Source organism: Lates calcarifer, linkage group LG9 (assembly GCF_001640805.2).
Source record: "Lates calcarifer isolate ASB-BC8 linkage group LG9, TLL_Latcal_v3, whole genome shotgun sequence".
NCBI lineage: Eukaryota > Metazoa > Chordata > Actinopteri > Centropomidae > Lates > Lates calcarifer.
Window position 1 is genome coordinate 22,810,467 of NC_066841.1, and position 72,089 is coordinate 22,882,555.

General features: G+C 39.0%; 2 protein-coding genes across 2 annotated transcripts in view; both read right to left on the bottom strand.

The window, feature by feature from the left end:
• Positions 1-6,635: 6,635 nt before the first annotated feature.
• On the bottom strand, positions 6,636-58,383 carry LOC108898988 (LIM homeobox transcription factor 1-beta). Its single transcript, XM_018699181.2, has 8 exons — positions 58,022-58,383; positions 55,860-56,043; positions 18,339-18,571; positions 17,955-18,127; positions 16,424-16,501; positions 11,193-11,259; positions 8,972-9,139; positions 6,636-7,830 (listed from the first exon to the last, which is right to left on the bottom strand). The coding sequence occupies exons 1-8, from the start codon at positions 58,161-58,163 to the stop codon at positions 7,673-7,675; spliced, it is 1,203 nt and encodes a 400-aa protein (XP_018554697.1). The 5' UTR covers positions 58,164-58,383; the 3' UTR covers positions 6,636-7,672.
• A 5,835-nt stretch (positions 58,384-64,218) lies between these two features.
• The window catches only part of mvb12ba (multivesicular body subunit 12Ba), a 16,221-nt gene continuing 8,350 nt past the window's right edge, over positions 64,219-72,089 (bottom strand). The window contains exons 7-10 of the mRNA XM_018699180.2: positions 70,587-70,681; positions 70,039-70,094; positions 69,860-69,919; positions 64,219-67,333 (exon numbers count right to left, since the gene is read on the bottom strand). Of these exons, the coding sequence (XP_018554696.1) occupies positions 67,247-67,333; positions 69,860-69,919; positions 70,039-70,094; positions 70,587-70,681 (298 nt within the window). The 3' untranslated portion in view covers positions 64,219-67,246. The remainder of the gene's footprint in view (positions 67,334-69,859; positions 69,920-70,038; positions 70,095-70,586; positions 70,682-72,089) is intronic.

Consider the following 72,089-nt stretch of genomic DNA (forward strand, 5'->3'; position numbering starts at 1 on the left):
GAGGATTTTCAGTCAGGATTTAGGCTGTATCACAGCACAGAGACAGCACTTGTAAAAGTTACGAACGACCTCCTGATATCATCAGACAACGGACTTGTTTCTGTACTTGTCTTGTTAGATCTCAGTGCTGCTTTTGATACCATTGACCATCACATCCTTTTACAGAGACTGGAGCATTTTATTGGTATTAAAGGATCTGCACTAAACTGGTTTAAGTCCTATCTGTCTGATAGGCTTCAGTTTGTACATGTTAACAACTACTAGTCCATACACACAAAAGTTAGACATGGAGTTCCACAAGGGTCAGTGCTTGGACCAATCCTCTTCACTTTGTATATGCTTCCCTTGGGCAATATTATCAGAAAACACTCCATAAATTTATGCAGATGATACACAGCTTTATCTGTCAATGGAACCTGATGAAACCAATCATCGAGCCAAACTCCAAGCTTGTCTTAGGGACATTAAAATCTGGATGACAAGCAACTTCTTACTACTAAACTCAGATAAAACTGAAATTATTAGAATTGGTCCTGAACACATCAGAAACAAACTTTCTAATGATGTAGCTCCACTAGACGGCATTGCCCTGGCTCCCAGCTCCACTGTAAAGAATCTGAGAGTCATCTTTGATCAGGATATGTCCTTTAACTCACACATAAAACAAACTTCTAGGACTGCCTTTTTTCATCTGCGTAACATCTCCAAAATTGGACATTTTCTGTCCCAAAAAGATGCAGAAAAACTAGTCCATGCATTTGTTACTTCTAGGCTGGACGACTGTAATTCATTATTATCAGGCTGCCCCAACAAGTCTCTAAAGACTCTGCAGCTGATCCAAAATGCTGCAGCACGATTACTGACAGGAACTAGGAAAAGAGACCATATTTCTCCTGTGCTAGCCTCTCTACATTGGCTCCCAGTCAAATCCAGAGTAGAATTCAAAATCCTCCTCCTCACATACAAAGCCCTTAATGGTCAGGCTCCATCTTACCTTAAAGATCTCATAGTCCCCTACAATCCCACCAGGACTCTGCGCTCCCAAAATGCTGGTTTACTGGTGGTTCCCAGAGTTTCCAAGAGTAGAATGGGAGGCAGAGCCTTCAGTTATCAGGCTCCTTTACCGTGGAACCTTCTCCCAGTTTTGGTCCAGGAGGCAGACACCCTCTGCACCTTTAAGAGTAGGCTTAAAACTTTCCTCTTTGATAAAGCTTATAGTTAGGGTTGGCTCAGGCTTGAACCATCCCTTAGTTATGTTGCTATAGGCGTAGAGTGCCGGGAGATCTCCCATGATGCACTGAGCTCCTTTCCCTCTCTCTCTCTCTCCCTCTCTCTCCCTCTCTCTCCACTCAATATCTCCCCTTTCCTGTAGTATTGTGCTCTTCCGTCTCTCTCTCCTCTTCTGTCTCTTTCTGCAGGTATTTCTGCCTCTGGAGCTGTAGAGTCTGATCTGTGATGACAAGTCTCCTGCTGCTCCTACAACTCCACTCAACACCTGCTGCTAGAATTAGAAATTACTTACACTGCTATTAGTTGTATTGCTGTGTTAGCAGTTAATACTTTAATTATCACTACTATCATTACTACTGCTGTATTACTGGCCTCACCTTACATCTGATATGGAACCTGTGTTATGCTATGTTCTTCTTTTCTCTACCTTCTCTTTTCTTTTCTATTCTCTACCCCGTCTCCCCCCCTCTCCCCCTCTCTCTCTCCTTCTTAACCCAACCGGTCGAGGCAGATGGCCGCCTGGTTCTGGTTCTGTTCGAGGTTTCTGCCTCTTAAAGGAAGTTTTTCCTTGCCACTGTCACCTAGTGTTTGCTCATGATGGGATTTGTTGGGTCTCTCTCTGTAAATACCTATTTTAAAGAGTACGGTCTAGACCTGCTCTATATGAAAAGTGCCTTCAGATGACTGTTGTTGTGATATGGCGCTATAAATAAAATTGAATTGAATTGAATTGAATTGAATTGATACTCCTCTGATGGGCACAGAGTGCAAAAGCCCGTTCAATGCTACTTGCAGGTTTAATAATAGTAATAATTATTATTATTAGTATTATGTATCTATTGAAAGCCCAGTAAGTGAGCAGGTTTTGTCACCTTGGCCTATGAATCACCTGGGCAATGTTTGCCATAACACTGAGGCCAGTAGGTTTTATCATGCAGAAAGCCACAGACATCTGTCTCACTCTGTACCTTCCACCTGACTGAACACACACCATGAGCTGTCTTTGTGTGCTGCAGTGTGTATGCATCACTTTTTTATGATCAATTGTTTAGCAAAGAGGGAACTGTTTGTCTTTCACCCAGCAGCTTGACGGAGCAGAACAAATTGAGTTATTCCACTCATGCTCACTCATGGCTCATACAAAGAGGAGGAAGGGATTTGTTGTGTGGTGGGTAAATATTGTTGTCAGTCGTTTGTCAGTCAGGAAACCAAGTAGAGAGGTAGGTGAATTACATGTACTGTTTAGTGACCCAGATACAGCATGTGCATCTGTCATGTAGAATCTCTAAAATCTAAAACTCATCTCTGCAGTGAAATTAGATTCAAATCTGAGGTGTGAGAGTTTGCAGAGCCAGTCTGGGATGTGTAGCTGATTGATCTCTCTAGTGCATGCTTGCAGATGTGTATGTGTGTTCTATTTGTTAAAGGATAAAATGTCTCATGAGTCAGAAAGTGGATAAACCTAAAGATATGGATTGGGTTTAGAGCAGATAAAACTATGGTTAACTAACTGGTTAAGTAACTGTTTAAAACACACAAAGGCTTTTGTGAGGTTCTTGAGTACAGCTTCAAAGAAGAAAAGTGTGAAGCTTGGCAGTTACAGATGCACATGCATGTATGTGTGTACATGTATATTCTGCTTTAGTCTGCAAAAACAGGGCCAAAAATCTCGGTGTCACAGTTTGTGCTATATACAGTTAGCAATTTTCAGCAGTAGGCATTCAATGTATATTCTATGATCACCTGTGAATAGTTTTTATAACTTTTAGCTGTTGGAGGGCACAGAGAGATGGTAAATTTGTCCTAGCAGAGTGAAGGTCAATATATATACAAATCTAACTTGATATAGACTAGTTAAAACTATCTTTCTCTCTCACCTCAACTGGATAGAGAGTGGTGCAGGAATGATTCCTAAAACCTGGAAATATGTTAGCATTTTACCATTTCATGCTTTATTCTGCAGCATAAATACGTCAGAAACTTCTAATGATTTTTTTAGCTTTTATGTGTCTTAAAAAAAGGTAACTGCTAACAAGTGGCTAAATGAGACTACAGAGTTTGTTGACATTGTAACGCCACACAAAGACACTGATCTGCTCACCAGTCCACCTTCACAGCCTTGTTGTGTTTATACTGGTGCTCTTGCAAACCATTACTACCCTTCTTAGAAGAACGATTTCTACAGAAGAGATCAGTGGGCTTAAGTAAATTACACGTTGGACACTTACTGGTGTTGACATTGACGTCATGTGACCATGGTGTAGTTTGTTTATGGCCGAACATTAGCTTTTTACCTCTGATGATTGTATTTAGGCTTCAGAAATCATTAAAGTAGTGTTCATTTATGAAGATTAATCTTAAAGAAAATGAAAAAATCCCTTTGGCTTTTTGTCTAGGGAACCACGGTGTAACTTCTGGGCTGGCCTACAAAAATACATCCTGCACCACTCCATTACTGCAGTCTCCACTACCCGTGACCATCATTTCAAATGAAAAGCCCTCTGCAGAGTTGCATAATTGTAACTTCATAACATTGCAGCAACAAAAGTTATTTTCCCGCAGCAGGCTGCCACTATAAGATGCATACAACATAAACACTGCAGACACATTTCAGTTATCACTCCTGCCAGGCTGCTGAGCTGACACTGTTGGTCCGTTTTAACTTGCCACAACACCAGAAGTTTCCGCTTTAGCTGTGTGTACCCCTGCAATTGTCATGTACTCAGGGTGCATCCTGCAACTGCTATGGACTCAGAGTGCATCAGCTGTTGTAAAAGTTACAAATTACCCCCCTAATCATATCAGACAACAGACTTGTCTCTGTACTTGTCTTGTTAGATCTCAGTGCTGCTTTCGATACAATTGACCATCACATCCTTTTACAGAGACTGGAGCATTTTATTAGCATTAAAGGAACTGCACTAAACTGGTTTGTCCTATCTGTCTGATAGGCTTCAGCTTGTACATGTTAATGACAACTCCACAAGTGGTCAGTGCTTGGACAAGTTCTATTCACCTTGTATATACATTTGTTATGCAGATGATACACAACTACACTTTGCAGTGAGCCTGATGGATCAGTTAGCTTCAAGCATGCCTTAGGGACATTAAGTAATGATTAATTGACACTAGATACACTAGTTGCTCTTTGAAAAGAATATTAACAAATGGTGTAAAAATATACTTTAAAACAATTGTATGTGTTATAACAACTTTGAACTGCTAATGCTAATGTCAGTGAATATGAGGTGATTATACACTTTATATGGCCCTGCTAAATTTCTGCCTGTTAATTAGGAAATAAAACTTTATTTGATGGGTTAGTCTAGCAAAACCAGACATAATGGTACCGAAATATGGACATAGAAGTATCCCAAATCAAAGAGGGCTAGGTCTGAGTTGGGTAACATAGCAGGATTTTTTTTCCCCCAAGAATTAGGAGGATGATTTTAATGTTTAAAATAGTGATCCTGGAGGGCTAAAGTTGGTCTGTCTTTGTATTTTTTGTGCACCCCGGAACCTGCGTTAGCCTGCTTTTGCCTGCTTAAATTATAGATGTTATTACTTGTTAATACTCAATAAATGTCCTTTTGCAACATTTTTTGCTACTCCCCATGACATGTTGAGTGCTTTCTTGATAGGATAGGAACCAAAGAGGACAGTGCACCTCAGTGTTGGCAGAGAGCCAAAAGTACTCTCCCTGGCCCAAATCTTGAGGTTTGTTACTCAACACAACCTTTTTCAAGTTTGGGTCTGGGAGGCAGACACCCTCTCTACATTTAAGAGAGTTTTGTGCTCTTTTGTCCTTAATTAAAAATCATCTGTTATTAAAATTAGGTAAATTCAGCTTCAGCAAGAACAACAACACATGACATATTACACTGTATCATTATTTATTTACAAAAAACAAGGCCAAAATGTAGAAGCAGTATGTGAAAAATTAAGAACACCCTTATTGCTTCCATAGGAATTAAGAGGGTAAGTAACAGCCAGGTGCTGCTGGTCAAATGCCCTTGATTAATTGATCATCAGAAAGCACGAGCACTTCTGTAGGAGTTTTGACAGTTTGCTGGCATCCAGGTCTGTGTTAACACAATGCCAAGGAGGGAACACATCAGCAGTGATTTAGACAAGCAACTGTTGCTGCCCATCAACCTGGGAAAGGTTATAAGGCCATTTCCAAACATTAGTAGTCCATCATTCTACAGTGAGAAAGATTATTCACAAGTGGAAAACATTCAAGACAGTTGCCAATCTTCCCAGGAGTGGACAACCAAGCAGGTCTGACCATGCAATGCTCAGAGAAACTGCAAAAAAAACAAACATCTCAGACTCCACAGGCCTCAGTTACCATGTTAAATGTTAAAGTTCATGACAGTACAATTAAAACATGACCGAACAAATGGAAGGGTTGCCAGGAGAAAGACTCTACTCTCTCTGCTGTCAGCTTTAGTACTTCTGTTTCCCTAGTTCACCTGTCTGTCAGGAAAAGAGTTCTTCCTTTGAAGGTGCTGAGTGAATTTCATGGTAAATTTGATTTTATTTTTGCATACAACCAGGAATTTCAGCTTTATGGTATTGCCGGAGGAAAGGTCACAGAATTCATTCTTTGTCCATGGTCAATTTCATGGAGGCACAAACAACATCTGAGACAGGACCTAAGTGTTGGTCTATTGGAATTTTGCCATGATGGTGGCTCATAATGGACAGCTCAGGGGCTCATCAACATGTTTTTGATTTATCCTATGGGGACCAAATTATATGGCAAAGTTGGCAGTGTTAAGATTTCGAAGCTGGACCCACAACACAGACTCCAACACAGAAAGTAAGGTATTAAACACTAGTCACACACAATGAGCAAAAAAGAATAGGCTGCATAGGAGGATCCTTGATCTACTCAAGGGAGTGGAGGCTGGTGGAGAAAGAGCAGGGAACAGGCAGACTTGGCTGGACATGACTGAGGGAGCTGGACAGATACCCAGGTGGAGTGCAACAAACTAGCAGGGACTGGAGAGAGATAGACCAGGCTTAAAAACTGCAGGAGGAGGAGATGGCAATCAGTGATGATGAATGGCAGGTGTGCAGATGGTTTGATGGCAAGGAGGAAGTGCATCAGCCACGTCCAGCCAGACACACATACACACACAAACAGACGAGGGATACCAACTGGGGACAAACATAGAACAGGAGGGAAGGGGAAACAAGAGAAACAAGGGGAAAACACAAGCAAAGCTACAACTCTCAACAGGCAGCAGTTGATATTTTGAGAGATATTTTGATCTGTACCAAAGTATTGCATGAACAGCATTGCATCTTAGAACTGATGTTTACTCTTAGAAAAACCACACTAGAATCAGGAGTAAGGTGAATAGAATATTAACATGTTAACACTGTCATTGTGAGTATATTAGCAATGCTGATATTATCATTTAACTGAAAGGACTGCTGTGTCAGTACAGCTTTACAGAGCTGCCAGAGTGGCTTGTCAGTCTTGCTATTCATAGCTTGTTGGTCACTGTCAGAATACGCATTATTCTTGATTAGAATGGCTTACATATATCAATACCAGATTAATTGAACTTGCCTGCCAATACTTCTTTAGTGTTTGTCATGTAACTCAACAAAACGTGACAAGAATTCAAGAGAATGCATTTTTTTTTATTTTAAGTATGAACACTTGGCAAGTTAGAAAATTTAAAATGCACTCGAGGACCTCGATGGAAAAATAAATAGCTAAGTATTACTAATTTACACACTCATTGAAACAACAAAAATACAATGACAAATATCAGAATCAAAATAATCAGTGATTGTTTTTTTGTACATTAAAATGGGATCATATCATCTTTTTAAATAAAAACTTATGACTTATTGCATACCAGCACATTGGTGGGAAATAAATAAATTGTTATCCATCCTAACATGCAAAACTGGATGTTTTGGAAGAACAGTATTTACATATACAATAGTACACTGTATACATTCACCACTGGGTTGAATCAATTGTCTAGCAGACCAGAAAAGCTTGGTGGTTGGCTAAAATGACATCACCAAAGCTATATTTGATATATTTGATATACTTGAACTTTGCCATTTTTCATAATAAGCACTCCAGCTATTATATTTATACAAATGCTGACAGCTGTTTCCAACAAAGTGAACCCAGCTGAAAAGCAAACGTTCTGCACCAAACCTCAATACCGCCAGTGGGGTCAGTTTTCAGTTTCAGTTTCAAGTCTTCCCTTTCCTTTGGCAGCTGGAGGTCAGGCAGGTATATTTGGCGGAGTCTTTCCTGCAGTCATTTGTCCTTGCTTACTGATCCATGTCTTCCAGAACAATCATGTGACCTGAATGTCTTGTGTCTGCACCTTTGTGTACCTACTGTTTATGGTCTGGGAGATGATGTTGTGGGTGGGATGGGACTGATTGTAATGCTGGAGTTTCAGGAGGCAAAGTAGGTGGTCTGCATTGAGTACAGGCTGTCGATGGGGTTCCCTACTTGACCCTGGAAGGAGCCTACATCTGTAGTGGCCATGAAGCAATCATTTAGACTTGTCAGAGAGGTGTCACTGTCAATGTCGTGGACAAAGGAGTCAGTACCTGGTAAAAGTAGAAAAGTCATGGGGAAGTCAAACACAACTGCTTTGGTGTTGGATTTGAAATTTTTAACTCACTAGCTTCACTGCTAAGATGTGAGAAGCTGTGCCTAGCAGCACAAACTCAAATATCTACATTTAAGGCTGCAGTAACTGATTTTATTGGGAATTGAATGGCACAACAAGCTGACAGATACACAACCCTGATATACTGCTATATAAAAACTTGGGTTGATGAAAGTGAGACTGAACCATATGGCTAAAAAAACAAAACAAACAAACATAAAACCTCAGTGATACTTGTCTGTAGGTTTGTCACCTCTTTCACATTACATATGATAATTTCATTAATTGGTGAAAAAAAAAACACTAAATATTGATCAGTGGACCTTACAACCAAATACTCAAAAGAAGTACAAAAACCTCACTACAAAATCACATTAACTTTTGTAATAACCAGAAACCCAACATTGGAATATAACAGTACATAACAGTTGGTCATGTGGTTTGCTCCATGTGTTTAGATAAGAATTCTATATCTTTAAAATATTATCAACTGGGTTAAGATTAGTTGTTCATCATACTTTTTTGGAGGTCACAATATTGTTTTGTAGTTGCATAGACACTTTAAGACACTTTAAATAATCTCTTTCAAATCACTTGATGTTCACCTTGACAAATTATTTACAGTATCTCAACAAGTTTCACATCTCTACCACTTTACAACAGACAATTTCATACTATAGACTGGAGGTTTTTCTCTGAATCCCTCTACCTGCAGCAGTAGTTTCTAAAATGTGTTGACTGAAAATATGTAAATGCATCCGTCTCACATAGAATGTCACATTTACACTTTACACTCAAGTGTCTTATATGCATATAATAGATACTTTTGTACTTGTGTACATGTGCACTCTAGCTTCAATCACTAGCTGAAGCTGTTTGGTAACTACCAAAAATTTACAGATTAAGAAACTATAGTTTAGCAGTTTAAGTACAACAATAACAATTGGGAAACACTGACAGGTCTCCATCTGGAGAACACTATGAACAAGACTCTGCAATACTGAGAGCACATAAAAGAAAGACCACAGTGCCAAACATGCAGGTACAGTGATTATAGAGAGGGAGAGAGTGATACTCACCATAGGGGTTCATGTGATCACCAGGCATTTGTGGTGGGGTGAGACCCTGTTGAAAGTGGTCAGTGTTGTAGCTGTTGTGCTCCATGGTTACCAGGTGCTGCTGCTGGTTTGGAGGTAGAGGCCCTGAGATGGAGCTGAGTAAGCTCTCCATACAACCTGATGTCACCTCTGTAAAAATGGCAACAACAAGTGAGAGCAGGGTTGCAGTTCTGAGCTATAATCACACACATTGTCTTCTTATATTTGTGATATAGAAATGATTTTCCATTTGGAATAAGCAAAACATGATGAAGCATGATGGATATCTCACAACCTATCAAGACTACTAGCCCGGTGAATAGCTTCACATATTAAAAAATGGAAGTGATAGCACCAGCATGTAGCTAGAAAGCAACAAATATTGCAAAATGTTTCGGCTAATATATTGGCAACCATGGAGTGTATAAGAAAATGTGTCTTGTGTCTATGGATTCAGTGGATGATGCTGAAGAGATTGATATAAGCTTTTTAAAGCTTTTTTAAAGTGCACCACTTTTGTGTTATGTGTAATTAGTAAAAGATTATTACCTTTTCAATGGATAATGTGTACTGAGTAGCTGATTACAGTTTTCCCCTAGAATGCTGCTTCAGTGTCACTGATTGGAGGTTTTTCTCTGAATCCCTCTACCAGCAGCAGTAGTTTATACCTATTAGAAGGTGTCGATTGAAAATGTGTAAATGCATCAGTCTGACATAGAATGTGACATTTACACTTGTCATTTCAAATGTCTCATATCTATATAATAGATACTTATGTGTACCCTAGCTACAATCACTAGCTTGTTTTCCATAGCTACAGTGAGTAGGTCCTACTCCAGTCTAGATTGGTAATACATCTGAAGCTGCCTAAAATTTCCAGAGGAAGAAGAACATATAGTTTAGCAGTTTAGGTACAACAATAACAGTTAAGATAGTTAGCTAAAATTCAACAATTCATATATACACTTATCTTCACTCACCCATACAGATCAGTGCTCTCTGACCCATTAAAATCTTTCAGTGGCTGAATTATCAGCAATCAGCAGATTGCATGTTCTGTGTGACAGCACATGTCACAATAAGTGACTGAAAGAAAAGAGCTAATTTAATTATAGTGTAACCTCAGCTGCCAATTTGATAGTGGAACACATGGCCCCTCTCTTATGCTTCTCAGGCGCATTTGTTATTCATTGAATATCAGATAGTTATCTGATCCACCCAAGCCACACGTGGTTACATGTAAATGGGGTATATGTGAAAATAAAAGTAAAAAAGAGACAAATGAAATGGCAACTATAGATGGGCCTTTGTTGCCTGAATCAGGATTTCTTGGCTGTATGTATTGTTTTAACAGTTGTTTAATTTCTAGTTTATTCATTTGTCCATGAATATATATTGGTCTTCTTGCCTGCATGATTGCAGTAACTGCATATGTAATTCCATTTAGTCTACGGTATTACTGAAAAGGCAATAGAAAATAGGATTCTCAAACAGCCCTACACACAAATATAGAATATAAATGCTGTACATCAAATGCTTTCTCATAAAAGCATACAGTATATTCTAAATGCATTTTCATAATTGACTGACTGTTTGATCTTGAAGATGTTTCACCAGTGATCCAAGAGACTTCATCTCATCCTAACATCAACTCAAACAACCATTTGCTGGTTTGCTTTGCTCATTTGGTTAACAGCAGCAGCTTCCACCATAATAAACCCTGCTGCTATGCCAATATTGACACACTGGAAGTCCCTGAACAGATAGTGGCAGTGCTTGCCAAAACACTGAGACACTTATCTAAACTGTCTGCTCATATCTGCTGTGAGACCACAGTTGCAATAAGCCTGCTAGCCATGAGGAGCTGTGCTGCAGAGAGAATCATGGCTTCCATTTTATAGCCCTGCTGTCGGAAAAACTCATATTTACCAGCAGAGGACTCATGCTAAAGCCCACAAAACTGGGAATGTTTGCTGAGTGACTCTTCTGTGTTTATTCTTCCTATAATAAATTTAATATTTCAAGCTGTTTCTCCAAATAATTCATAAATTACCTAGCTTTCAGTAATCACGATCATTACAGTTGTAACGGACAGATTACATGTTGCAGATGGACATCAGTGCTGCTTTTTTTGTACCATAGGAGAAAACAGCTAACCATCTAACCAGTACAGAAAATACACACACAGATGATAAATCCTCACCTTGGCCTAGCCTTTGGCTGTTGTGTTGCTCCTGCTGTTGCTGCTGTCTGCGGGCTAACTTCTTCATCTGTAAATAAATAAACACAGTAAATAGCTTGTCGGCTGACAGTCACTTATTGAGTATTTATTAAGTAGTTATTGTGATAACTGAAAAAAATATGAAATATGACAAATATAAATCAATGACATTATTTAGAGAAAGAAGGAAATCTAAAAAGGGTTACCAGGAAGGGACCAGTGGGGCTGTATGATGTTACACCACTCACAGTGGAGAAGAGGAAAGTGGTTTCTCTCTTGTACAAATTAATCCAGGCACAAACCTTGGCCCAGACAAGCTCAAAGGCAGAAAGCTTAGGGTATGTGCCACTTAACTGGGGGACATCATAACTTTTTTAACAGCTCCTGGACACTATCTTTGTCTCCCACATATGGAAACTCAAAGGCCAAAGTCCCAAATAACATTTCTATGGCTTTGTCAAGTCAAGTCAAGTCAAATTTTATTTATATAGCGCCAATTCACAACAGAAGTTATCTCGAGGCACTGTACATATAGAGCAGGTCTAGACCGTACTCTTTATCTTATAAGATTTACAGAGAAAAACCCAACAGATCCCACCATGAGCAAGCACTAGGCGACTGTGGCAAGGAAAAACTTCCTTTTAAGAGGCAGAAACCTCGAGCAGAACCAGACTCAAGGTGGGCGGCCATCTGCCTCGACTGGTTGGGTTTAGACAGAAAGAGAGGGGGGTGGGGGAATAGGGTAGGAGAAAGACAACATTGCAGATACACAGACTAGGTCAAAATGTAAATAGTAGTAGTAATAATAATAATAATAATAATAATAATAGTAATAATTATTATTACAGCTAAAGGAATAATAATGACAAACAATGGTACATTAATAGCACTAACACTATCAATAACACTAGTAAATGTTTAATTATTGTTGCATCATGGGTTGAGATGGATCATGGGAGCAGCAGGAGACTCTCCAGCTCTGGAGGCAGAACCCTGCAGTGAGAGACAGTAGCAGAGAGAGAGAGAGAAGCACAGCCTGGGCAGTAATGTGCTTGAGGGAAGAACACACAGTTAAAGTGATGCAGCGATATTAAGACAGTTGATAATAATCTCGTCGGCAGGACATCATGGACAACATTTACTAACTATTAATCTTAACTGATGCATTGAGACTGACCCAACCCGCCGAGGGAAAATTGGTATCCTGAAATAGGAACCAGAATATTGTGCTAGTTAAAAGTTAAGGCAAAAAGATGAGTTTTTAGTTTGGATTTAAAGGCCCTCAACTGAGTCAGCCTGTCTAATATCACTAGGGAGGTTGTTCCAGAGGAAGGGGGCCTGATAGGAGAAGGCCCTGCAGCCTGCTGACTTCTTTTTGACTCTGGGGACAGACAGCAGCCCTGCACTCTGAGAACGCAGAGCACGGGAGGGAATATAAGGGTTAAGAAGATCAGACAGGTATAAGGGGGCTAGCCCATTTAGAATTTTATAAGTCATTAAGAGAACTTTAAAGTCTGATCTAACATGAATAGGGAGCCAGTGAAGGGAGGCTAAAACCGGGATAATATGGTCAAACCTTCTCGATCTGGTCAGCATTCTAGCTGCAGCATTCTGGACATTCTGGCATTTGCAGACTTTTAGTGCTAGCACGCGGTAGTCCTGAAAGCAAAACATTACAATAATCCAGTCTAGAAGAAACAAAGGCATGGACTAGAATTTCAGCGTCTGCCATGGAAAGAAAAGACTGAATCCTAGCTATATTGCGTAGGTGAAAAAAGGTGGTCTTTGTAATGTCTTTAATATGCTGATTGAAAGAAAGAGTACGATCAAGTGTGACACCCAGATTTTTGGCTGTTGTACTTTGAGAGATAACACAGTTGTCAAGGGATATAGTTACATGATCGAACTGGTGTCTATATCGTGCTGGGCCAATAACCAGCATTTCCGTTTTGTCTGAATTAAGAAGCAGGAAGTTTTGAGACATCCAGCTTTTAACAGATGACAAGCATATCTCTAGTTCCCTAATTTGAGAGGCATTATCAGCCTTTATAGGCACATATAGCTGGGTATCATCAGCATAACAGTGAAAATTAATTCCATGACTCCGAATAATTTGGCCAAGAGGAGAAATATAAAGAGAGAAAAGCAGGGGGCCAAGAACAGAACCCTGGGGTACTCCATATTTCACATCAGAAAAGGCTGATACAGTGTTATTACAAGAGACACACTGAGTTCTGTCAGATAAGTAAGATTTTAACCAGTTGAGGGCCAGGCCAGAGATTCCAAATCTATTTTCCAGTCGGTCCATGAGTATACGGTGGTCTACAGTATCAAAGGCTGCACTAAGATCAAGTAATATGAGCAGAGAGGTGGAACCTGAATCTAAAGAGAGTAGCAGATCATTTACTACTTTAGCAAGTGCTGTTTCAGTAGAGTGAAAGGCCCTAAAAGCAGACTGATACGGTTCAAATAGATTATTATCAGCTAAATGAGCTGAAAGCTGCTGATACACCACTTTTTCTAGTATTTTAGAGAAGAATTGGAGATTTGAGACAGGCCGATAGTTACCTAAAGACCCAGGATCAAGGTGTGGTTTCTTAAGTAAAGGTTTAACCACAGCTGTTTTAAAGCTAGAAGGAACAGTGCCAGTCGTCAACGATAGATTCACAATATTCAGCACTGCAGGGCCCAGGACTGGCCAGAGATCTTTGGAAAGTTTACCCGGTAAAGGGTCAAAAAGGCAAGTGGTGGGTTTAGAAGCTAGTACTATCTTAAATAATGAATCAAGACATATAATGTCAAAATTCATCAGAGCAGAAACTCTCTGAGACTCAGTATGATGCACAGCCGGTTCTGCAGCAGATGCTGGAGAAACTGAACTGATTTTTAATCTAATCTCATCAATTTTACTGCAGAAAAAATTCTGAAACTCACAGGCAGTAAAGGGCGAGCAGCTAGGAGCCTGCTGCTTTTTAGTGAGTTTAGCTACAGTGTCAAAAATAAATCTAGGATTATGTTTATTGCTATTGATTAAATTTGAAAAATATGCTGCTCTGGCAGTAGACAGTGCATGCTTATATTCCAGAACACCCTGGTGCCACTGGAGATACAGAGCTTCTGATTTAGATTTGCGCCATTTGCGCTCTAATTTCCGACAGGCCTGCTTCAGAGCATGTGTGTCGTCTGTGAACCAGGGAGTGGACCTCTTTGGCTGACACTAAGGTTTTTTAAAAAAAATCTGATTTGGACATACAGATTAGAATGCAATGGAAGTTCTCATTAATCAGAGCTGTGAGGACTAGACCAAGAGTATTATATATAAAAATGGATAAAATCCATTAATTTACTGAGTTTGCAAGAAATATTTCAGGTCTGATTCTGTATGAGGACTATAAGATATTAAGGTTTTCAACTGATAGATCCCATAGGATTTACATGGAAGTAAGAACAGAATAGCGGTAATAGAGTAATAGAATTACTGCACATATCTTTAAAATGTTGTTTGTAGGCCTTCTTTTAGCTTGTCTTCTTTAAGTTAAGGTTATTCAGACAGCTTTGAGACACACCATTGACCATATCCCCAAAACTGCACTAAAAACTAAAAAAATAACAATATTCAATAAAATAACAATAACTGCAAGATTAAAAAAAAAAACAGATTTTTTTCTCTGTTTTGTTAAATTACAAATAATATTTGGTAAAATCATGGGGGAAAGGTCTTTATCTACATGCCAATGATTTAAAAACAGATGATATCAACAGCAAAATATATGTATTTTGAGTGTTTTTTACGCAATGCTTAACTATTTTTTTTATTTATCATTCAATGTGTCAAAAGAAGATAATTATTTTACAGATATTTATTAAAAGATATGATGACACATTCAATGATTATTTCAGTATGAATAAATAATCTTAAATTAACAGACAAAAATGTGGAAATTATGATTGACTATTAATAAACAGATATTACAGACTCACTAGCTCCTCTTCCTCAGTGAGAGAGTTTCCCTGAGTGACAGCCAGGAACAATCAGCTGACAGAATATAGTTATGACTTTTCAATAATGTGTAATAAATGAAATAACTGGTTAGTGGAACAGATTGGACATTTTTATCTTGTGACCATCCACAATGATACTGTATGATGTTGGGGAGAAAGTGGGTGGAACTGAGATAATGTGCTTATAGACAGTTTAAGTTAAATAGTTTTTTAAATCATTAAAGTTGTTGCATGTCAGTAATGTTATGGTTCTTTATGTTGTTTCAACAGTGTTTTTTGGTCATTTGATGATGTGTCAAGCACACAGCTGACTTACCTTATTAATGAGATTTTCACATTTCAACAATAGAAATATTGCCATAATGAAATACGTTTGTATCTTGTAATAATGTGAAAATATCTTGTCATGAAAATACAATTTTCACATTATAACATGATAGTGATCCATTTTTCTTTTTCTGGTGTGCTGCCATACATGTCAAGCACATATAACCTTTATACTTTTGGACAAAAAATTGACTACTAATGGGTATTCAGGTTTCAAGCTTAATGCAGTGGCTAGCACTGTCACCTCACACTAAGAAGGTTCCAGGTCTCAATGCTGGTTCACCTGGGGCTTTTCTACGAGTTTACATGTTCTTCCTGTGCCCTGTTCCTCCCCTCATTTTCTCCCCTGTATGTATACCAGCCTTTTTTTCGTTGTCAGTTTTTGTTTGTTCGTTACTCAGTATGTTTCCATTTTTGGCGTTCATGCTGCGGACTCTCATCCTGCTTCCCTTGCCTGTTACCTGTATTTAGTTACCTGCTGTCTGCTGTTGAAAGCCTGCCTGCCTGTCTGTTCAACAGTCTGCCTGTAAATGGTGCTCTTCATCATTTATTTGTATTTAAGTCATTTCACTGCACCAGCATGCCTGTTTGTCTGCACGTAGGTCTGCCCTGCCTGTGACAGTTTAGACAATTAAGAAGTTCTGAGATCCCATTTTCACATGTGATCTAGATAATGACATCAAGTCTGCCTGCACTGTGACTGTATCTAACAAATGTGGTGACTACAATGTGGCAAGGTGAGGGTCACATGACAGACAGAGTCAGTTGAAGACAAAATTTTGTTAGCTTTGCTGATTCCATCTCGCATGATGTGAGTAAAGCATTATTCATGTATACCATGCATGTTGATAGCAACAGTATTTTTGGTGTACTGCTATACTGACCTTAGCTCTCTGGTTCTGGAACCAGACCTGGACCACACGAACACTGAGTCCTGTCTCTGCAGCCAGGGTCTCCCTCACCTGCAAATGGCAGCACAGTCACACTCATCAGCCATTTTTATACACTAACATAATGTGTGCATAATGCATATTTCCCAAATGTGAGACAGTCATTATGTAATCAGACACCCATTTCTATGAATCTGAGAGAGGTATTTACAGGGCATTACATAAACATCTTGTATTTCTGTAAACAAGTTGTGATGGTGTTTGGTAAGTCTGTCTCAGCACAACCTGGTTTTACTGAATTGAGGCAAATATACAGTAAAGCGTCTTGTTAACAGACAACCCGCTGAAGCGTGATACAGCTAACTAACATACATAACTTAATACATTTCAGTGACTGTTTGTGGCTCAGCTCCATTCATCCCCACACATCATCTGACAAATATGTCAGTGGTCATGCTACATTAAACAGAGGCTGTCCATCATGATGATTAGCATTATGTCACCGTGCTGTTCAATACAAAATGAAACTGACTCGATTACACGAACACGACTCGAACACTGTTGGCCTAATTACCACAGAGATATATGATCTTTGGTAATTATAGTGAATATAGCTTAATTTAACAACAACACAAATATTATAGCTGTTAATTATTGTATAATATGAACACATTTTGTTCACATTTATATAATGTTTGAGACATATTTCTATAATTAAAATCTCATAGGATACAAACTCAAACCCAAGGTGAAATAGAGAAGGTAAATTAATTTGACTAAATTCTTTTTAATACACTTTGGCAGGGGACAAGTGAGGGGTCAGAGAGAGAGGGACAGGCAGTTGGAGAGAGATCCAAAGAATAAAAAACAGAGAGAAACATGAACAGAAAGAATGGTTATGGAAAGAAGATACAGAAGAGGAGAGAGAAGAGAAGAAGCTGAAAGAAAGAGCACAGAGGACACAGACATAGAGGGGAAAGACTTGAAATAATTTATGCTTCTTCCCACTGAAATGGTTTTAAAGCTAATGTTTTCCCATTTTTGCCCTCCAAACATCCTAATATCTTTTTATGCCTCTGTGCTGGAAATGGTCGTGGATAGAGGCATTATGATCTTAAGTTATCTGTACATTCCATTCTTGTGTCACAATAGAGCAGAGGAACATTCTGGTGGTTGGAGGTCAAAGGTCAAGGTCACCTCACAATAAATAACATAACTTAAGATTTCTCACACTAATTAATTGCAGTTGGAGTGGGTGATGGAGGCATATAGGTGGAGGCAGGATTCTAGTTTCTTTCTTTAGTCTGTTAAACTGCTGAACTAAAATTCAATCCTAACATCAAACAGTAAATTTCTATGATGGATGACTCACTATGATGGATTGATCACTTTCAATCCGATTTCCTGATTTCAAGAAATGAATGACAGAACACAAACAGAATAGTTCCAATCTGGCGATCAAGCAAAGCTTCAGGATGTAATAAGTAATGTATAAATAAAATATCTCACTATACTCAACCCTTACCTTTCTGCAGGGTTTGGAGGAGACCTCGAAGGAGGCTTTGAAGGCTCTTCTCTGCTGGGTGGTAAGAATGGTGCGTGGCCGTTTTGGCCTGCGAGAGTCTTTGCTGTCATTGCTGCCTTTCCCTGCTGCAGAGCACTTGTCTGACTTTATATTCAGACCATCCTCACTCTTCTCTGTCACCAGACACCAAGAAACAGACACAAAATCCTTTTATTTTACTGCAGATTTGACTTGACTGCAATATTTGTTTGCATGCAAATTCTCCTTTTCTGCACTGAGGGAAGGTACAATTCAACTGGAATGAGACCAATCTTCAACTCTTATATTAAGTAATTAATTGAATGTGTTGATAGTAATTGTCTATTATAGAATCCCAAGTGTTACCTGAGTCAGAGTTGTCTGGACTGACTTTGCTGAGCAAGTCTCTTTCCCTCTCATAGTCATTCTTGCACAGCAGCTGACCGTCTTTCAAAACAAACTCGTCTCCTTTGCACAGCTGGCGCTCACAGACACAGCAGTAGAAGCAGCTGAGGTGGTAAACACTCTCCAGAGCTCGCATTACAAACTCTGTGGGCGCTATCGTGTCCAGACAGCCGCTGCACTTAGTTGCGAATAACCTGAGAACACACAAATGAGAGAGGAGTGTTAACAGTGTGAAATATACTGTATGGGGAAATGCTCAAAAGTCATTACTATATGCTGTAACTTCACCTCCACACAGTCACAGTAAAGTCAGAAACCAAAAAAGAAGCCAGATGTGTTTAGGCTAAATTAATGAGCTATTACTTAGCACTCATTTTAACCCTTTCAAGCTCTCTGTGCATTTGAAAGGCTTTTTGATGTTGTAATGGGCCCACATGGGGCCTGCTCAAAGGATTGGTTCAGATGGAAAGAATAGGGACAATTTTCCAACCGCTCCCCACAACCAACCTGATGAAGCAAAATGTGATCTACAAAAAAGGAAGTGGGCGCTATTAGATGAGGGAATATTACTGAACCAATATGTTCTAGGTCTGGTCTACTTTGACAAATTCAACAAATTCAAGATGCTTGATTTTTTTGCCCATTACTCTTTTGTTGTTGCTGTTAGTCAAAGATGACATCAAATAAGCCATTTGTCAATTCCAAATGTTTAGGAAAGCACAGCTCACTGGCAAGAATGTTACATTAAACCACATTTAGGAGAAACAATGTAGAAATTTAGAATGAGCATGATGTATTTGGAAAGAGAGATGAAAAATAATAGCTTTTTGGCAGAGAACAGGGACTGGAAACCATCACCATACATACAACAATAGAATTCACCTCACTCCTGTATCAAAATTATTTATCTCAGTTGGCAGCAGAAAACCCCATCCCCTAAAAATAACCCCTTAGCCTGACAAAAACTCTGGCTATTAGATGCCTTTGCAAATTCCTGCATTAGGATTCAATGCTGAAGTTTTTTTAAAACATTCAGCGCCATTGTTTTAAAATAATTTCCTAATACTAGCTACACATGGTTTCTATGGCATGGTTAAGGTTAGGAAAAAACTGATTATGGCAAATAAAGCAGCACAACTTTTAACCCACCGGGTGACCTGGTGGCCGACAGTGTGTCTTTGTATGTGTGTGTGTGTGTGTGTGTGTGTGTGTGTGTGTAGTAGAAGGATTTGTTGTTGTGCATGACATTTGTGATTCTGAAGCGGTTATCTTTTGTTTTTGAATAATAGTAAGAAGAAAAAAATATATGGAATATGAAGGGCAACGGGAGGGTTAAATCTGTCGCACCGTTTCCCACTGTTGATCAGCACCTCTTACTCACTCCTGTCTTCATCCAATCACAACCTGACATGCTCGACTTGTGAGCCAATCACCGGTTAGCTGTCAAAGTTTAAAATTTTCTCTCTCTCTATTGTCATTTCAGCTGTCATTTCAGCAATGAAACTACACGACCCACCTCCACCCCTTCACCACCCCATAAGTGGACGCCCAGCACCTCCATCTACCCTCTGATCGAAGTTCCCTCTATGAAGACCTCCCTACATCAGGTTCTATCCCACATCACCAGCACCAGGTCTATAGGCTCCGGGGGAAGTTCTCTGCCTACGGGAAGCTCAGGCTACACTTGACTGCTGTCCGTGGTGATCATCTTCCTGCTGGGTGCTAAGCACCAAAGTCTGCTTTGTCCTCAATAAATTTATACTCATTCACTTCTTTCTCTCAATCTCTTCATTCTTTTAGTCTCTCCTGATTGAAATATGTTAATACTGAATGTATGAGTAAATTGCTCACAGACAACAAGTTTGTTTTTCACCAAAATATCTGACCTCGCAGTACAATATCCACTTGTAGTCACTGCAGCATAGATAAACTTTTTTTTATATAGTTATGGTTATACCCAAATTAGGGATTAGGGAGTTCCTGGTCTGGTTTAAGTCGTAATCTGGTTGCAGTTATGTTTCCTATAAAACTTTTTTATTTTTGTAGATTGGTCATATATTTTCATAATTTCGTGGAGAGAGTCACTTTATTTACACAAAAACAGAGCATTAGAGTTCCTTTCACACCACCACATTTCTGGCCATTTGGTGTGTTGTAAATCACTGAAAGGCAATGATCAGATGCAATCACTGCACCAAGCAGTAAAAATAACTGCACAGACCTAGAGATGCTGTAGGTGTTGGGTCCTCCTTAAGAAGGATTGTCTAAATGCATCCTTTTCAACATCTGCACTCAGAGTGAAGTTTTGTTGTTTGGACTCACAGAGCGTGCTGTGTGTGGATTAGGGCTACATGATGACTGCAAGCTGAAGAGCAACCAATGAATGGAGCCAAGGGACTCAAGAAGAAGCCAAAGTCACAGCCAGCACAGATCTCTATAGACACATTCTTCCTCCTGACAGCTCAGAATGAAAGTGCGAAAACTTCCCAGGGAGAGAGACAGAGACAGAGAGAAATAGTAGAATCCTGGGAGAGAGAAAGAGACAGGGAACAAAAGACAAAAGAGAGCAAGAGATTTGTGTGGAGGAAGAGCTTTTTGGAAGTGTTCATAGTGTGAGGAGTATTTGTGTGTGTGTGTGTCTGTCTGTCTGTTTTGCAACAGAGTTGGGCTCTATTAAGTTAAGAGATGCTTTCTTTTCTGTACCTCCTCACCCAGTATTTGACATTGATCACATTTTTGCAACTAAAATACACAGTTTGACCTAGGAATTGTAACACTCAAAAGCTTTTGTCCACTTGGGAACATTTATACAATCAGCATATTTAAGGCTGTTATTAGTATTACATTATTATGTAATCCATCTGCCAGCTTTTCTTTGTCAGCCTTTCTTTCAAATATTCTGGTCATGTGCACTGCTTTCTTATAATTCTTATTATTATTGTTGTTGTTATTATTATTAATATTATTATTATTATTATTAATAATAATAATAATAATAAACTGCCTATAACAAATAATTAATAATTATTGAGACAATTCACTTTTTTAATATCAACAATAATCCTAATCAATTTGTGTGATGTGAAAACTACTGCAGTCATTAGATATGTGAATTATCTAATGACTGCAGCTCCCCTCACCTCTATGAAGCTTTATAGTAACTTGCAGTTCACTGTCTGAGTTTTATATTTTATGAGTAAAGTAGCAGGAAGCTATTTTACACTTTGGTGTAGGTGGTGGTGTACAATCAGAAAGCAGCAAAGGAAGTCAGTTTCATTTATATAGCACAGAATCACAACAGAGGTTACCTCAAGTCACTTTTTATATAGAACATACCTTTATAATATTATATTATTATTATATTTTCAGAGAGAGACCCAACAATTCCCACCATGAGCAGTACTAGGCAGAATGTTGAATCTGGAAATTGGGTTAAAGAAAGGAGGTAGATATGAGGCAGGTACAGAGACGCTCAGTGTTTGAACAGCTGCACTCCTCCTCCTCTGACTACTCTTCTTTATTCAACAGCTTTTCCTTTATATTGTCCACCTCCTTCTATCTTCTCTTTTAACCTCTGTCTCTCAGTCTGTCTACCCAGAAACTAACATTTACACAGTGACACGCAGGCCAGTGGGGAGAAGTGAAAGAGATTACAGGAGACAGAGACAGTCACGTTTTGGTAGCTATCAGTGACTGTGAACTACTACCTTGAACCCAAGGTGCTGACCTGGTCTCCAAACTCCCCAGATCCTAATCTTATTGAGCAGATTGGGATGGTCAGTCTCTCTGGTAAGTCTCTACAAGCTTTGTACACCAAGATATGTTTCACCCATCCTTCCTTGCAGATTTCAAACTCCATCAGAATGGATGGAAAGCATTTGTGAATTGTCTCTCCACAGATGTTCTATGGGGTTTAAGTCTGGGCTTTGGCTGGACCATTTGTCCTGAAGACACTCCAGCTTCTTCTTTGCTGTATCCTTTGGGTCATTGTTGTGTTGAAAGTCACATACTGTGAAGCAAGTTTTCTTGAAAACCTCCATTGGCTTCATTCATCCTTCCTTCAATTCTGGTCAGACCCTGTCCATGCTGCTAAGAAGCCCCTTATAGCATGATGCTGCCACCACCATCCCTCACCATTGATACTTAAGAGATCAAAGAATCATTTTCCTCATGCTCTCAGAGTTCATTAAATGCAGTTTGTTGAACTCAAACTCTACCCTTATACACAGAGGCATGTGCCTTTCTCAACACTGTCCAGTCAATTAAATTTGCTACAGGTGAACTCCAACTTCTAAAGAAAAATGTACGCAAACAGGATGTGCCAGACTCATTTTGGAATGCCACAGCAAAGGTTCTGACTGGTCAGTTTTAAATTTTAATACATTTCTAAAAACATTCTCAAACCATCACTTTTTCACAAGGATGGATTAAGTATTCAGACCCTGTGCTTAAAGTACCAATATAGCAATGTAAAAATAGTAGGAAGAAAAAGTAAGATTCCTGCATGAAAAATCCTACTTAAGTTAAAGTACATAAGTATTAAATTATTGAAGTAAAAGTGGATCAAACCATCAAAGGGATCAAACCAGTATAAACTTATAAAGTTAACACAGAAAGTAAGGAAATTTGTGTTCGGTACATTATTTCTTTGTTGTAACAATGCTTCTTGGCAATAAATCTTATACTGTTGGAAAGCCTGTTTATTACCCTTTTGAATGGTGTCACAGTAACATGCATTTGTGGGATGAGCAGCAGAGCTGAGTATGTGGGTTGTGCCCATGAAAAATTTGCCAAATCTTCTCTGCCAATGCCAAACAGCTTATATTGCTGTTGCTATTGACTCTTGTTTTGAGCTTCTGGTACCCCCAGGTACTGCTATTCAGGTGCCAATCAGGTGCCTGATTGGCACCTGAATGGCAGTACCTGTGAGCATGTGCTCTGCAAAACCAAGTTGCGGCATTGTTTGGAGTGAGCCTTAGTACCATCTCCAAACTGAAGGCCAAGTTCCATATAAGGGGGGATGTCAGAGACAGGCCGTGAAGTGGGCATCCCAAGAAGACAACACCCCGAGAAGACTGTTTCCTCACCCTGTCAGCACTTAGGTACCATAGGTTGTCCTCTACAGATTTGCAGTCAAGGTTTGCAGGACAATATGGCCGACGGCTTTCTGCCCAGACAATCCAGAACAGACTGCATGCAGCCTATCTCTGGTCTCATAGGGCTGCCATAAGGCCTGCCATGACTGCCCTTCACCATTCAGGCCTGTTTGTGCTGGTGTCTGCAACACGTGCACTGGAACCTGAACATGTGGAGGAACAAGACAAGATGACAACACCTCAACACCTCATCAGCATCAGAGACTACTTTGAGAATTTGGGAGTGGAGCGATGGAATGGCCTGCCAGCAGTCCTGACCTCAACCCCAGTGAACACGTGTGGGATCAGCTTGGGCATGCTGTTCGTGCCAGAGTGACCAACACAACCACATTGGCTGACTTGTGACAAATGCTGGTTGAAGAATTGGGTGCCAGGCTAGTGACCAGCATGAGGAGTAGGTGCCAGGCTCTTGTGGCTGTGTATGGTTCTTCCACATGCTACTGAGGCTCTTGTTTGTTAAATGAATAAATTGTTAAATTGCCAAATTGTTTCTTCAAACTTCAATCATCCAATCCACCAAATACCAAACAAGAGTCAATGGCAGAATAAGCTGTTTAGCGTTGGCAGAGAAGATTTTTCATTCAAAATTTTTCATGAGCGCACCCCACATACTCAGCTCTGCTGCTCATCCCACAAATGCATGGTCCTTACAACTGTGGCACCATCTAAAAGGGTAATAAACAGGCTTTCCAACGGTGTAAGATTTATTGCCAAGAAGCATTGTTACAACAAAGAAATAATCTACCAAACACAAATTTCCTTACTTTTTGTGCTAAGTTTATATGGTATCATTAGTTTATTAATACTGAAGCATCAGTGTGTAAGTGGCATGTTACCTAGGCCCTTCTTGCCTGGTTACTCAATTAGCATGTTATTGTTGTAGCTGCTGGAGGTTAAGCTACATTTGAACTACTTTAAATACAGTTTTTGTCTGCTTTCTCAGTGTTCTGTCCTGTTACCTGTTACCTGACTTTTGGGTTCCTTCTTGAGCTTTTCCAGATTTGTTGGCCCATTTGGACTTTATTCTCTCTGGTTTTGAATGTCACCTCTTTATTCCCAGCATCAGCTGTCACAGTTAGTATTGATGACTATACATTGGCCATAACAGCCCTGTGTGCTTTTATAAAGCTCAGTGCTCGGACCAGTACTTTTTTGGCATTTGCAGGCTTTAGATCACCTTATAGGTGGATAGCACCCAGATCAATCAAAAAATCCCTCAACTTAATGTTTAGACAGTGCAAATTCCCTCTTAGTACAGATTGTACAGTGCTTAGAGTGACTGACTAGAAAAGTGCTACAGAAATGCATTTCATTCACAGTATGAAGAGGAAAGGCCCAACAAATGAATTCCTTAACAGGACAAATAATATCCTGTCCTATTGCCCTACAGGTTTCCTGAAAAGAACTGTAAAATATTATAGGGTAAATTGAGACAAAATTAAAGATTTCAGTTTGTTGACCTCAAGAGTGGTCGTTGATTTCTACATTCATCTAAAAGAGTTCAGCTTTTCATTATTGGAGTTTTTTTTTTTTTTTTTAACAACAACAGTTTGCAGCTCTGATATACTTGGGGAAATTCATTCCAAAGTCTTTGGGCCCTATTAATTTTATGTTTGAGTCTAGACTTTGGAACAAAGAGATCAGAGGCACTTGAAGATCTCAGGGAGTGAGACAGGACATGAGGCAATAGAAGATTAGAAATATAACTTGGGGAAAGTCCTCTCACAGCTTTATAAGTAATCAATAAAATTTGAAATCAATTAAAATAAATCAATTCCACTGGACGTGGAAGCGTGAATAACAAATTCCAGATTCTTGGAAGACAGGAATGGTTTAGACTGATTGACTGATTATAAGTCAAGGTCACTGTGACTTCAGAGTTTGTGGTCAAAGGTCAGAGTCACTGTTACCTCACAAAATATGTTTTTGGCCATGACTTAAGAATTCATGCATACATTATGAAGTGGTGTCTTTTCATACTGAAACTGTCAAAGGTCAAAGTCAATGTGACATCATAATGTTCTGGAAAAACACATTTCTGGCCATTATTCAACACCATAACTCAGGAACAGAGAAGGAGATTGTGACCATATTTCCTGCAACTGAACTGGTTGGCAGAGGCGTACAATTGCAAGGTGGTAATTCTAGTTCCACATTAAACACAACCAAGATTTTCCCCTGACCTTAACCAAGAGCTGTGACAGTCTGTGACAGAACCATAAAAAAGTTTAATAATGCTATATACACTACAGGGTGAATATTTTACTATAAGGTCAGATATTTTGGAGGAAAACATACACATTGTCTGTGAGTATTTTATTAATATGTTCAATATCAACATATTTGTGACTTGCCAAATATGTAAATTAACAATATATCCTCATTATATTAATAGGAAATGTAATGCTGTCACAGTTATATTTCCTACAAAATGTATTTGCTGTTGTAGTTTATTTGAATATAAATACAAATTCTATGAGACTGGGTTGGTGGGTCAGCTGCATGGTTTTTATGCAAAAGGTTTTAGTGCAAAATAATTCAACAACAAATGCTCTTAGGCTGATCAGAGGACATACAGAATGAGAAGCAAACTGAAAACCACTCAGGACAAAATAACACAAAACATCTATGAATGATGAATTACAATAATTGACAAAGCTATAAATGTAGCATCAAGGCTGTGTTTAAAGCAAATACTGACACTCAGAGTATGTTTGTGGTCAATGAAACCCTGAGGATCAGATGTGACAAAAAAAAAAGGTTTATGAAGATAATGATTAATCCAGCAATTCACAATGACACAGAGGATTTATGATGACCACAGGTTGCACATTACTTGATCTGCTATTCAAGCACTTTCATCAGAACTGCACGCTACAGTTCCAATGATTTTCTTTTCTTTTCTTTTTTTTTTACAACTGGTAACCCACATTTCTCAATATATTATACAATGTTTACAATATTTATACACATACCTTTTTCACTCTTCAAACTGTCTTTACCAACATGCAGCTCAGCAAAACAGTTAATCTCACATCCAAAATGCACTAATACAATTAAAATAATCAATCAACATCACAAAGAATCTGTCATGGTCATTACACATCTCCACCCATCTCCAGAAACATCACAAACATAACAGGAAGGCTCTGCAGCAGAGATATCTGCAGAGATCTGTACTTTGGTCTGATGAGTCCAAATTTTGGTTCTTCCCACCACGGTGAGCAGATGGTTTCTACATATGCATGGAGGAGGAGATGTGATGGTGTGGGGGTGCTTTGCTGGTGACACTGCTGCTAATTTACTCAAAATTACACTTACACACTCAAGCAGCATGGCCACCACAGCATTCTGCAGAGACATGCAATCCTATCTGGTTTGCACCTAGTGGGACCATCAATTGTTCTTCAACGTGACAATGACCAAAAACACACCTCCAGGCTATGTAAGGGCTATTTTGTGCTGCGTCAGATGACCTGGTCTCCACAATCACCAAACCTAAACCCAAATGAGATAGTTTGGAATGAGTTGGACGGCAGAGTGAAGGCAAAGCAGCCAACTCCTTCAAGACTGTTGGAAAACCATTCCAGGTGATTACCTCATGAATCTGATTGAGAGAATGCCAAGAGTGTGCAAAGCTATCATCAGAGCAAAAGGTAGCTACTTTGAAGAATCTAAAATACAAAACATATTCTGGTTTGCTTAACACTTGTTTGCTACATAATTCTATATGTGTTCCTTCAAAGTTTTGATGTCTTCAATATTAATCTGCAATGTAGAAAATTATAAAAATAAAGAAAAACCATTGAATGAGAAACCCAAACTTTTGATTTTAATTTCCTAAGATATAGAGTATAGTCTAAACCTGCTCTATTAGCAGAACAATGCTGTTGTTCTTGTCTAGTAGAAGAACAACAGCATTGTTTGTTTGCTTAAAATGTCCTCCTCTTCCTGTTTTGGACACTCCCTGGGCTAATGTCTACAACAACACTTATTAGTCATATACATAAACTATTTCGTAATGCAAGCATTCATTTACTGAACACATTTATGCTTGCAGGGTAATAAATTTAGGATTCTGCTGTTGGTTCTGTCTAACACATGTGGTGTCTACTGAACACTGCACTTTCAAAGAGCAGCTAGTGAGCAAACCACTTCTGATAGGCTGTAGACTTTTAGTCTTGTTTATTTTAAAATCTTGTTTGGTGCAGCTTTCAATGTGAATGAACTTTTGTTTTAACAGTGCAGCAGTTCATTTCAGTGAGGACCTGGACCACCACTGTTAAGGGCAGCCTCTTTGAAGAAACCCCCTTGACTCCTGGCCCTGTGCCCTATGCTTCCACAGTACTCCAGTGGCTTAACAACCATAAAGAGGTACAGGATTAAAGTGGATAAGAGGAGTAGAGAAAGGATGAAAGAGTAAAACCAGACTGTGTGTGTTCCTTCACTGTTCTCTTGTTTGTTCTCCCTCCTCAGGGAGCTGGGTGACCTAAAGGAGGAGGCTGGGTGGGTGGTGGCTTCAGGCTGGCAGCTTGTTGGAGTTTTAATTAGTAGGTGTAATTAAAAGATGGTTGTGAAGGAGGCAGAGGAAATAAAAGCAGGATTCAGAGAGTGGGGATGTGCTGTTTGCACAGCCAAAGCTCAAGAAGTCAGAATAAGGCCTCAGGATTCTCTGGGGACTCACTTCAACATGTTTGTTAGAAGGGAAATGATCTCAGCAATCAATCATATGCACTCATTTATTCACCTTCTGGAGTTTCACTTTACTCTGAAGGAGTCTCTCAGGCCTTGTTCAGACTGCATATCCAGATTGTATCCAGTTTAATTTCAGAAAGTCTGGTCAGCAAGGACTCACATATGAAATGCAGTTTTTGCAAATTGGATCCAAAACACATTTGGAGGTGGTTTTAAATGTGTTTTGAATTGGATCTCTACAGATCCATCTAAGCTACATTTAAAGAGGTTGGTCTTTTCCTGTATAGTAGTTCATAATAAACTGCTGTGACAACTTATTTCATTGTTCTGAATGTGTATATATTGGTCAGAGACAGGCAAGGTCGACAACAGGAGATCAATACAGAGAAGGATGCTGGAAAGTCTTGCATCAGAAATGGCAAAGATCAATCTGGCAAAGAGTGAGTGAACTGGAGAAGCTTAAGCATTGGCTTAATTGGTGGGTGGAGGTGCACTGGCACAGGTGAGCTGAGATGACTGAGTTGATGAGGTGGGCATGGCTACCAGGTAGAATAGAGCAGAGGAGGGGTGAGTGGAAAAGTACTCTATCCTCTCCGTTTCATAGCTTCCTCTTGGTGCGCTGCTTCCAATACAGTCTGTTTATGTTAGACCTTATCCAATCAGGTTTCAGCCCTGTGTTGCCAAGTTAACAGAAATCTGCCTTGAGGCCTTCAGAATCAACAGTGCAGGCTCCTGTAATTTAACGGTGATGAAACTGTTGCCTGATGGATCCTTTAACCAATCAGATTTTGAGTTGGCGAGACCAGGGGCCATCTAGCAGACCTACACTGTTTGCATGTTCATTTGATTGGATGGTCAGAGAGCATACTGGTCACAGCTAGCAAACCGCATCTATAGCTACTAGTACAAGCTAAATCATGTTAGTATAGATTTAATAGCTGTTCTTTCAACCCAAATGGCAGTAAATGGAAATTCTGCAACAATAAGGACTCATCACTGATTAATATTTGACCTCTCCCTGAGAAAATATCTATATTGATAACCTGAGACCAAAAACTTACTTGATTACTTGATTGAAGACAATGATTTCATTTTGTTATCAGATTTAGCCTTTGATTTAGTTGATCTAGAACAGTGCTAGTTTCCCACTATGGTAATCAATAATTTGGTTGGTTTTATTGAAATAAAAAGGAAAGAACTAATTACCACTGTGACCACTTCATTTTCATGAGATTCCATGAAGTGAAATATTAGTTATTAGTAGTTATAACAAAAGATTGGAAAGAGGAAAATGAAACTTCAAGATGTAGGTTTTTACTCAATCCTATAGTCATAGTTTGATTACTAAAATTGAAGCACTATCTAGAATTATCTACTGAGCTTGATCACTATTTAATTAAATCAATTAATTGAACACATTTAAACTTTATTTGGAAAAACAAACATAATTGTCTTGTATTATGGGGATGTAGTTATATCTTAAGCAGAAGGGTGTTTAAATGTGCTCAACTGTGAGGCAATGAATGGACTGATAAAACTAAGATGGTTACAACAATTTATACGAAACTGTGATGGATTCTGGTTTACCATTCCTTCTAAAATGTTTATATTTGTGGTAAGCTAGATTTTCAGTTAAACTACCCATTAAGCAGTCTAAATGTCATTAGCACTGGAAACTGATTCATAACAACAGTTTCACTCCACATAGCACTCCAATCTGAGATAACAGCTTTATCCACAGATGTAGATTTATTAATGCCAGACCACTGTTCTTATTGTTAATAAATGAGTTACCAAATTTAAAAAAGGCTCTGAAAAGAAAAAAAAAGCAAATAAGCCTTATCAGCAAAAGCATACATATATTGTTTTTCTCTGACAGTTCTATTTCCTTTTTTTGTTGTTGTTTTCCCTTACATTGATCTGTGCTCTGTCTGTGATTTGTATTATTGGTACTTTGTTGCCAACTTTATATTGTATTGTTGAGACTTTGTGTATACAATAAAGAAACTATTAAAGGTTTAAAAAAGAAAAAAGAAAACTGACCATTGTAAAGTAGTCATTAAGTAGTACTATCAGAATGCTTAAACAGCACGACAACATAACAGCACAGGCTGACTAAAATTACAGCTGGGTTACATTCTGGCAACATGTAATGAATAAGAATCAATTCACGACTTTTCATGAAGAAACAAATCAAAAGTAGACATTCAAGTACTCTGTAAGACAGAGAGTCCACAAGTCCAGTAACATGACATTAAACTGCAACCACATGGATTCTGCTAATAAGTTCTAATATGCAGGCAATTCAAGACACAAAGACAAATGGAGAGAGGAGACAATATACATGACAGCTCAGGGACAGTGGAAAAATTGCATAGTGAAGAGGGGCTGGTTGCCATGGCAACTGTTGGCAGGCTATGGGATATTAAGTCTTGGCTGTGATGGAGCGGTAGTGGACACCCTGCATGAGACGGGTGAATCCTCACACTCTTGTTCTCAGGAGTGTGTGTGTGTGTGTGTGTGTGTGTGTGTGTGTGTGTTTATTGTACATTTGCATGTAGGCTATATAAATTCCTCAAGGCATTTGTGTTTTGTTGCATATTATACACTCATTGAGCACTTTATTAGGAACACCACACTAATACTGGGCAGGGCCTCCCTTTGTTCTCAAAACAGCCTCAGTTCTTAATGCCATGGATTTCACAAGATGTTGGAAACAGTTCTCTGAGTTTCTGCTGCATGTTGACATGACTGTATCACATCATTTCTGCATATTTGTCATGTGGACATCCATGCTGCCAATCTCCTGTTCTTCCATATCCCAAAGAAGTTCTGTTAGATTTGTATCTGGTGATTGGGGAGGTCACTGAAGTTCACTGAACTCACTGTAATGTTCATGAACTAGTTTGAGACAAGTTTTGCTTTGTGACATGGAGCATTATCCTGCTGGAGGTAGCCATTAGAGAATGGATAAATTGTGCCCATTTTGACAGTGTTCAGAACCATGAACCAAGTACCTAATATGACATGAGAAGTAACACTGATAGCTGCATGTCAGATTGGTTCTAGCGACGTCCAAAAATTACATTTAACAAGGCGAAAGGTGTACAGTATAATCACATGACTAGAATAGAAACGCAAGAAGTAATTTCCAATTATTTAAGTCAAGCTGAAGGTTTACCGAATCACCACCTTAAAGTGGTGGAGGGGTTTGTGTGTCCCAGTGATCCTGGGAGCAGTGTTGTTGGGGGTAAAAGCTCCTGGTAGGGTCTCCCAAAGTGGTCCCAGGGGAGGGACCAGACTAAGAGTGATTCATAAAACCCAGATGAAACGGCCGTCAGCAGGCTTGAGTACCTCGTCTGGACTGGGGAAACCTGGACCTCCTTTTGGAGCCAGACCTGGAAGGGGAGGTCCCAGGCAAGTGTCCAGTGGATGGGCCTATAACCATGGGGCCCAGTCGGGCTCAGCCCTAAGATGTGACATGGTGCCGCCGCCATGTGGGCCCATCACCTGTAGGGATGGGCATTGGGGTTGGGTGCCTTACAAGCCAGGTGGCAGGCAAGGGCAGGGATACAGGTTTATTGAGGTCTGACATCACAGACAAGCTCTAGGGATGTGAAATGTTACCTCACTGGTGAGGAAGGAGCCCAAGCTGGTGCGGGAGGTGGAGTGGTACCAACTAGATATAGTTGTTCTCACCTCTACACATAGCACAGGCTCTGGAAGCAAACTCCTGGAGAGGGGCAGGACTCTCTCCTTTTCTGAGGTTGCTCAGTATGAGAGGTACCGGGTGGGTATGGGGATACTCTCAAGCCCCTGGCTGAGCACCTGTGTTGGAGTTTTGCCCAGGGAACAAGAGGGTTGCCTCTATGCGATTGCAGGTCGCTAAGGGGAGGACTTTGGCTGTTGTGTGTGCATATGCACCAAACAGCAGCTGCTGTCTTGGGGTCACTGGGCAGTGTCCTACTGGGCTACTTCAATTCACACGTAGGCAACAATGGTGAAACCTGGAGGTGTGTGATTGGGTGTGGGAGGAGTTCGGGGAGGCTATTGAAGTTCTGGCAAACCATTTGGCAACTCAGGAGGGGAAAGCAGAGTTTGGCTCAGGCTGTGTTCAGCCGGGGGGGAGAACTGCTGACCTGAACTGGGGATATTGACAGACAGTGGAAAGAGCACTTTGACGAACTCCTAAACCCGGCCATGATGTGGATGAGGCACAGTCTGAAGCCTTGGGTGAAGCCCCATCCATATGCCTAATAGAGGTCGCCGAGGTAGTCAAAAAGCTTCTTGGTGGCAAAGCACCAGGTGTGGATGAGATGTGTGGATGAGGGCACTAGAAAGGAGGCTCCGACCGATTGTCGAACCACAGATTCAGGAGGAGCAATGCAGATTCCATCCTGGCTGTGAAACAGTGGACCTGCTCTTTACCCTTGCAAGAGTGCTGAGGGGGTGATGGGAGTATGACCATCATGTCATGACATGTGTTTTGTGGACTTGGAGAAGGCCTATGATTGTGTCCCCCGAGGGACCTCATGGGGGGTTCTGAGGGAGTATGGGGTACCAGGGTCACTGAGGCAAGCTATCAGGTCCTTATACAGCCAAAGTGGGAGTTGTGTCCGCATCTTTGGCACAAAGTCAGACATGTTTTCAGTGGGTGTTGGACTCTGCCAAGGGTGCCCTTTGCCTCTGATCCTGTTTGTGATATTCATGAACAGAATTTCAAGGCACAGCCGAGGGATTGCAGGATTGCAGCACTGCCTTTTTAGATGATGTGGTTCTGTTGGCTTCATCAGACTGAGACCTCCACACTACACGGATAGGAGTTGCTGCCTCAAGTGAAGGAGTTCAAGAATCTCAGGGTTTTGTTCATGAGTGAGGGCACGGAGGGACTGACGAGAAACAGGTGGATTGGCGCAGCGTCTGCAGTAATGCAGACCATATACCAGATCGTTGTGGTGAAGAGGGAGTTGAGAGAGAAGGCAAAGTTCTCAATTTACCCCTATGTGCACCTATGTCCCAACCCTCATCTATGTTCATGAACTGTTGTTAGTGACTGAAAGGATGAGATCGCGGATATGACTGGCTGAAATGAGTATCTTCCGCAGGTTGGAGATAGATAGATAGATGACTTTATTCATCCCCAAAGTGAAATTCGGTTGTCACAGTAGTCCGTATGTGAATGCAACAAAAATACAAAAACAGTACAAGATAGAATAATACAATGGTATAAAATAGAATATAACAGTATATAGTGCAAAAGCAGCAGAATACAACAATAAAGGTATAATATGCATGATAAATACTTGACTAGACAGATATATACACCATAAATAATATGCTATGAATATGAATATGTAAATAGAAAGTGCAAAGGGATACATGACAGTGCAGAGGGTAACAGGTGGATTTAGTCCAGTTGTGTAATTGTAGCTCTGACAGAGGTAGATGAGGTAGTTGGAGGATGGAATAAATAGAAAATTTACTTTTTCTTACTGAGTGAGTGTTTTTGCTCTTTTGTATGATGGTGATTTTGAGTTATTGTGAATATATGATGCTGATTAAAAGTTACAGTAGTTTTCAGACTGTTTCTGCTGCCAGAAAAGAGTTAATAACTAAGGTTCATTTTACTGAAATGTTCATCTAGAATCATGGGAAATATTCAACAGTTCGTGAATAAAAGCATCTTTGTTCAATCAAAATGAAGATATAATTAAGATAGAATAGTAAGTATGTGATCATTTAGTGTGATGAACTATCCCTCTGTTTGTTTGAAGCTCTGTTGTGGACATATGGAAAGACTAGAACAGCAAAACGATTCCCATAGCTATAAAAAATATAGATCTTTATTATTTGTCACTTATTTTACACACTATTTAATTTTTTTTAGTCCTCGTCAGGACCCTGTTGGAATGACAATGTTTTCCAGTGATGTGATTGGTCAGTAGTTGGGCTGTTGATAGGTTTTGATCTGATCCTTTGAAGTTAACTTGCCCCAGAGCAGGTTAGCCGTTCAGCATAGGTTACCATGGTGATTTACTGTGCTAAGAAGCATTAAATCTGAAGTTACCTCACTAACCACAAATCCTGCTTCGTAGTGCAGGCCTCTGGACTGTTGATAGAAGGCAGGTTGGGTCCTTGGCTTTAAGGTGTTGACACCAAATTCTGAGACATTGCTGAGACAGTTGCTTTTCTGTTCACCACAGTTGTAAAGAGTGGTTATCTGAGTTACCACAGCCTTTCTGTCAACTCCAACCCGTTTGGCCATTCTCCTCTGACCTCTCTCATCAATATGGTGTTTCCATCCACAGAACTATCTCTCACTGGATGTTTTTGTATTTGTTTATGTTGTTGTTTTGAGACTGTTGGTTGTTTAAATCTCAGATCTGAGATTTTTTGCTCAGTCTCATGTTTGATGTGAACATTAACTGAAGCTCTTGACCTGTATCTGATTTTATGCATTGCACTACTGCCACATGATTGGCTGATTTGATAATTGCATGAATAGCATGTTTATAGATAAACAGTGCTCCGGTGAGTGTATATGTGCATGTCTTTACATATTTATTTATTTATTGTCAATATACCTACGCTGGAAGATTTTTCCTTAATCAAAACTGCAGAACAAGATTAATAGTGTTTGAGGCACTACACACACCAGCACATTAAATTCCAGGATCAGGTCTCCATGTTTCATGTTGAAACAAATGTGTATTTTTCCATTACAGCAGGGCTGAATAGTGATGTAAAGAAGAAAAGGGGGGAGTTGAAGTTGGAATTGTCTTGTCAGGTAACAAAGCAGAACCAAAACTGATACCACAAAGAGTAAGTCAAAGAAAGAGAGGGAGGGGAATCAGTAGCCAAGAGGTCCTTAAGAACTCCTCAGGTCTTTTTGTTGACCGTAAAAGAAAAAATTCTAATCAGATGAGATAGCATATGGTTGTAGAATCTCAAGAATTGACCGTTTTAATAAGGTTTTTATAGTCTTAAAACAGATGAAGTTAAACATTTTAATCTTTGTATGTCCACTGCACAGATGGATCACCCTGCCTCCAGTCTTTCTTATAAGCCAGAACAAAGATATTCCAAGGCAAGGCAAATGTATTTATATAGCACATTTCATATGCAAGCAAAAGTGCTTTACATAAGGCAAAATAAATTTTTAAATAACAAAATGCAAAGAATCAACAAGACTAAAAGATGAGAGAAGAGGTAATAGAACAATAAAATACATTAGATTTTAAAAATCAAACAAAAAATAGATACAGATACAGAACAGTATAACAAAGGTGAAGATGTGAGCGCCATACAAGCTACAAGCAGTCATGTTTTGTGGAGGAAGCACTTGCTGTTATTTCTCTCGACTTAAACAGTTTAAGAAAATGTTACTTTAAGATTTAGAATTTGACTGCAGTACCAGTGTATTATACTTAAGGTATAGTACATTTTGAAGGGGTCAGTGTTTTAACTTGTATCTTTGTGTTGACTCAGATATATAACATTTTTGTGTAGACCACACCTCATAGATAAAACTAATGGATGGGAACAGGTCCTGTCTCCCACTGTGTAGAGGGAAAACAATTGTGGAAGCAACTTTTTTCTCTGTATTATAGTGATGTTATTTACAGACATGTTTTCTTTTCCAGTCTTAAACATCTCAGTGCTGTCTATCACTAAGCTCTTCAGTTTATTCTTGACAATCCATATGGTACCTCTCATTGTATCATGTATCAAAGGGTGGGCTGACCCTCCCTCTGAATTAGGTAAGATCAACATTTTATTCTACTAATTTGTTTGCAGGATTTTTTTTTTTTTTGGTTGTTACCCTAACCCTAACCCTAACCCAGTACTCACTATTTAAGTCCAGAGAGGAGAAGACAGCAGAGACTATCCAATATCTCCTGAATTGTGGGAATGGGGTACGCATCTGTGACAGCGTTTTCATTCATTTTCTTGAAGTCTACACAGAACCTGGTTTACTAACCATCCTGGGAATCAGGACTACCGGAGAATCCCAAGCAAGCTTGACCAAGGTGGTTCAATAACACCATCCTTGAGCATATCATCAGTGAGCTCCTTCATCACCTTCAGCCAAATAAGAAGTGGCTCCTCAGTAGCAATGACTTAATGAGCTCCTTTAAAGTAAAATTAAATTCTAAAATAAAATTCTAACTATTAGAAACAAAATTCACCACCACCTGCTCTCAACCACCAAACATCAAGAAATCAAGTCATCAAGCAGTATGCAAGGAATGAGCAAGACATTGACTCACTGATCCACATCACCAGGATGTACAGCAACAACACTGGAATGTCACTCTGACTTGCAGCAGGGTGGTATCAAAGAGAGGGAAGGTGATCAGATCTGAGGGGATTGAACAACGACAACATTGCAGATGTTCAGGACAGCTACAAATACCTTCAGATCCTGCAGGCAAATGGAAACCATGAGGAGGCAACAAGGAAATCAGCCACAGGCAAATACCTACACAGAATAAGGCAGGTCCTGAAGAGTCAGCTGAATGGGAAGAACAAGGTCCAGGCCATCAACACATATGCCCTGCCAGTCATCAGATACCTGGCTGGTACAATAAGTTGCCCAAAGGAGGAGACAAAAGCCACTGACATCAAGACAAGGAGCTCCTCACAATGTATGGAGGCTTTTACTCTAGCACCCTGAGACTGTACACTAAGTAGAACGAGGGAAAATGGGTTCAGTGAGTATCAGAACCACTGTCCAGGATGAAACAAAGATCCAAGAGTACATCAGGAAATGGCCCACAAAGATGAACTGATAAGTGAATACCTCAGGCAGCAGAAACCTGATGATAATGATGATGAGGGGAAGGATGACCCATCATGGAGGGACAAACCCCTGCATGGCATGTATCATCCTACCAGATACTAGAGTTCAATGAGCCAGGAATTGATGGCTAATCAGCACCCTTCCACAGAAATTCAGTTATTCATTCCAAACTAAAACGGTGTTCTTAAATGTCCCACAGGGAGCATGTAGCCACCATCCAGACAGACATGACACAGATTGAGATGTTGGATGATCTCAGAGGCCACATTGATGACACTTTTTCAACAGCAGCTTCTGGCTGAAGGGTAGTAAAAGTACAACTACATTTTCCAATCCAATCGTCCCACTAAGAACGCCCTGTCAGTTTTACTACCCTGTGGTTTCTCCTTATTGGCTGGATTATCACAGCAGGTATCACTTACATCCTCTTTTTGTTCTGTGGTCATGGCACAATAAGTTATGATGAATATTATTTCCCAGTCTTCCTCAATTTCTACTCAGTTTGCCTCATATTTAAGACATTGTTCTGTAGGAGAGAGTTTTTAAAATACATGCCCACAGACATATATAATGAATGTGGGTTAAAGGTGAGATGTAATTTTCATTCACCATGTCCATCAGCCTGGACCTGCTACTAATAATCATCCTGGAGGCACAGGGACCTAGTAGCACTTAATACCCTCATAAATATAGGCAAGGCTTTGAGCAGATATGAAGAACTCTAAAGAAGCGGGGTGGAGGCAGTCTTTATTTCCAGGCGGGTCCCTCCTCCCGTCCCCAGCCACATCATTTGTATGAAGAAGAATACATCACTGCTGGCAGTGCAGGTTGTCTCTGAGTGTCTGTACATCCTCTCTGGTCTCCATACTGCTCTCCCAGGACAAGATAGCACTGATACCTGGCTCTGACTCTGACAGAAATTTAATATAATCCAAAACCTCCTCTGAAGTTTAACTTTGTGATGTAATTTTGAGAATTCCACTTCATTCAAACATGGCTATTTTTGAGACATTTTTCAGTCAAGTCACTCATCAACATATAGTCCAGTTGCATGAATTCACAAGTCATTGTGTTATTTTTGGTTTTTGCCTTGAATTTTCCACCAGGAAAAATGTGGGAAAAGTCTTCTGAAATCCACAAATTTCTCCTAAATTAAAAGAAAAATACTGGATTTTGAATAAATCTGACATGACAAATATTGCTGCTAAAGTTTTATCACAAAAAACAACCTTTTCAATGCTAATCTTCTTTTATTCAATACATAAATGCCAGGATCTACAGTATAAGTCTTGATCAAAACATTTTTTAGTTTCATGCTGGTCAGATTATTTAACCATGCTGGTCAGATAACTGCTAAAGACTGAAGGTTTTAGTTTCCTGAACACTAACAGAACAGTGAGACACCAAAAGCATGGTGTAAAACACATTTGCAGCATGTGCCAGCACAAGAATGGTCAAAATGAAATCTGACAGCCATGTAGGCCACAGCCACAGGGAGTTTAAGTACATGGTCTTACTGGACAAAATTTGTAAGAGTTTACATGTCATGACCTGCCTCCTTATTGACTTTGCTCTTTTAGTTTCTCTTGGAAATTCTATCTCTGGTGTTTTTACTTCGTAGTCCCTCCCCTTTTCAGCTGTCAGAGTATTGCGTTTGCATTTCTGTGCCGTACGTTTCTGTGTATTCCTGGTGTATCCCCAGTGTTTTGGGTTTTCTGCCTCTCTTTTTGGATTTCTGTTCATTTGGACTTTGCCTGATGCCAGTGAGTTTATTATTATTATTATTATTATTATTAGAACTCAACCATCTATTTAAAAAAGTGGAAGTTGTGTTGAAAAGTAATTAGTATTCATTTGGCCAGTGCAGTGTTTTGCCAGATGATGACGTAATGTGTTATAAATTGAGCCAGGTTCAGCATTTTTGGCAGATGTGTTTCTCCTCTGTAACATGAGCCCTGTCTTATTGGGGGGCTGTGCTGTTTTCATGCAGTGTTAACATCAGTCTACACAGGGCCTATCCTATGTTATCATTCGTTTTCAGTTGCCTCTTGTGAGGGACTGAAGATCACAGATTCAGATTAGAAAACACTGTGTCATGGCTGTAATGAACTCGACTTGACCTGCATGACCACTCCCTGACAGACTATTCACACAAGCAGCATTAATCCAGTCAGAAATGCCAGCTGTGCATTTAAGAAGCTACAGCACAAAAGATAGATGAAATATTCTGGGAAGATGGTTGCAGGTGTGGTTTTGGGAGGTGTAGTTAAGTGAAAATGCCATAATGGAAGACATTCAGCTCCCCTCACCAGAGGAAGCAGTTTGTATCTGACAGTTATGTTTTTATTGTGTCCCTCAAACTATCATGCGTGTGGATGAATGAATAAATGAATTATAACCTCAAAGCTACACTCAGCAGCCTTTGATTTTGATGGCACCAAATGACAGGAAGTGGAAGAGTTTTCAGATATGCTGTCAGACATGGTGACATCAGTAAACTATACATCCATGGATGTAATGGTATCATTAATTTCATGGACCTGGACAATAACAAACAATACGTCTTCCAGGCAAAACTGTAGCTTAGTTACAGCCGTGGTGGAGCAGAGCGAAGAGAAATGAGAACTACACAGACCATCATCCTTTGCGCTGTGCTCACTCCCTCTTCAAATCTACAGTGAAGCAGGCAGACGCTGGTGTTGGAGGTGAGGGAGAACAGAGCAGGGGAGAGAGACGAAGCCTTTGAAACTGAGGATGCTCCAGCATGTTTTAGATCTGACATGTGGAAGCATTTCAGTTTCCCCATGTCACCAAATGAGAGAGAGCGAAGGAGACTGATAAACAAAAAACAATATGCAGACACTGTCAGACACATCGGGGAATACTACTGACTGCTCTTTGCACTTTATCAACCAACTGACTGTTTTTAAAATTTAAATAAATGCCTGGTTCATTGTTTAGTAAACAGATTTTTTTTCAAATCTTCATTTGCCTCTTTAAAAAATATCACAGTAAATATCATATTGTGGACTTGTTAATGAGGTATTATCATATTGTGAGATTTTTCTATCATTACTTCACTAGTAGTAGTCATCTAGTAGTCATGTTACCAATTTATATCAAAGAAAAAAAAGGAAAAATTCTGACAACAATAACTTTGGCTCAGTTTTCAGTTAGTAGCCTATCAAAATGTAGTACCTGGATCCAGTATTTCATCCAGTGGCTGATCAAGCTCAAACTGATCTGACATAGAATATTTCTCTTGTCACTTGGCTCATCAGCTATGTGTGTAGGCTCCACCTATGTTTTTATAACATAGGCGGTATAAATCCCCCAAAGCTAGTTCTATGAGGTCAACAGTTTTATATATACTGTGTTTTTGTTTTTACTCCATGGTGACCAGTGAGTCTCTTCAGGCTCAGCAGATCTGCTATTGACACAGTAGTTAAACTATCACACCATATATATATATATATATACTATTATATACTATTATACTATCAAGGTGAGACATCATATTAAAGCCCAAATACAAATTAGGACTAGATTAGGAGTGGGAGTGAAGGTTTTGAGTTGTCAATGCTGTCCATTTTGTCTGACTCTTCATGATTAGCTGTTTCAAGTTTACCAGTACTGTAGTTACAGATGTAGAGAGTAAAGTGCAGTACAAGCTCAAAATAATATGCATGATGTGCACAATAAAAAGGAGCACTGAAAACAGAACATTCTGAAATAATGTCAAAAACATATTTAGGTCCTATTTATATTCAATAATATTTGAATGTTGAAGCACATTTACAAATATTTGTTTTATGTAATGAAGGGTGAGAACTATGACAGCATAGCTAGAAAAATCATATATAATCACTGCATTTATATAGAGCTTTTAGTCATTTTGACCGCTCAAAGCACTTTACACTACAGGTCACATACACCCATTCACACACACATGCTTATTCTATACATATACAAGCTATGAAAGCACTCTAATACACACACACACACACACCGATGACAGGCCAACATGGGCAGGCTTGAGCAGCTGGAGATCATACCACTGACCTTCTGATTGGTGAGCGACCCATCTCTCAACGGTGGCGGGCCATGCATTTCACACCTAGGCCTTCACTGGTTTCCTACCTGAATTAACCCACCTCTTAATACCATCTTAATACCTGTCACAGCTATAGAAACCATCTACAATATATAAAAACACAGTATAATAGAATTTTGCATCACAGACAGACATGTCATGAAGCCAGAATAAATGCCATTACTAAAGCAATGCTAGGTCTCAATAGGTCTCTAAACACTGCACCGACAGCTGCTCCACACACATCATCTCCAGTAGAAGCAGCAATATTAATTCATAAAATGACAAAGATATAAACAATAAAATATAGTTCAAATGCATTTTGCTCCCTGGAACTGTCGATTATTTGTAGACAAATAAAAAAATTACTTCTGTCGGGTGGACATTCTCAGCCCTAAAGCAAAACTTGTGTGAGAGACTTATTGTTGGACTGGGACAGATAACCTCTACAACGGAGTCACTGAACTTTTCCTTCTCCAACAGCTATTAAATCTATACTAACATGTTCTCGCTGCTGGTAGCTATAGATGATAGTTTGCTAGCTGTGACCAGTATACTCTCTGACCATCCAATCAAATAGCATAAAAATTTCAATCTCATGGTAGGCCTGCCCCTGGTCTCGCCAACTCGAAATCTGATTGGTTAAAGGATCCACATTTTCATCATTCATTTTAAATTACAGGTGCCTGCAGTTGATTCTTAAGGCCTCAAGGCAGATTTCTGTTACCTTGGCAACACAGGGCTGAAACCTGATTGGATAAAAGCTCTAACATAAACAGACTGTACTGGAAGCAGTGCCACAAAGAGGGAAGCTATGAGATGAAGAAGACAGACTATTTGGAACAATTTGATACATATAGTATTGATCTGAAAAAACATATATAAAAATATAATTCAGTGATTAGGCCAGCAGGGAAGGCCTTTGCTGACCATGACAGCCCAACACTGATCTCGAATAATAAATAATGAATTAATTTAGAACATATTTTGAGAAGCTGTGTTAATGAAACATTATGTAATTATTAGTTCATAGATATCTATGACCTGACCACTCACCACATACTGACCACTTTCTTCATGAATCATGCCTGATTACTCCAATTTAGCTGCTAAGTGGCACAAAACAAATAACAACTCATTAATTTTATCTTAAATATTAGGTACCATTTTTGTGCCCCTTAATTTAAAGAGTAACAAACTGAATAGTTACTTTAAGTAATCCCTCATTACCTGACAAATATCTTACCATTACTTAGCTTGTAGCTACTTTGTCTTGGGGAATTTTGTAATTACTTCCTTAAAATCAAACCAGAGAGAGAAAAAAGATTCTCAAAAAAGCAGCTGGTTCAGAATTAATCATGGTTGACTCATGTAATAATAAACATGTTAATAAATAACATGGTATCTCTAGGTCTGTAAATGGTAAATGAACTGCACCTATATAGTGCTTTTCTAGGCATATTGACCACTCAAAGTGCTTCACACTACAGGACACATTCACCCATTTATACACACATTCATACAGTTGCAGTAGTCCTAGATATGTTACGTGCTCTCTAAGTGCTCTCTAATACATATGCATACATTCATACACCGATGACACATCAGGGGCAATCTGGGGTTCAGTATGTTGCCTAAGGATACTTTCACACTTGGACTAGAGGAGCTGGGTATCAAACTACCAGCCTTCTGATTGGTGGATGACTGCTCTACCTCCTGAGCCACATCACCTGTAAGTCTGACACGAGCCTAACAACATGTCTACTCAGTTGAGACAAACATGATACGCCATGATATGAATACGTTATTTGGATATGCAAGTTAGGGACTATCTCAAAAGTGTATTCTAATGAGTAAAGGGAGCTTTTCAGATGTTTGTCAATAGCTTTCTCCTTTTGAATCAAATTTCATTTCATGTCTCACTGCATACACAATCCACTTAAAAAGAATGTAATATTGTGGCCCACTTTTTCATTTTTGTCAGTAGCTTTCATCATAGACACTTTAGACCAACTTTATATTTATCTTTGTCCCATTCTATACTAAAATAGGAATTTTTAAAGAAAATCATGCAATGTAGCCCAATCCCATTCTGATTTATATTTTTCTACTAACGGCCTGGTCTGTTCTTGTTCTGTGTCTTAGTTTAGGTTTACTTTTTCATTTTTTTGATGCAATTCAAATATAATTTACTGTTATTATTTTGTTGGCAGTTAAATGTATTGATATGATATTAGCCAGTGGTGATTTGCTGGTGACACTGCACTTTAATAGCTTGGAGCAAGTGGCAGGTTAAAAATCATCCTGGTTTCTTCTTCTGTCACAGACTATCACACTGTTCTGTGTAAGAGGGGAGAGAGAGAGACAGGCAAGCAGAAATGTAGGGACCTCAAAGGCAGACATAATGTATGCTGTAGTGACATCAGCCCAACAAGACTACAGACATCTGTTTGTGCTCATGATTACAAAAAGGAATTATTAGACGATTTACGCAAATGATGCACAGCAGTGTAATTAGGCAAGGAATATCAGTGAAGTGATTACTGTTACACTGGTGGTGAAGACGACACACACTTCTTCCTCTTTATCCAGGGAGAATCAGAGACAGAACACAGGTGTTCATGGAAGCAGAATTGGAAAAGAAAGAACAGAGACAGAGAATCATAAAAGGTGATTGTGTCTTGTGTGTGAATGACTGAGATCTCCTCTGAGAGCAGAAAGCTAATAATGTGGACAGCTTGGAGCAGGCAGTCTGGTAAATGCCAGCCAGATTCCCAGGAGAGGCCCACAGCCCTGATAAAACCATAATACAGGAGAAAAGAGAGGAATGCAGAGGAAGAAGAGAGAGACACAGCCAACTGAGACTGGTAAACATTTATCTGTGCAAACCTGTCTCATAGAAATTATGTTCAACTAAATTGCAACAGCAAATACATTTTCAGTGGCAACATACTTTTTGATTAATCAGATTCAGAGGTGGTGGTGGATGACAGCTGTATATAGTGCATGACTGTCACACCAGAGACTGGGGTTTGCACCGTCTGTGCTCTTTGGTTAAGGTCAGGGAAGTGTAAATAAACAGCTTGTGTCTAAAATCACTATAAACTTCTGTATTAAACCAGACCTCATTATTTACCTATACCTTTACCTATAAGTACCCTGACATGACTGTGCTACTAAACAGAACTGGTCATAACAAATCAATAGAGCAGAAAATAACATATTTGTTTTACATATTTCTTCACTTTAACTCTTTCATGCATGAATTATGAAATCCTCAGTGTTTTTATTCCTTTTGAAAGAAAAAAACATTTTTGAACTTCATTTTCTTAAAACATACACCAAAAAAAAAAAAAAAATTAAAAACAAAAATTGAATGGACAGATGACTAATTATAACTTCCTCCTGATACAAAATCAGTACTTGGACACTCCTTAGATATTACTTGATGTTAACTTATTGTTTTCATTCTATTCTATTCTATTCTTCTTCTATAGAACCAGCCATGCAACAAGTTGCAAGGACCCTATTGTTTTCATTCGGTTTATTTATTTATTAATTTTTTCTTCTTTTTTCAGAGCCAATTGAATTGCCTTTTAGGGAGCCTAAATATGCACGAAAACTCACAAAACTTTGCAGACGTGTCAAGCCCAGTGGAAATTTACATGTTATAGGGGTCTTGAACACGGCTCGGTAGCGCCACCTAGAACTTTTGACGGAACAGCCCGTTGTGCCTAAAAATTTGAAAATGTGCGCACATGTAACATCCCAAGACACACAAAAAAGTCTCTTGGAGACATATTCTAAACCCAACAAGAAGTATTTTTATTTTGACTGGAAGATGAAAAATTTGTGTATTTTGGGCCATTTCCAGGGGTCGCGCAAAATCCATCTCCACCTAAACGCATTATCCGATTGACTTCAAAAGTCAATAGGAAGTTATTAAGACATAGAAGATGTTAAATTGCGAAGCTTTTGAGTTTTCGTTGAAGGGCGTGCCCGTTCTGGCCCCTCAAAGTTCAATGACTCGCCATGAAACAGAAAGTTGCATTAAACTTGCTGTAATTCAGCCATACTTTGTCCAAACTGCATCAAACTTTACAGTATTGTTAATGGTCTCAAACTGTACACATCCATAATTGTTGTAGTGCCACCTACTGAGAACAGGAAATGACACATTTTATAGTATGATGTGCAGTTTCTAGCAGGGTGACCGGGTTCACTTCAAGTGTTGTCAGGACAGCCTTAAGGCTTTCTTGATGACTTAGTGTGAAAATTGTGAGTTTTCGTTGAAGCATGTGTCTGTTCTGGCCCAATTACTGGTAGTCTTCTGAACTGCATCTTCATTTTGAGTTCTCTACTTTATCCAGCAGATGGAGCCATTGCATTTCTCTCTGGTGGGTTTTTTGGGAGGTGTGTGTGTGTGTGTGTGTGTGTGTGTGTGTGTCTGTGTGTCTGTGTGTGTGTGTGTGTGTGTGTCTGTGTGTGTGTGTGTGTGTGTGTGTGGTGGTGGTGGTGGTGGGGTATTAGTGCACAGATATTGTCTAAATCTGGTATTTCAGGATGTTGTGCTGTGGGCTGTTGTAGCCATATTATGTTACAAAGCTAGTCAATGTTTATGGTCGGTATAGAGTGAACTTTTCTGAGTTAATCAGCCTTAAAACTGTTGGTTAACCTGCAATAGTTTGTGAAGCTGTTTAACAAGTTCTGATGCCATAGAGAGAATATATTCAAAACAGCCAAGACTTACAGCTGTCACAGATGATGATTATATTACAAGTGACGTCACACAGTGAAAAGTTAGTGTGCGTCTCTCTATGTTTATTTATCCTTTACTAAGATGTATTCTTTAAGCTTGCCTAAATGCATGTTTCTTGCATTTTTTAGCTTCATGATGCGTACTGCCATATTTTCCGAATGGCAGTGCATCGTGCCGCGGTGCATTGTTAAGTCACCATATGACCTATGATCTGTGTTAACCCTGCGGTTGCCAGATTATGCATACTGAAAGCATGTCCTTTTGTCAGATGAGACAAAACTAGAGCTCTTTGGCCATAGAGACACTGCTTGTGTTTGGAGAAAGAGGGGAGAAGCGTACCACCCAAAAAACACAATCTCCATAGTGAAACACAGTGGTGGGAATATTATGCTGTGGGGATGCTTCAGTACATCTGGAACTGGGAATCTTGTCTAGGTGGAAGGAATCATGAAGAAAGAATGAGCTACCTCCAGAAGACCAGAAGTGAATGTCACTGACTGGCCTGCACAAAGCCTTGACGTGAATCCCATTGAAAATCTGTTAGATGAACTGAAGATGAACGTCCATGCCAGAAGGCCATCAAATCTGGTGGAGCTTGAGAGATTTGAAAATATTAAGTGTCACAGAAAATATTTATGCAAGAGCATAAAAGCTCTTATTTTACATCTCTTGTTGCCACAAATTCCAGTTTCTTCCAGTGTTTTTCTTTTTGAAAACTAAATGCCACATACATTTTTTATTTTTTTTATTTTTTTTGGTGTTATTCTCTTATTCTGCACACTACAGAGCAAAAATGGATGCCTTCACTAAGAGGCATTCTTTAAGCCTAAATGCATGTTTCTTGCATTTTTTTGCTTCACGATGCGTACTGCCATATTTTCTGAATGGCGATGCATCGTGCCACGGTGCATTGTTACACCACCGCATGCTGTAGGACCTGCATTAACCCCGCGGTTGCCAGTCCCCTGATGGGCGCACGATATGAGGGCCCATTCAACGCTGCTTGCAGCTTTAATTTGTGTTCGACTTTCATCAACTGGCCAGTGGGTGGAAGTGTATGGAACAACACATCCAATATGGTGGCTGATGTGCAACTTTACCATCAAAACCCATGCATATACAAGAAAACAGCTTTGTAATAGCTGTCCACTGTAGCGACCACTATACATGAAAGGGTTAAATTTTCCCCAATGAACTAAAGATAGGCCCTCTGATAAATGAAACAAACATTCAGTCCAGGGAAAATACTGACAGCTGCTGAGGACAGGCAGGATGGACATCTACAGTATCTGAAATGTGACGCAACATTACAGTAATAAACATGTTGAATCAAACATCATACAAGAAGTGGTAATCAGCTTGCACATGTTAAGCTATATGTTGAAGCTTTTTTTTTTTCTTGTCAGTTTTTTAGTTTTAATGTATCAGTATCCTCCATCATACTCATCCCACTAAATTTCCAGGCAAGTTTCAGGTTCAAATATAAAAAATACACAACATCTGTCTAGAACAGTCCACCTTCTGGAAATACAGAAGCATGTAGCACATGTTTGACCACAATTGAATGGACCAGAGTGTAAAAATGGGGAAAAAGCTGTGTCAAACAGTATTACACACAGTCAAAATTGTAAAAACAAGTGTCAGTATAGAAATGCCAAAGATATGTTTAAGTAAACAGTGTCTCCATTACATTTGTAGTTTCATATATATTGGGTGCACCATTTGCATTTAATTGCTTCCCATGGTCTAAGCACCAAAAGTCTATTTCTCCTGTGCACAATAAATTTTTTCTTCTTCTTCAGATTTTCTCATGCTGTTTTATACTAAGTCTCTCCTAACTGAAATGATTGTTGATGTACTGAATGTGTGTATATGACAGGTGAAATGTTACAACCCCATAGAGCTTGAGTTGAAATAATACACACACACACACACACACACACACACAAAGCTGTTTTACCATCACTATGGTGCCACTCGTTGACATAATGCATCCCCTAGCCCCTAACCTTGACCCTTATTCTAATCCCAACCCTAATCTAAACATAATTTTAACCTGAACTCTAAAACCCATTTGAACCAGGTGTCACAGGTCCACATGGGTTAGTGTGTATTTTGGCTAAAGTCCCCACTGGGATATAAGAACAAGAACATATGCACACACACATGCAAAAAGAGAGCAGCCAGGGTTGGTGTAGCTCACCCTGATGAATGATGTGTTCATGCCTCCTCTGAGATGCCACCACTAACTGCTGCCCCATAATAATCCCCAACAGCAAGCCAATAATATTATTTTATGAAAGAAGCTGCAGTGAGATATTTTTTTCTAAGCAGCTGACACAGACAGATTACTGCATAAGCAGAACATTAGGACATTACAGCTGCATGAGATAGGGTAACTGGACTGGGATGGATACTGTAAAGACAGGGATAGGGATAATAAATTGACTAAAGTGATCTGAGGAAGTGGAACAAATTCATTGCATTTAAATCATTCATTGCAGACTTGTGGCCAATTTAAAGTGATATAGAAATATTGAGGGTGTGACCTTCTTCTTCTTGACATTCTTATCTGGTGATAGGGTTGGGATGGGTTAGTATACAGAGCCGGACTTTGCCAGAGCCTTGGCTTGACAGCTATTGTGTTCTTTGACACTTGCTTACTTACTTGTTGTGGAGCTTGTGAATGCATTACACCAAGTCAGAAGTTCCAGAATAAACATGGACACAACAGGACATTTGACCTTGAGGGGAGTCCCAGGTCAGAAATGAACTGCCATGCTGACCCATGCACTCCCTACAGTCAGCTGGGTTAGATAGCTACCATGTTCCAAGATCCTACAGTGTTACAGTGTCATCATTAACAGTGGTCAAAAATGTGAAAATTAGACCCAAGTTGTAACAAACTAAAGTTATCCTTGTGGAAATGTGCTTGAAAGCTGCCATTGTGTGACCAGAGGGACGTGAGCTGTAAATACAAAAACTGCTGTTGTGGGATGTGAACCTAAGACAATAAACCAATCAGTAGCTCAGCCAAAGCCATGTGGGACATATAAAAACAGTGTACACATCATGACGTCTGTCTGTCTGTTGTCTGCCTCATATGAACTATTGTTGCGATGGGGAGGATCTGGTTCTTATTTTCTCTCTGGCTTGTCTCTGGTAATAAAAATAATTAATTCAACAAACTCCTCTGACACACTGCTCCACCCTCCACCCCCTATAAATCAGACTGTTATGGCCCATACAACAAAATAGCCTGTGCCTCCCACCCCCTGGTGGCTCAGTGGTTTGGCTGTGCTGTAGTGGCTCACTCTTTGATCCCTAGGCCCATTATGAATCTACTGCATTAATGCCTTCATGTCAGAGACACTTTTAGAGCAGCAGCTCTCCATCCTCAGACATGGATGAAGTGCAGAGGTGGTGTTGGGCAGGAAAAGTGAATGTTCACAGATAAAACCATGAGCAGTAAAAATGTGATATGTCTGCTACAAAGTAAGAAACCCACAGGCCAGACACCATTTATAAGCCATTGACTTTCACTCACGCCTAAACAAGACAAAGGCCAGGGGAGTACTCACAATCCTAAAAACAGCCTGTGCCTGTGATTGTAATTTTCCTTTTCTATATCATGTCACAAACAAGTTGAATGTTGGCACTTGTAGAATCATGCAATATGAATGCAATTCCTGGGGATGCTGGTCTATAAGTGCACTTATATACTACAAATTTGCAACAGCAAACACATTTTGAAGGAACCATAATGCCTCCAAGATGTGATGTTTATGACAGCCATCAGGTAAGAAATGCCACAGTATTACATCCTGTACAAATGACAAGGGAATAAACTCTATATAAGTAAGCATCCTTCTGCAAAAAGTCATTATTTTGATACAGTGAAGGAGATCCAGCAGGAGTCGCAGATGTTCCTTTTTTTAGGCTTACAGAACGGGACTTCTAGAGAGTGTGGCAGGAGATAAATTATGGTTGTGCCTGGTGATACAGGTACCAGACATGTTTATTCGATTTGTCTTTTAATTTTACTCAACACATCTTTATGTGTTGAGTTTATGTGTGCCTCATGCAGCATGTTCAAAATCTAATGACTAGCCTAAAATGTATTTGCCTCTATTCAAAGCAGAGATTTTCCTCAGACAGTAGCTGTATTCTGACCCTGTAAGCTGAAAACACTCCGTCCACAGCTCCCTGCACTGTGTCCACTGACTGTTTCATGTTGCTTCTGAAGTCAAAGTGGGGTCAGAGGATCAGTAGCATAAATCATTGTAGTTAGATGATGGTGGAGCCTGTGGGAGCACAAGTTCTGGAGTCTGGAGAGGCGGTGAAACCTGATCTGAAAAGTTTTCATGAAGGCATGTTTTTCTACTGCTGAGCTTTGCTGTTGATCAGCTGTGGTATCCAAACAGAACAGGGCATTAAGGAGCTCCTGCTGGTTTTTGTGTTGTTTCTTTGGGTTGGCTTTGTTCACCGCCCTCCTCTTTTCTTTGACCCCCAAACCTAGGGGAACAGAGCATGTTTAGAGTCCTGGACACCCTGCTGTGTTTGGGTCCAGGATTTAATCACAGCACACAGTGCAGGGGTCTCTGCTTTAATTAATGCTGTACATACCAAAAAGCGAGGCCAAAATGCAGAAGCAGAAAAAAATTAAGTTCACCCTTACTGCTTCCATAGGAATTAAGAGGGTAAGTAGCAGTCAGGTGCTGCTGGTCAAATGCCCTTGATTAACTGATCATCAGAAAGCATGAGCACTTCTTCTAAAAGCAGAAGTTTTGGCAGTTTGCTGGTCTGGATCATCCAGGTCTGTATTAACACAATGCCAAGGAGGGAAGACATCAGCAGTGATTTAGACAAGCAACTGTTGCTGCCCATCATCTTGGGAAGGGTTATAAGGCCATGGCAGGATGGCTTAGGTTTGCAGAGCTGCATCTGAAGACTTATGGAACAATGTCCTTTGGACAGACAAAACCAAAGTAGAGATGTTTGACCATAATGCATGGCATCACGTTTGGCAAAAACCAAACACAGCATATCAGGACAAACACTAACTGTCAAGCACAGTGGGTGCTGATCTGGGCTTGTTTTGCATCCACAGGAACTGGGCACCTTGCAGTCATTGAGTTGACCATGAACTCCTCTGTATACCAAAGTATTCTAGAGTCAAACATGAGGCCATCTAACCGACAGCTAAAGCTTGGCTGGAATTGGGTCATGGCTTCTGTTTTTGTTAAACAAATAATGACATGGTGTAATATGTCATTTGTTTTGTTTATCTGAGGTTGTATTTACCTAATTTTATGACCTGTGATTTTTTAAAAATTATGTCCTGATTCATAAAACCACCAAACCACTTTCTGTGCTGTCTTTCTCACATGACTAACAATACAGTTTGAAGACTGGTTATCAAACTGCATTAGTATCAGTGCTAAATAATATGAACTGAGCTACTGAAACACAATGAAAAAAAAAAAGTTTCTTAAAATGACTTATGCATTGCCCCATGAGACATATCCACCCACAGCAAGAGAAAATGAAATTACAGAGTGAAGAAATACTGACAACATGCTGAATAGACAGATGATTATTTCAAAATAATTCAGTTCCCACATTACATTTGGAGAGAAAGACTTTGAATTAAAACACGGTTCTGGTGATATTCTATGTTTTTCTCCTTATGGAGCCAATCCCAGCTGACATTGGGTGAGAGGTGGGGTACACCCTGGACAGATCACCAGTCCATCACAGGGCTGACATACAGAGACGAACAACCATTCACACTCACATTCACACCTCCAGACAATTTAGAGTCACCAGTTAACCTGCATGTCTTTGGACTGTGGGAGGAAGCTGGAACATGTAAACTGGTAAACCGGGATTCGAACCTGGAACCACCATGAAACAGTGCTAACCACTGCATTACCATGCCATCGATTTTAATTATTTATTTTTTTATATAATTTTTTCTCTTCCTTATCTCACACTTCCTCCCCTTCCTCTAAACCCAAAGACATGAATCTAGAACTATAAAGTGAAAGAAAAAGCTGACATGTGTTTTGTCCCAATGTATATATGTATGTGATGCTTTGTATCATCTGTATATGTGCAATCGCTTTTTATGTGTCAAAAAAATGTAGTGTAACATGAGTAAGTGATACTGGATTAACACAGTATTGCACCAGTGCTATACTGACCCACTCTGAGTCCTTTTTTAACCCAGTGATTTCTGTAGGATCAGCCTGAGGTGTCAACAAGTCCTTCAAACTAAACATCAAAACACAGTTTATCACCTTCTAACAAAACAAAATAAGCATTGAAACTTACTAAAATTACAAAAAATATAATTTTCTTATCTGCCACCACTACAGCTACTGTTTCTCAGATGGTGTTTATACATGAACTTTCTCATGTTTGAGTGGTGCCTTTTGGTATGTAACCAGAATTATTAGTATGATGAGGTCAAAACACTCAGCAGGGGTAGTGAGAAGTGTGAAAGGGCATTTTAACTGGTACGCACATCTTTACATCAGACATTTATAATTTGAAACTCCTTTCATTTATAGACAAAATGACAAACAGACTTAAACTTTGTGTGAAAAATGGAAATGTGGATGAAAACTGAAAGAAAAAAACGTGGACATAACCTCACAGTTGTGTTTTAACAAAATACGCTTATTAAATTGAATTTTATTACAGTAACTTATTTTCATTTGAGTATTATTTTACAAGAACTGCATCAACAGCTGCATCCTCCTTTTTTTTGTAGCCTGTGTCTGGATCTTATCTGTCTGGCACTTGGCTGTCAGCATGGTAATGCATGATCAGATCTGAACAATAATTGCAGATCAATACAATAATTAAGACACATATGTCTTAATTATAAGTCATTATACATATATTTTTTTTAAATGTGTGGAATCGTTAAATTTACAAGAGGGTGACATAAATATATTTATGGTTAGATTAGAGGCATTTTGCTTAGCACCTGTCTTTCTACAGTCCCATACCCATACTCTGATCAATATGTGTAATTCAAGAATGCCACCTCCTGATCCTTAGTGAGGTGACTCTTCACCATGAAAATTCCTGCAGATTGAATGTTATCATATAGCACAGTGGGACATGTCCTATGCTGGGAAAGTAGCTGATGAACCTCCCCATTCTTTTCTCAAAACATATACTTTTAATAAGAAGCAGGCCCCAGGCTTTCAACAATAAAATCATTACACTGAAATGAACCATATACACCTTTAAGATGCTAAAACTCCCAAAAAAGATTTCTGCCATGATTCTTTCTCATAGTTTTCTTGGAATATTGGGGTTTGTTTTATATTATTTCACTATAAAACAAGCAGATTATTTTATTATATAAATTTCCATTTCACACCTCCACTGTGCACTTGGGGAAATATTGGTGTTATTTTGTAAACAAGCTTAATTTTGTTTATCATGTAAGTTTAGTAAGCCTATCATGCCTCCTGAATCCTCTGAAAATTCTCTGTACTGTAATCGATGTTTTTATTTAGCCCTATTCAGAATTTCAGTCATTACCAGTCAAAGTCATTATATATATACTAATTATATACTGACTCAGTACCAGAGAGTAGATTTTAATATTTTAATGATCAGTTTTAAGACCCATATGGGCTTTGCTCTTGACATTATTTGTGACCCGCTAACTCGATACAAGCCTGAATGCAGCCTGGGATCCTCTGGTCAGTCTTTAGTTCCCAGGCCAGGAGTGAAGACCAAATGAGGCAAGGAAACAGGGCCCCTCAGTTCTGGAACAACCTGCCTCAATCTTAAAACAAATTAATTAGACTGACCTTGTCTTAAATTATCTCCAACCTGTGCTTTAAAGTGCACTTGGTCTAATCTAACTCTAATCTAACTGTCAAACTGTATTTATTCTTTTAGCTGAAATTAAAGTTGATTTTATCTTTTTATTTCATTTTTGTTTTTGGATTTCTTGGTTTTTACTCTTACAGAAGACATCCTTTTTTGCTCTCCCTGAGGTTAAAGGGTTTAAATTAGATAATATTTAAATCCTTAATAATTCATATGTAACAATTTGTCATTTTCAGACGGCATTAAGAAAAACACCTGTAAAATCAACAAATAAAGATCCTCACCATGAAAAGGTTTAAGAATCTCACACTAACAATGTGTCAATTTGTGTATAGCCTGCACTAATTTTGCTTTGTGTTTAAGCCAGGGTGTCTGTGCAGGATAATGTTACAGAGGATACATGTTGCCCATGTTAGTGACAAGACCTCCAGCATACTGCAGTAACACTAAAGCCACAGCAGTGAGTGTTTAAAGCTCCAGATTGGACAATGGCTTTTTAAGAAAAGTGCACAGAGAAACCCAGCAGAGAGATGATGTGACAGTCAAGACAGCTTGCTGACGACATAATCCAACCCCACCCCCCACCCCCACAACACTGCCCATACCAGCACAGCAAACCAACTCATACCAAAAGCGTTAAACTTCTTTCTGGGAGGATTTCTAGTTTAGTGTGACAACTGATCAGCAAACTCCTGCTGTCTCACCCACACCTCATTGTTCAATTTCTGCTCACCTCTAACTAAGCCACTTCTGCTACATTTACTGTTCCCACATTTATATGCAGTGTGCTTCATTTTCATTCAATTTTCATACATTTATATATTTGATCACATTTTCCTGAAAACCATGACTTGTTTAAAGATACTGATACACATCTGATACACAGTTTGTTTCCAAAACAAATCATTATGTCAAATCATGCATAATTCTTTTTGCTGGGTTCTATGACTTTTCTTACTGTTATACACTGAATTATTAAGTTATGATACACCAGCTCAGTCAGTCCTACTGTACTGTAACACAACACTTGCGTACAGATCCCTCATTCAGAGTTCAGAATACTCAGTACTGCACTTCATCCTGATGACTTGTGCAGTTCATTAGTCATATACCTTTATATATTAAGCCTAATGTATATATGCCCCCATTCATTCCCAATGAACTGAGAACTAACCAAACACATTAAGGTCAGTTTTCATGTCAAAATAAAATCATCTAAAAATGGGTGTATGCTTTCAGTATTAATGTAACGTCTCATTATATTTTCTCATATTTTACAAATAACAAAATAAACTCACTTTCAGTTTCTCCTCAGTGAAAATATTTATGTAATTCATATCAAGACCTTACAGTGAATTTTATGTTTATATTTTTTGCATATGATAACAATATCACATGCAAATAAATATCAATTAACTCACACATTAAAAAGGACAGTGATGATTAAATTACCAGCAATATTAAAATGTTTTATATAATAATCAATTACTTAGTTAAATAATTATTAAATAAATATAATTATTATTAATTAATATTATATTATTAATGATATTGTTACAGTATTTAAATATGATTTGTTAATTACAACAACACAAGAATAAGGGTCAAAATAATAAATGGTGGAAATGGTCATACATGTGTACATTTATATTTAGAGTAATAGCTAATAGAAACTGTATAAACAGTAACACAGACATGCCTCAGTTCCCTGGAGTGAATTGTGACCATTAGGCCACATAAACAACTTAACACAACAAGTAATGCCTCATTTAATTTAGTTTCTCATCCTGAATCCTCATTTCAGTAATTAAACAGTGATAGTCTGTGACCAGCAGGTCTGTCTGTGACTGTCTGTGGTGTGAATAGAAACAGCAAAGAGAACAAGCACTGCTGGAAAACAAACCGCGCATTTTGGAATAAATGTGACTGGTCCGTAGATCCAGTCTGAAAGGTAAACCCGCTCAATTACGGCGACTTTCTTTCTCTGTTAATTCTAACTGCGTTAAGCTTCTTCTAGCAGCGGCAGACACACACACACACACACACACACACACTCCGCCATGAAGGCCCCACTGTGGCACAGCACCGGGTGTAATGGAGGAAGACAGCGTCTTACTGCTGGTAGTCGCTCTTGCAGTAGACTTTTGTGTCTCTGAAGTAGCAGGTGGCGGTGAGCGGCTGCTGGCACGCGGCGCACTGTAGGCACTCCTCGTGCCAGGACGCGTCGTTGACCCGCATCAGGAAGCGGTCTGAGATGATCCGCGTGCAGCCCTCACACACGGCCTGCTGAGAGTCCCCGCCTGCAAGAGAGGAGAGAGAAACTGAGCTGCTGCGGTACAGTGAATATAAAAGCAGACCCAGCAGCTTCACACGGTACCGTTTACACCACAGACCCTCTACCTGCAGAATGGCTAACGGGATTAATCGTTGCTTCTGTAGGCTATTTTTATGTTTTTTAACACTATGAGGTCAAAAGCCATGTCCTGTTCCATGGCTGTGTAATCTGTGCATGATCCAAATTCTAAGAGAAAAACAAACAAACATCTCTGGAAATACGAGTCATTACTAGGGGTGTTTTATCACCATACGATATTATATTGATTCAATGGACAACAATTTGATGTTTGTCATATCGTAAAGTCTGCTACGATACGATTTCGATTCGATTTGATTCAGGAACCAGCGATTGACATGAGACAATATCATCTGCTGATTTAACACAATCACTTCCAGTCACACAAACTAAACAACAACTAAAATATTATTTGATATTTTTATTCCTGAGCTCAACCAGACATTTAAATGAAAAACAATCCTCTCCTTTAAAATTAAGATAAAGCCTGTTCACTATAAAGAGCCACATTCTGGTATATTGAGCTTTATTTTTTTTACATTGTATAAAAGAAAACTGAAAACATAAAATTTAAAAATTATAAAATAATTTGTTTAAAGCAGGATATTGTGTAAGTGGCATGGCTTACACACAGCATGTGACTTGTCAGTTGACCTGTGCTTTCTCCAAAATCCCAAATGTTTCCAGACCCTGATTTATTCTCCAGAACAGAGACAACATTTTCCCTGACTTTTTTCTAGCTGTTTACCATGGTGCCACTCATACTATCCAATACTATTGGATTGTTGATCATTGAATTGATGTATCGATGTAGATCAATGTATCATTACATCCCTAGTCACTACAGAATTTTTCAGTCACTTTTTTTTAAAATGCTGTAAGCACCATTAATGAATTTCCACTGACATTCATAGTTCTTAGATCCCTGGTTCTGGCTGTAGATGTGTAGGTGGATGGATTAATGTTGGTCATGTTCCATATGAAGAAAAAAACCAATGCTGGCTCTGGTTGAACTGAATGTTAATAGGCTACATATGTTCTCAAAGTTTATTTCCCCCCTTATATGATGAAGAGCAAAGACAATGCTATCAGCAGTTTGGTTTACTTGCTGACAGCATTATCACAAGTATCCAGTTTAGATTTTCCTCTAGGCCGCAGCCTCATTCTCACTTCAGAAAACCTGCGAGTCCTGTGTTTCTGTAGGCTACAGAATGGATTATATCATTTCTCATGTAGTTTAGATTAAAAAACAGAATGGAGGTGGAATTATTTGTGTCTGTTTAAATACATAAGCACAACCAGAAAGCATCTAAAGCACAAGATGAAAATCAGCGTGAAACAGAAATAATTCAACATAAAAACAGTGTTTTAACTGAGAAGGCAGATCTGATGATAGATCCACTTCCATTCTCTCTGTACTTAATCAGAAGTTATTGGACTGATGAGATCTTCATCTACCTGCAGGAAAATATCAGTGTCTGGCCCAGATTTTTTTTTTTTTTTTTTTTTAAGTCATGTAATTTCAGTTCAGTCTATTTCTATGTATATACTCCTGTGTATATTGTTCTTTTGTTTATATTTTTTTTTATAATATTGTCTTGTTTATATCTTGTTTGGTATTTTACTCGTATTTATGTCTTTTTCTATTTTTTTACAATCCCTGCTGCTTCCGTAACAATGTGCATTTCCCCGCTGCGGGACTAAAAGGATTATCTTATTTTATCTTATGTCATCGTGTAAAAATAGGCAATAGAATTCTGGGCAAAGGCGGATGGAAAAAAGAAAGAAAAGAGAAGAAAGAAAGACAGGAAAGAAAAGAAAAGAAAAAGAAAGAAGAAGAAAAAAAAGAAAAAAGAAAAGAAAAGAAAAGGCGTGTGTTCTGCTGTGTTCCCAGTTTTTCTGTCCTGAAAACAACATGAACTCACCGATCATAACATCCAGAGAGCTGGCGTCAGTCCGCAGACGATCCTCGATCTTAATGTCATTGAGCATCTTTAAACAGGCAGCAGAGCGATGAGCGGCGGCCGACAGCAGCTTCTCTGAACGCTGCGGACTGGTCATTTCCATGAGAGATCCCGCTCTGTGTGTTCTCCTCTATCACCTCTGAAATCTACAGACTACAAGCAGAAGAGGCAAAAATAAATCCAAGCAAATGACTTCGTAAAATCCGCAGAGCTGAAACTTTTACAAGTTTTCGCTCTCTGGGAGACCTGTTAGCTGATGTAAATACAGAGGTCCACAACAGTCCTGGACTTGGTGTGTCATTCTGAGCCCGTGTGGCGGAGACAGAAACCCTCCCCCACCCTCCGCTCTACAGCGGGGTTGGTTTGGATAGACCCGCCTCCACAAAAAGCAGTCTGGAAACCACATCCAATATCCACACACACACACACACACACACACATAAACGTCATGGACCACAGAACATCCAGTTTCATGATGAGGACATGTGTCTGCAACTCTTCCCTTCCTGAACCTTGATTTGACCCTTTAATGTCTCCTTCAAACATTTTTCTATTTCCACATTTCTCTACCTAACCAAAATCCTGAATGATGATAAATGTTTTATTGACTGGGCCTGTGTGATGAAATATTCAAGAGAAATTTATTTTATGGTCAAATAGAAATATTCTGTCTTGTGAATTTTCTACACGTTCCCTTCAAACTCCAGACTGAACATTTTACAGGTGTTGTCTCAGAGGTTTTAATACAGTACAGCTTTATGCCAGGCAACAGCCCTGCCGCACTGTAACAGGCCACCGTCACACTCACATGTCCCTGTGAAATATCTTCACCAGTCTCCATTTAACATCACATTATTCTAAAGGGACAGACAGGAAACGAAGGCTTCAAATAAAGCGTCACAGACGGATCATGTGTGTGTGCAGGCCTGAGATCAGCTGCGAGAGGCGAAATAAAAAGCCATATCCGTCAGCTGCCTGACTGCTTCACACTCATTATTTGAAGTCCAGGAGGAGGTTTTAATTAACGGTAAATTAAACGTCCAAAGACGTCGCGTGGGTCACGTCAAATTACCGAGGGTCGGAGGACCAAGCGATACATAATAGTAAAAAAATTAGGAGGTTGTGGAGTGGCCTGCTTTAACGGGCTGATCGGATCAAAACCTATAAACACAACGGAAATGATTATAATTCTTATGCTGCATAACTGGAATTTAAATATAGAAATAAGCAAAATAGTTTCAGTCGGGACAGTGCAATACGAGTATATAGCCACATCCTCAACCTGCCTGAAGGAACCGTGAAAGGTTCTCAAGAAGATTTTTGAGAAAGTTTTGTTTGTTTGTTTGTTTGTTTGTTTGTTTTTAAGGATGGAATCTATACTATATCGTTATTTTACATTTAAAAAAACAGCGAGTCAGTAAAATCAGTTTCACCAGAGCTAAAATAAAGGCAGTTATTGCCATGTGTCAGTGCGGATATAAAATCAAACCAACTCTATTCTGAAAAGTCCACCTCCAACAGAGACCAGTCCTGACGCCCTGTGGTCAACAGCTGAAACTGATCCAGAACCTGCCGGAGCAGGCTCCACTGTCTTCTCTGAAGACCGAACCGACCACCTTCCTCCTCTGCTGCACCTTTCAGCACTCTGTCTGCTGTTTTTATTACTATGTTATTTTTACTCCTTCTGCTGGTTTAACTCGTGTCTTATTTTCATTGGTCAGCTACTGGTCTTAACTATTATTTTATTTCATCTTATTCTTACTTTTTAAATGGTTTTTCATTTTACTGGATGGTTGCTGATATCATATTCTTTTCTTAATGGTTTTAGCTCACATGTATTATTTATGTGTGTGATCTAATTGTATTTACTTGGCTGCAACTTCTACACTTTGTGCAGCATACTGTGCTTCCACCTAGAATGAAATAAATAACGTATAAATAATGTTTTGTTTGCTACACCCTCTGATAGTACAGTAGTGCAGGAAGCAGTGCTGTGTATTTCTGTCAGAATGATGAGAAAAAAGCAGCAAGGCTATGACGACAGACTTGTCAGTCAGGGGCTCATTCTACAGAAAGATAACAAGCCCAAACAATAAAAGAAAACAACCAGATGGTAGCTTGACATGATGGTGGAGGAGGGCGGCTGAGTCTCTAGACCTAATCCTCCTTGACTTGACTGAAGGTGAAAGCAAAGCAACCTACAAGTTGGCCCCTAAGCTCCTCATCCTGCCTGTGAAAGATCACAATCTGAGTTCCCCTAACATGGCTCCTGTGGTTGGAAGTCTCCGTTGGTGATCCAGGGTGATTGTGCTTCTGTTGATAGCAGATTGTGCTTCTGCTGTTGCCCTCAGACTTTGCAATAGCCTGCCTGTGGACCTCAGGTCAGCCAGCTCACCAACCACTTAAATCTGTCTTCAAACCCTTTTTTATGAAAAGGCTTCTTTCAGGTCTTCAGGCAGCTTAGTCAACTTGTTTTTATGCTTGTTGCACATTTTAGTGCTTTGATGCTTTGGCTTGTTTTCATTCATTTGTTTCTTTCTGTGTTATGTATTTGCATTTTATGTTATATTTTATTTCACCTGTACAAGCACCTTGTATCTTTATTGTTGTCATGTAGGCCACTCTCCAATCAGCCCGAGAGAGCCTTTTGACATTAGACTTTTCCTTGGCCTCAGCATTTTTCTCTATATCAATGTTTTATGGTCTTGGTGCTGCAGCACCCATGATAATCTTCAGTGTTTAATATTTTCACATGTTTAAATGTATGTATGTAATCTTTTTGGCAGTGGGGGGCTACCCCCTCAAATTATTAAGAATAAGATTGCATACCCCTCCATTAGGAATTGCTGACCCTTAATTTACATACTGTTACTGACTGAATCAATGAATATTATCATATTCAATTCTGTGTGTACTTAAAAAAATCTACGAGTTACATGCTGTTTTTTTTATGTTTTTTTGTGTGATATTTGCACTTCACTAGTTAATTAGTTTGCTAGATCATGATACTCTGAGATGTTCATATCTTTTGTACTTTTGCTTGTGTAGGTTTTTATTGTTTGTGGTTCTGTACTGATTATGTCTATACATTTCAAATCTGCCTGTGCAGGATTTGTGTTGTGTGTGAACACAATGATTACATTATCATAGATAATGGGGTTATCAGCCACATGTATACTGCTAATTATCCAATTTGCAAATGACATGTGACATGTCATCACAGTGTCTACATATACAAGGCTGTTCACACCCTCACTGTAACTTGAGAAACATTTGTGGTTGAATCGCTGTGAAGTCTGGAAACTGTGTGGGTACGTTTTTCTTTGCCTTTTTAAATAGGCCATGGTTTCATGCTGTTACAGCTCATTCTCAGTGTTTTCCAGCAGTTGTTGTATAAAACAGATACAAAGAACAGAGGATGTTTGATCTTCTTAACCCTCAGATACCACTCACTGCCTGTAAATGTAATGCAACACGTGTACATGAGGATAAAAGAGAACCAAAGCACACTGAGGACTCTTTGAGGAAATGTGCCCCACACGTTGACTTCTATCATTTCTATTATTTTAACAAGCAGTCTGATTAAAAAAAGAAAAGGAAAAGGAAAAAACAGCTGTAAAACTTTTTGTTTGTTGCAGCTGACGTACTTGTAAACACATTTTTATGACACTGTCTCTGTGATGTATCTGAGCAGTTGGAAAGGTTGTGGAAAATGAGGCGTCAGCCTTAAAGTAGTTATGGTGGAGCCATCACAAAGCACTCTGGGTAGCTGTATGTGCAGCAGACTGCTGCAGAGTTAGCAGCAGTCAACAAGATGAGTTGGGTTTAAATGTGTTAAATGTTCTTTATGTGCTGGTGGTCTGTGTAGTCCATTAAACTACAGTCAGTTTAGCATCATTCATATTGGCCATGTGCTCATTTCATGAGATCATGAGTATGAAACTGTGTTTCAGCTTTTTTGTAAACTGTAAAGTATGATGTCGACTAATCAGTAAAACGTTCTTATGGCTGTTAGAGAAAGAAGACAAAGAAATATAAGAACATTTGACACTGACACACACTCACTGAGCACCATGCAAATACTGGGTAGGACCTCCCTTCACTCTCTAAACTGCCTTAAGGTTCATATGCTCAGTGCTGGATACATTCATGGTTGTTCAAGTGAGACATGACACATCAAAGAAATTTTAAAAATGGCTGAGCTTTTGGAGGAGAGGTTGTGCAGTTGTAAAGAATTGTTATCTGAGTGACCACAGCCTTGCTGTCAGTTCCAACCAGTCTGACCATGACCTCTGACCTCTCTCATCAACAAGGTGTTTCCCTCCACAGAACTGCTGCTCACTTGATGGTTTCTGTTTCTGGCTCCTTTCTGAGTAAAAACTCTAGAGATGGTTGTGTGTGAAAATCCTAGAAACACTGAAACCAGCCCGTCTGACGCCAACAATCATACCACAGTCAAAGTTACTGCAGGATTTTATAAATTGCACTGCTGCCACATGATTGGCTAATTGGATTATTGCATGTATAATCAGATGTACAGGTGTTCCAAATAAAGTGGAACATTAGTGGAAGTGGAACACTGGAACATTACAAGAGATTTCTGAAAGACTATTCATGTTAGTAGACATATAAAGGACAAGCTGAGCATGGGTAAAGCATGATACAAGAGAAAGCATTTAGTCGTCATGATAACTGAGTGGTAGTGAAGTAGTTAGCACTGCTACCTCAGAGCAAGAAGGTTCTGGGTTTGTGGGTTCCTCCCCCAGTCCAAAGACACACAGGTTAGGTTCATTTTTGGCCATCTGTCGGCCATCTTGGTTTTGATAAATTTGTGTTAGACTTACATTGACTAGTAAATGGTTGGCAGTGTATGGAATAACACTAGCATCCAATGTGACGGCTGTTGTGCAACTTTACCATCAAAACACATGCATATACAAGAAAACTGCTTTTTAATAGCTGTCCACTATAGTGACCACTATACATGAAAGGGTTGATGAGCAAAGCTATGCTACAGAAACAACAGCCTAACTCAATGAAATGAGTATGGAAGTATCAGTAAATACACTATTTAGATATTTAGATTATATTAATGTTTGAAATATAATTTCAAAAGATTTTGGAAAAGTTTTATTTTTAAAACTAAATTTAAGTCTAATTTTTTCAAAGCTGGCACTGTCCAATCATCCTCCTTTCTTAGTCATGGATAAAAACATTGCGGGCAAACATATTAATCATAGTTTTTGTTGTTGTGTATATGTTTTTGTTTATTTTACAGTACATCAGGACCAGCAGTCCTCATAGGGACCAAAACCCAGTTCTACCGATGCAAAACATAATTTGTAGTATCCTAATTAGGGTTAGGGATATGATGTGAACTGAGGTTAGGTTATGGTTAGGGTTAGGCACAAATTGGTTATGTTTAAACACAGTCAAGAGGCTGTTTAGATCCAATAACAAGAAGGGATTAAAAGAAAAGAAAGAAAAGAAAAAATAAGATGCTGGAGGAGGATCTTCACACACAACAGTTTCCATCTAGCATCCAGAGAATGTTCTTTGGGTAAAAACAGCACTATTAAAACTATTGGGAATTAGCTATTAGCAGTTCCAGCCTGCAATGAACCCAAGGATGTACAGACTATCACTGGATTACTTTGATACCACAGAAAACGTTTAACTTTAACTTGTGACGATTCTCAGATAAGCTCTGAGGGGTGATTTTTCTATGATTTCTAAATGGATTTATGGACGTTCACTCACAGTGGACATCAAAGACAATGATATCCATGAAGTCTATGTCACACTGAATGATATCAATGTGTGTTTCATGTATTGTGTGCGTGTTCAGATTTTATGACTCCAAAGGAATACAATTTTTGACTTTGTCCTGCTGAATGTCCATGTCTATTACCAACTATATCTTGTTATTTCCTGAGGAATAAAATGCCACCCATTTAACAACAAAATAACTTACAGAGGAACATAGTGAATATTTCACTCCACCCCAATAATGTTTCAAACTGAGATGCACGATGTACACCATGTTTTTAAACTCTCAAACATCTTAAACATCTTTACCTGTTCTGTATTGTTCAGGCTTGAAGTTGAGTGACATCATGATTATGATCAAAATAAAATCAGACTTTAGATAAAGGACATATGTTCATTATAGTTTAATAAAACTCCCAAATAATACAAAGTCAACTGATGTGGTTTTGTTCATTCTTTAGCAAATAAAATGGATTTATGTGGCAAAATCTGACAAAAACTACTGCTGAAAAGGTACTATTGAAAACTTTGACACCTCATGTCACCATGCATGCAAACTAACAGATGTAATCAAAGCAAGACTGTTATTTGTCATTAATAGACATTGTATTAGTCAGATATTAAATGTTTCAGCAAAACTGGCTGGAAGTAAACACCACAGCTGATAAATGATACAAGTGTAGCTTATCAAAGAGCAGGCAGATACAGTCATCTCAAATACACAGAGCTTCACATGGACATGAGCTGTTTATCTTTTCACCCCAGGTTACATTTCTGAAAACAACAGAGAGCCTTTAGAACAACATAGTCACAATACTGAAATGACTAATACATTAATCAAACAAAAATATAAAATAAAAGGACTTTTTCAAAAGTGCCTTTTGTATGTAGATGGTGTCCAAAGCGAAGATTGACTTTTAATGTCAATATGTAACAGTCAATTTAAAACTGCGACATCTCAAACCAAAGATACTATTCCAAAAACAGCCAACTGTCAAAAAAAAAAACCCAGCACATTAAAAGTATGTGTGTTTAGTGTCTGTAGCTTAACAGTATTTGAAAAAAACCGTTTAGTGAAAACAACTGGAAAAATTAGTAGATGAAAACGTGTCATGACATGACATGAGTGTTGTATTGATGGACTTGGCGCTATGGAAATTTATATAATACTGGGGGGAAAAAGCATTCAGGTTTGTCATCTGCCTAAACTGGATTCATACCAGCCACTTTAAACTGCTACGTCCAATTACATTATTAGGGGAACCTTACACTATTCCTGGACAAGAAAAATCCTTTTTATATAACAGCTACAAATGATAAGATAGTTACACATGAAGTCTGTGATCCACCAGTTTTGTTACACAGTGCCTGTGTTGCAGAACAGTGACTGTGGCCAAGTGAAAGGTTCATGGTGTTCTACTCTTTCAGTCTCATTAGAAGTGATCTCTAGTGGTATTGAGAGGGTCATTGTCTTCTCATGTAAAAACAGATAAAAAATATAACTGCTTAAATCAAAGTTATTAGACTTTCTAAAATCATTTTTACTCATTCAAGTTAAACAAAACACTTTTTAAAAGGATACAGGGAGATCTACCATTACAGAGGATAAACATGCACTGTAGGCACAAAATCTTTTTCACATCATGAGTGTAATCAAATAAAAAAGAGCAGTTTTGCTTGACAACTTTGCCTTTGTTCATGTATGATAAAGAATTATAAGTTGTGACACTTAAATTGCAACATCTTCTTGTTTGTTAAACACTGTGATCAGAAAAGTAACTTATACTAAAAAAAACTACAGACAGTTCTTATATTGTAAAGAAACTAGGGCTGGGTATCAAACTTCAGTACTCTTACTGCTGCCGAATGAAATCAGAAATAAGAGGTACCAAAAGTGGAGGTATGTTGTGTACACTCTATTTGTCAAGAGGATTTTAATAAAAAAAAAAAAAAAAAGGAAACACAATTTCCCATGAACTGAATATTATTTTAATGAGACCTGTGCTTTTTTCCAATGCCAGAAATCATTCAACTTTATTTTGATCATGAAGGTTTCTACTTCTAATATCAAGGTAACTGATACTCAAGATAGACAATAAACACTTCCTCAGAAAGGTTGATGATAGAATGATTGCTTAGGGCTGAAGATGTAAGTGTGTAACAGAATTAATCCAGAATTCAAAGAACCCTAGTTCTGTATGTCACTCTTATTTGATGTTGTCATTTGAGAAGTGACCAAGAGTTGTTGGGTTCCTCTGTTGGTGTAGACGGTCTTCGTGACAAAAATGGATGTTTGTGGGACGGCCTCTGAGCTAACCCTGGAGATTTTAAAGCATATTTTAAAATGCTGACGAGAGGTGTTTAAGCTAAAACGGGCTGCTACAAAATTGTCCAGGGTCATAGTTATTCAAAGTAAGGTAAAAAAAAGGTAGTTTTGTCATCCTGTAAAATTCTTACATGTTAAGTCATCACTAATAAGGGAAAATGATACCCAGCCCTACAACAGCAGATATTACATTAGTTATGGTTGACAAAATCATAAGAATAGTGGTATGAGTGGCCCAGTAGTGACATCCATCCTGGTTTAGGAAATTTTAAACACTAAACTGGTCCTATATCTAACCCAAGCTGCTGGCTCCTGTAGACAGTAAAGAAGTGATTTACAGAATATCTGTGGCAAACAGGAAGCACACTGAAAGTCCCAAACACAAAGTGCACTTACAGTCACACCAGTATATCACAGTAACATCTAGAGAACAGTAAAATCCCCACAAAGAAAACCAGTACAAACTTGAAAAAAAATTTCCCATGAAGTTTCCTTTTGTATTCCCAACACATGAAATGTGATGATTTGCCCTCCTGGTGTCTTGATTCAGAACAGCGCAGCAGGTATGTCATGAACAAGGCTAATATGACATCTGCTTTCAGACTCTTTCCTTTTGTTCCTTTTATGTTGTTTGAGCAAGTTCTTCAGAAGGGGTGTGGTTATTTGTATTACAGGGGAGCACTTCATTATTCTTTTGAGAAACATGTATTTTAAAATCATATGAGATTCTCAATTTCAATTTCCTTGAGCAAAATAGATCCAATGGGCGTCCTATTTTAAAAGCCATGTCATCAATGTACATAGTGGTTTCAGCCACATGCAGAGTCCCTCAGTTTTCTGCTTGTCTTTCAGTGTTTTCATTTCAGTTTCCTTTTAATTTCCAGAGTACAACTAACACAGAAAGACCATATTGTCTCCCAGAAGTTAGGAAATTCATCTTTTGTTGTTATTTTTTCCTCTTTCTTCTTAGTACAGTTGTTTTGGAGAGGTGGGGTATCACTGTTTGCTGTGGGAAGGTCAGTAGTTGTGTACAGGTCTCTCCTGCTGGTGTCTGGAGTTGAGTGTTGATGGAGTGGGGTTGGAAGGATTCCTCAGGCCTCAGAGCTCAGAGAGGTCCGTGTTGGACTGGGAGGAAGGCGAGCTGCTGCACTGTGCTCTGTGCGGAAACTGTAATCATACTGACAGACGGAGAATCAACCGTTATTTGTAACATGAACTGACAGAAATAATGTCATTCTACACTGAATCAAACTTTGATTAAGCCATCTGCTCTGTGTCATCTGTGATTCACAGTGAAATCAAACTAAGGACCACACTGGCCTCTGGTGGACACAGTGCGTAATCACAAGAACATTTCTACATGGTTGGGACCAATAACTGTATAAAAAGATGGATGATATGACAGCTCCCCAAAAATGGAGCTGAAGCATCTGATGATTCAAGACAACACCAGAGCACACATCATATGTTTTTGGAAATATTAATCATTTTAAGAGCCACTATTTTCTAAGAATTCTTCACATCCAACCAATGTGACAAGAGGCTGAAGTCTGAGGGTGCCATATCTGGTGAATAGGGCAGGTTTTGGACAAGTTCAAATCCACATTTGGTGGATGACAACCATTATAAGTCTTAGGCATGGCACCCAACCATTTTGAATGCAAAAAAACTGGAGAGGAAGGATACCGTATTAACTGTAATATAAGACACTATTTATTTTCCATGAACCTTAGGTTTAAAGATGGGGGTTGTCATATAAGACTATACAACTCTTACAGTGACTCAGCTGACTGGTGGCCACTGGGAAAGTGAGTTGTCAACAGACGTCCAAACTGTTACGTTATCAGGTAGTTATGAGAAGATAACAAAGCTGCAGATCAAATCTGTTCACTTTAAGTCTCGATTTTCCAGTGGTGGAAGGTATAAAATGTGATCACTCACGAAAGTGTGAAGGATTACTTGAGGACATAGCTCTCACTTCATCATGTGTTTCATTTTTGAGTATGAAACAACAACTTGTGTTGTGCATTGTAAAGATAATGGTCCAAAATGATGTGAAAATGTATATTTCCCAATGCAACGCTTCTCTCTCTCTCTCTCACTGCTGCATGTCATTAACTCTCTCTCCCCTGTAGTTTTGTGCTTCTCCTCTTTGTCTGCATTCTGCAAGTATTTCTGACTCCAGAGCTGCAGGATCCAGATCTACCACTACTACTCAACTATTAACATCATCATTATTATTATCATTAATATTAGGGTTCTAACCCCAAAGGAGTAGAATCCTTTTGAAATTCACCCAGTTAATTATTTTTGTCTTCTGCCATCATTCAAATTGCCATGAGCTGGAATGTGCTACAAGCATGAAACTTAATAACTTAAGTTAATTAATAACTGTAAATGATGTGCATGTGCTTTCCAAGAAATATAAGCACGGTTGGCTACATGTTGGTGCTGTAATTAAGGCCCAAAAATTTTATTTTGGCCATGCCCCTCACACCTTACGTCCAACTGACTTGAAATTTGACACACAAGTCCAGCTCAAGGTGCTCCACAAAAAAGCCTCATGGACCATAAAATGTCCGCCATGATGGATTTTTTGCCAATCTGCATAATTTGAAATCCAATAAAAAAAATTTTAATTTTGAATTTATCTACACAAAATTTGATATATGGCCTTCAGTCTATCAGTCAAAAAACATGGTGGTAAAGGAATGGTGTGTACAGATTTTCCTAGTCTCTCTCCTCTCAGCTCAACTGGCTGAGGCAAACAGATGCCCACCCTGAGTCCAGGTTTGTCAGAGGTTTCTTACTGTTAAAAGGGAGTACCTGAACAATTTATTGAAATTTCAACTGCAATTTGAACTAATGCCATTTGCAAACCGCAAAGACTGCAATTATTTTTACAACAAAGAGTCAGTGGACGCATTACGCGTTACACTTTATTTTAGCTGCCTCGCAGTTCACACACAGAGCACTGCAGGAGCAACAGAGCGACAGACTGTAAACTTTACAACCACATCTGGTCTTGAAATGACCAAACAACCAAACTAACTGTGGAGTTAGATACTTGATGAAAATGGAGAGCAGAGCAACAGCACAATGCAGACAGTGTGAGTCGCTCTGGTGTCACGTTCTACCTGCACGCCTGTCCTGAGAACAGACACAGCTAAAGCTGAAATTACCAGTGTTGTGGCGAGTTAAAAGTGGCTGACAGTGTCAAAACTGAAAAACTAAATCTAAAACTGAATGTTGTAGCTGATAGACAAGATGGATAAACATTCTGTATTAAAGCAACATTATGGAATAATTTTACCTTACCTGCTCTGTGTAATTTGGGTTGAGCAGGAACAATCTCTCACAGGAAGTGCATACCTGAGTGATAGCCAATGGTTTAAAGCCCATTGGCTGTGTTTCAGTTCAATGAGCAGGATTATGCAGTCGGAGCTCAGGTCAAGCAATTGTTAGGCTTTGTTCTCTGTACATGAGCTGTTAGCTTGCAGAGGGTTTACTGCTTCCAGTGCCCTTAAATGCTTAGACTTGGAGCCCAACTGAATTTAATCCGTAAGTGTCCTGTGCCCAATTGCTGCTTGTAATTCTAGTTGCCGATGTTGTTCAGCAAAAGTACCGTTGTGTTAGTTTAAACTGGGATCTCCATGAATATTAGCAGGACTATAACTCTAACTTGACTACATCTGTCTACTCACCTCTTTCTCAATCTCAGCCAGTGACTTGATAGTGATGCCCATCAGATCCACCTGTTGTAGCTAAACATAGAGAGCAGTGATGGTTACTTAGTTGCCCATATAAAACCTGTTGAAAAATATCAGGCAAACCCACCACCAAAAAAATTAACACTCAACTCAGATAAGTAAAGGTAACTTACATCTGACGAGGCACAGGCAAACTTCTCAGAGATCATGAAGGGCACTCCATCCATTGCTGAAAAAGTCAGTTCAAATAAGTGCTACATAAATGAGTCTTTTGTGGCAGAACCAAAGGATTATAAGGATAAAAAAATGAACCAATCACAATGAAGAATGACAACAACTGCTAAACAAATGACAAAAATAAGTAAGTTTTACTGCCTTACATCAACACTACATGCCTGAAGTCAGTTTTTCCCCAAATGGAATCAGATCTTTATTCAGTAACCTTAACTCCAAAAACTAAATCCTAACCCCTAACAGCCCTGTGAAGACATGAACATTGACCATAATGACCTCACTTTACAAAAATATGCTCACTGTAAAACTCAATTTAGTTCTCTGAAAGACAGGAGACCAAGAACACGGAGCCAGAGGTAACCACTTGTGAGAAACTGAGACATTCTGTTGAACTTTTAAACAAAAGCCTGGTTAGTTCCACTGAGCCGCGCTTATTAAGAGAGAAATGCGGCTAATGAGAAGAAGATAGCAATAAACTGTTGCTCACCTGAGATAGCATACAGGTTGGAGTTCTGGTGCTCATAGTCTGGTCTGGTAGTGTTCTTCCCTCTGAAACTGGCCGGAAGGGTCATAGAAATATGCCTTGGGACAAATAGAATAGAAAGTACACAGTTGTGAAAATCACTCTTGAGATCTAACCTAGAGGGGCACACAGAGGAATGGGCTCAAAGACAAGAAATAGCTGTGCCCTCTGGGCTGTAGTCTCTTTATGATTTCTCTGCTGCTGCCATATTCATCAATGGCTCAAAGAAATAGCTGTGCTCTGGCTGTAGTCTCTTTATGATTTCTCTGCTGCTGCCATATTTATTATTTATGTTAATGCCACACACAGTCCAGTATACTCTGCATATTTATCTTAAATCACCCTCAATCCAATTCTATTTATATTCTTTCCTATTTTATTTACATCTTCTGCCTGTATTTGCTGCTGGAAACGTAATTTCCCCGAGGGAGTCATCCCAAAGGGATCAATAAAGTCCGTCTAAGTCTAAGTCTAAGTCTAAAAGACAAACGGCTTAAAAAAAAAAAAACACTATTTGTAAATTTTCTCTGGTGCCGAATGTAGTTTATGCCGGTAGTGGGTGGTGATGATGGTTGCTGGCCAAGAACTTCAGCCACTGTTGCATTCATAATACAACAGGTTATAGTATGCCCTCTAACTGGCACTATTTCTTCAGGGCAGACCAGACACCACAGAGAGTTGCTATTGGAAAGGCTGGGCTGGGGCTATCTGGTTAGCATGCAAACGTCAGTAACAGAAAAGTGATAGCACTAGAAGTAAAATATTGTTATTGTTACTGTTGGTGAGTAAAGGAATGAAGCCTGATGCTGAACTCACAATGTTTCCTCTAGACTGGTAACTGAACAGCTATTAATGCTAATGTTATCGATGCAGCAATAGTTACTTACAAATAGCTCTGTTAAATAATCAGTTATTAACTATAGATTTCCTCTCATGTTAGATGATAAAGTATATTACCTCACTGTATTACATGTAAAGTATCTGTCACTAAATGAGCTGTTAAATGGATTCATGTCATGTGATCTGAGGGCAAGTATTAACCAGGTGTCATAGTGAATGGTGTATGTGGGCCTGGTCTATTTATCATTATCTGCCATTTTATGCCCTTATTTAGTTTACTGTGAGTTAGGACTACCTAGAGACATGAATGTCCTTATAATGACACCACCATGACAGTTTGTTTTGCTAATTTGCATAATAAAACATCAAACAATATGACACTGACTTTTTGGATTGCAACTCTATCAACACCTGTTGTACACAGTTCTAGTTCCGCTAGGTAACCTGACTTGTTTTGGCCAGGTATATGGAATAATACTGGAGCTTCTCTTTAAAAACAAAAACATGAAATTCTATTAATCTGAAAGCATCAAAACAAGATGTAAGAGTTGTGGGGGTTGGTGGGATTTCTGAATCTACCTGTGACTGAGCCAAGTGGAGTATCTATAGGCCTTCACTGAGACCATT

Excerpts from the sequence above, each read along its gene's own strand:
- LOC108898988 (XM_018699181.2), bottom strand. The coding sequence starts at position 58,163 with ATGGAAATGACCAGTCCGCAGCGTTCAGAGAAGCTGCTGTCGGCCGCC. Across the intron at positions 56,044-58,021 it reads CTCTCTGGATGTTATGATCG|GCGGGGACTCTCAGCAGGCC; the intron begins GTGAGTTCATGT and ends CCTCTCTTGCAG. Across the intron at positions 18,128-18,338 it reads TCCAGACAACTCTGACTCAG|AGAAGAGTGAGGATGGTCTG; the intron begins GTAACACTTGGG and ends GTCTGGTGACAG.